The sequence below is a fragment of the Salmo salar genome, chromosome 26, assembly GCF_965601325.2.
Source record: "Salmo salar chromosome 26, fSalSal1, whole genome shotgun sequence".
NCBI classification, from domain to species: Eukaryota; Metazoa; Chordata; class Actinopteri; order Salmoniformes; family Salmonidae; genus Salmo; species Salmo salar.
This window is the reverse complement of record NC_138316.1, coordinates 4,599,696-4,671,784: the sequence shown is the minus strand read 5'-3', so window position 1 is coordinate 4,671,784 and position 72,089 is coordinate 4,599,696. Positions and strand designations below refer to the sequence as shown.

The 72,089-nt window shown below is 41.5% G+C and overlaps 1 long non-coding RNA gene across 1 annotated transcript; it reads right to left on the bottom strand.

The window, feature by feature from the left end:
* Positions 1–42,806: 42,806 nt before the first annotated feature.
* Positions 42,807–46,759, bottom strand: LOC106587050 (uncharacterized). Its single transcript, XR_014382883.1, has 3 exons — positions 46,659–46,759; positions 43,769–43,884; positions 42,807–43,645 (listed from the first exon to the last, which is right to left on the bottom strand). It is a non-coding gene; the product is annotated as an uncharacterized LOC106587050 (long non-coding RNA).
* Positions 46,760–72,089: the final 25,330 nt, after the last annotated feature.

Below are 72,089 nucleotides of genomic sequence, written 5' to 3'. Positions count from 1 at the left end.
AAATTTAAACCTTCTCGTTCTCAACTCCTGTGGCTAGATGCCGCTCGGGCTTGATGGATGTGTCCCCGCCTTGTCATCTGTCCCTATCCGAATGGCCTGTGCTGCCTTGGAACTTGCCTGCCAAGGATGTCATCTCCATCTGCTCCTCCATTTTTTTGTGAAGTAGACGGAGAACAGCAAGAGGATTGTTCCAATCAGCGCTGGTCCCATGTCACAAGTCGTGGAAACCAAAGGCAGCGGCATGCTGCTAAGCTGACTGCAGTGTCTGCGAGAGGTCAGGAGCAGACTGACAAGAGGAATAGCTTCGGCTCCCTGGTGCATGATCTATCTGCACCTTCATCGCTGAGACTGCCTGTGTCTGCAACTGCTAAGCTGCTCCCAAACATGTTAACCTGCATCAGGAAACTGAGTCTATCATAGTTTATGTGGGATTCAATTAGATTATGTAGGGCAGCTCAAAACAGCTGAAGATGCATTTTAAAGAACTGATTGGGTCTCTGCTTGACACCAACAAATGCCCCACAATATCTTGCCCTGTGCCCTCCCTATATTGTGGCATAGAACATTTCAGCAGACTTTTAGCCCTCCATAACTTGATACGTGACTATTGCAGGTTAGTGGGACTAACATTTATTGACAAGTTTGAAACTTTCTGAAAATAAAGCTCATTTTATAAGGAGGATGGGATCCACCCAAATCATTTGGGTTCCTGGAACCTTTCACAGCATTATAAGGCTGCATTAAGACAGTGACTTATTAATGACCCAAGCCCAGCTCAATTAATCCCTACCATTGTGTCGCTGAGTTGTCATAATGCTTCAGCAAATGTACATCATCCCAAGGGCATTGGAAGACACAATGTAAGTAACCTAATTTATGTCCCTCTAACTGCCCTGAATGCCTCTGCTGATCCTACAGCTATTGTATGCAGTAATCATGTGCCTATGAACCAGAGTTATACTGTTAGCACTGAGGCGGTGTGCCCTCATAGGAAGTCCACTGTGTACAGATCACCCTGCATTAACATACAGTAAATAACATGAGCATGTCTACTTCTGCTAAACTTTCCAATAAAGCAATGAAAACAATCAAGCATCCCAGAAAAGTGTTAAAAATAGCCCAGGTTAACATAAGGAATAAGGTTCATAAAATCAAAAATGTGTTAGTAATGTTCATATTCTGACAATATCTGAAAATAACTTAGATAAATCCTTTGACAAGATAATCAAACTTAACTATGACATGCCAGCAACAAACGCTGACATTACACATCCAAGTACAACTGATCAAATTATGAAAGACAAGCATTGTAATTTTGAATTCCGTAAAGTGAGTGTGGAGGAGGTGAAAAAATTATTGTTGTCTATCAACAATGACAAGCGAGGTCTGACAACATGGATGGAAAAGTACTGAGAATAATAGCGGATGATATTGCCACTCCTGTTTGCCGTATTTTCAGTGTAAGCCTACTAGAAAGTGTGTGCCCTCAGGCCTGGAGGGAAACAAAAGTCATTCCACTACCCAAGAATAGTAAAGCCCCCTTTATTGGCTCAAATAGCTGACCAATCAGCATGTTACCAACCCTTAGTAGACTTTGAGAAATAATCTTTGACCAGATACAATGCTATTTTATTGTAAACAAATTAACAACAGACTTTAAGCACGCTTATAGGACATTCAATAAGCACGGCACTTACACAATAACTGATGATTGGCTGAGAGAAATTGATGATAAAAACATTGAGAACTTGTTTGTTAGACTTCAGGCAGCTTTTGACATTATCGATCATAGTCTGTTGATGGAAAAATGTATGTATTATGGCTTTACACCTCCTGCTATATTGTGGATAAAGAGTTACCCGTTCATAAGGAAGCCTCTCCAAAATAATCGAGGTAGAATCAGGAATTTCCCAGAGCAGCTGTCTAGGTCCTTTACTTATTTCAATCTTGACTAATGACATGCCACTGGCTTTGAGTAAAGTGTGTCTCTGTATACTGATGACTCACCACTGTACACGTCCACTACTACAGTGAGTGAAATCACTTAATCTTCAGTTCCCCATTACAGAAAAAAAAATATTTCCATTCATCATTAATTCCCTCTTGACCTTTAGTCTCCTGCGTTGTGTATTTATCTTTGAATATTCTTACACTGGCTAGCTAAACAATGTACCATAATAACAATGTATAACGTTACTACCCTACATGAATCTGCTGCTAGCGAAAGCTAACCAACTACCTAGGTTCAATGTTAGCTGGCTAGCTAACGTCAGGCAATAACTAGGAATGCAAATGGCTCTGAGATCCAAATAATATTACTACACAGATCGTACACGTAACGTTAGCTAGCGAGCCAGCCAGCTAACATTAGCTAGCTAGCTAACAGTATGCTTTAACTTGCAATGAAAACGACTTTCTGACAAAATTAGACACGTATAATATCTGAAAATGTTGCTAGATAGAATCTCTTACCCGTATACATGGATGAACGTTTCTCATTCTCCATCATGGAGTCCATGGTTGCCCTTAGTTTGAAGATATAATCCGGAGACAGGTGTTTTATACAACAGCCTTCTTCTGTGTATTCTTTTTTTGACTACCTCTGCATTATTTGCAATCAAACACCAGAAGTTTCTCCATCTCCTTAGCTTCCATCGGGCATTCCACTGATTTGAAAACTCGGTCCCCCAGAAAGAGGAGAGCATTAGTAACACTTATGTAGGTCTTTGTGATATCTTTTAAAATAGCCATGTTATAAAGGGTTACCTATTTTTATTTTAGCCCTTTATTCCCCAATTTTGTGGTATCCAATTGGTAGTTAGCTTCCGGGTATATTACTCTCTCATGTCCAGTCTCTAGATAACAAGGTAGACGAAATTAGGGCAAGGATTCATTTCCAGAGAGACATCAGGGATTGTAACATACTGTTTCACGGAAACATGGTTCTTTCGCGATATGCTGTCGGAGTCGGTACAGCCACCTGGATTCTTTGTGTGTCGCGCCGACAGGAATAAACATCTCTCCGGGAAGAAGAAGGGCAGGGGTGTATGTTTCATGATTAACGTCTCATGGTGTAACAACATACAGTAACTCAAGTCCTTTTGTTCACCTGACCTAGCATTCATTCAACCTCTGAAAGGCACACATACACAATCCATGTCTCAATTGTCTCAAGGCTTAAAAATCATTCTTTAACCTGTCTCCTCCCCTTAAGCCACACTGTTTGCAGTGGATTTAGAATTGACATCGATAAGGGATCATAGCTTTCACCTGAATTCCCCTGGTCAGTGTATGTCATGGAAAGAGCTGGTGTTCTTCATGTTTTGTATACTCAGTGTGTCTTTCTCTGTGTCTCTCTCTGTCCCTCTTTCCCTGGGCACCCCACCTCCCCCCATCTCTCCCTTCTTCTTTGTATCTTGCTCAGGGAGGTATAAAGAAGATAGAAAGTAAAAAGCGCTGACCCTTCAGATTTTAATGTACCTTCTGTATCCCTTTGACCTTGTGCAAAGATATACAGCTAATCATTTAGGGGGTTTGGTGTGTGAGGCATGGTGTGTGGGTTTGTTCACAAGTAGAGATAAGTGTGTTTTAAAGCTGATAACTTTATCACAGGGTCCCTCCCTGAGAAGATAGGAGGGAGAGAGGAGAGGTTTACCATGTGAGTGCATGGGTGTGTGCATGTGTCTGTCTGTCTATCTGCAGACAAAAAATGACAGGATAGATGGCTTTAAAATATTGGCAAGTCGAGTGAATGAGAATGTTGGGTAATGCAGGGCCTCTGCTAACTGCTTTGTATTTCAAATCTCCCATTAGGCTTCAGATTAATGGACAGTTTTTTCCCAGCTTCAACCGTAAAGATGCTGCAATATTTAGATTGTTATTATGCCTTTATTATCACTTAAATTGATGATATCTGTCATTTCAGCACTCTGTGAGTAATCTATGTTCCCTGCTACAGTGGCCTATTGTTTTCAATGTTAATTTATTTTGCTCATTTGCATTGGAAGATAGTTAAAGATTGAGTCAAGGATGGAGTGATTAGGGAGGAAATAACATTTATTTCAAAGGGAATGCAAGCTATTTTTGAAAATCAATACACTTCATTGGTTTCACCAGAAGGTGTGTTTGCCAATGACTAAGATACATGAATTAACATCACATTTTTACATGTGAAATTGCATTTTCACCTGTGACAGCTGTTTTTATGTTGAGCTGACATTTTGACATGTGAAAACAAGGTCAGTTGTGAGGTCAGTTGTTCACATGTGAGTTTAGAGTCCGCACGTTAACACCACCTTTTCACGTGAGGAGAATAACGTTTTCATGTTTTCACAAAATCGAAAATGCAGTTTCACATTTGGAAGTCAAATATGCAGTTTCACATGTGATAACCAATCATGTGAAAATATAATTTGCAGTTTCACATGCAAGAAAACTCCCTGTTAACCTGTTAGGGCTAGGGGGCAGTATTGACACGGCTGGATAAAAAACGTACCCGATTTAATCTGGTTACTACTCCTGCCCAGTAACTAGAATATGCATATAATTATTGGCTTTGGATAGAAAACACTCCAAAGTTTCTAAAACTGTTTGAATGGTGTCTGTGAGTATAACAGAACTCAAATGGCAGGTCAAAACCTGAGAGATTCCTTTACAGGAAGTGGCCTGTCTGACCATTTATTGTCTTTCTTTGACATCTCATTCAATTACAAAGGATCTCTGCGGTAACGTGACACTTCCCACGGCTCCAATAGGCTCTCAGAGCCAGGGAAAAACCTGAATGTCGTCATTTCAGCCCCAGGCTGAAACACATTATCGCCTTTCTCAAGTGGCCGATCAAGGGACTGTGGGCTTAGGCGCGTGCACTGGTCGCCCCCGTCTTTGTGATTTTTCCTCTGTTTGCCGAAAAGGAGATTCCCGGTCGGAATATTATCGCTTTTTTACGAGATAAATTGCATAAAAATTGATTTTAAACAGCGGTTGACATGCTTCGAGGTACGGTATTGGAATATTTAGAATTTTTTTGTCACGAATTGCGCCATGCGCAAGACCCTGATTTACCATTTCGGATAGTGTCTGGGACGCACGAACAAAACGCCGCTATTCGGATATAACGATGGATTATTTTGGACCAAACCAACATTTGTTATTGAAGTAGCAGTCCTGGGAGTGCATTCTGACGAAGACAACAAAAGGTAATCAAACTTTTATAATAGTAAATCTGATTTTGGTGAAGGCTAAACTTGCCGGGTGTCTTAATAGCTAGCCCGTGATGGCTGGGCTATGTACTTAGAATATTGCAAAATGTGCTTTCACCAAAAAGCTATTTTAAAATCGGACATATCGAGTGCATAGAGGAGTTCTGTATCTATAATTCTTAAAATAATTGTTATGCTTTTTGTGAACGTTTATCGTGAGTAATTTAGTAAATTGTTAGTAAATTCCCCGGAAGTTTGCGGGGGATATGCTAGTTCTGAACGTCACATGCTAATGTAAAAAACTGTTTTTTGATATAAATATGAACTTGATTGAACAAAACATGCATGTATTGTATAACATAATGTCCTAGGTGTGTCATCTGATGAAGATCATCAAAGGTTAGTGCTGCATTTAGCTGTCTTCTGGGTTTTTGTGACATTATATGCTAGCTTGAAAAATGGGTGTCTGATTATTTCTGTCTGGGTACTCTGCTGACATAATCTAATGTTTTCCTTTCGTTGTAAAGCCTTTTTGAAATCGGACAGTGTGGTTAGATTAACGAGAGTCTTTTCTTTAAATAGCTGTAAAATAGTCATATGTTTGAGAAATTGAAGTAATAGGATTTTTAAGGTATTTGAAAATCGCGCCACTGGATTACACTGGCTGTTACGTAGGTGGGACGATTACGTCCCGCCTAGCCCATAGAGGTTAAAATCATACTTTCACATGTGTAATTGCAAGTTGCATGTGGCGGTGAAATAGTCAAATGTGAAAAGATGGTGATGAACATGTTACAGTAGCAATGTTTCCACATGTGGAATTTCTAAATATGTTAGTTGAGTATGTTGATTTAAGTGTGTTAAATATGATTATTTCTTATTTATGAGCCATTCACACATTATTATTGTAGTCCTCCATGGTGTTGCATTGATATACATGAACACTTAGCGCTACCACTAGGGGGAGGCACTGCATGTGTTACTGCTGCAGGCGCAAACCTCTCTTCTTCATATGTTGATCCTTGATAGTTGGAAGAAGTCCAATGAAAAGAACAGAGAAGCTAGCTCTTCCATGTCTCCTTTTTTTATCCTGTTGTCCAATTTGTATGCATGGAGATAACATGTTTAACTAAACTGTGAAGACTTTTCTGGTCATTTTGACTTTGTTTTGATGTTTGTTTGTTTGTTTTGACGGAGTGAAAAAGTTACTAGCTACAGTGAGGGAAAAAAGTATTTGATCCCCTGCTGATTTTGTACATTTGCCCACTGACAAAGAAATGATCAGTGTATAATTTTAATGGTAGGTTTATTTGAACAGAATAACAACAAAAATCAAGAAAAACACGTAAAAAATGTTATAAATTGATTTGCATTTTAATGAGGGAAATAAGTATTTGACCCCCTTTCAATCAGAAAGATTTCTGGCTCCCAGGTGTCTTTTATACAGGTAACGAGCTGAGATTAGGAGCACACTCTTAAAGGGAGTGCTCCTAATCTCAGTTTGTTACCTGTATAAAAGACACCTGTCCACAGAAGCAATCAATCAGATTCCAAACTCTCCACCATGGCCAAGACCAAAGAGCTTTCCAAGGACGTCAGGGACAAGATTGTAGACCTAAACAAGGCTGGAATGGGCTACAACACCATCGCCAAGCAGCTTGGTGCCATTATTCGCAAATGGAAGAAACACAAAATAACTGTCAATCTCCCTCGGCCTGGGGCTCCATGCAAGAAAACAATTGGTAACACACTACGCCGTGAAGGACTGAAATCCTGCAGCGCCCGCAAGGTCCCCCTGCTCAAGAAAGCACATATACATGCCCGTCTGAAGTTTGCCAATGAACATCTGAAATGATTCAGAGGACAACTGGGTGAAAGTGTTGTGGTCAGATGAGACCAAAATGGAGCTCTTTGGCATCAACTCAACTCGCTGTGTTTGGAGGAGGAGGAATGCTGCCTATGACCCCAAGAACACCATCTCCACCAAACATGGAGGTGGAAACATTATGCTTTGGGGGTGTTTTTCTGCTAAGGGGACAGGACAACTTCACCACATCAAAGGGACGATGGACGGGGCCATGTACCATCAAATCTTGGGTGAGAACCTCCTTCCCTCAGCCAGGGCATTGAAAATGGGTATTCCAGCATGACAATGACCCAAAACACACAGCCAAGGCAACAAAGGCGTGGCTCAAGAAGAAGCACATTAAGGTCCTGGAGTGGCCTAGCCAGTCTCCAGACCTTAATCCCATAGAAAATCTGTGGAGGGAGCTGAAGGTTCGAGTTGCCAAACTTCAGCCTCGAAACCTTAATGACTTGGAGAAGATCTGCAAAGAGGAGTGGGACAAAATCCCTCCTGAGATGTGTGCAAACCTGGTGGCCAACTACAAGATACATCTGACCTCTGATTGCCAACAAGGGTTTTGCCACAAAGTACTAAGTCATGTTTTGCAGAGGGGGTCAAATACTTATTTCCCTCATTAAAATGCAAATCAATTTATAACATTTTTGACATGCGTTTTTCTGGATTCTTTTGTTATTCTGTCTCTCACTGTTCAAATAAACCTACTATTAAAATTATAGACTGATCATTTCTTTGTCAGTGGGCAAACATACAAAGTCAGCAGGGGATCAAATACTTTTTTCCCTCACTGTAGCTCACTTTTGTAAGCAAGTCATTGAGAATTACATTTTATTTCTGTTATAAATGTGTAGATGTGAACCACACTAATGATAGGTAATTTAGAAGATTACTTTTTATGAAATGTTTATCTAATGTTAATAGATAATGTTTTATCCTATCTTGATATTTTGCTTATGTTATTGTGAGCTGTCCATTGGTTTTTGTTACATGTAATGTCAACATATAATTTTGCAAAAAGAGATGAATTTGATTTGAACAGTCAGTATTCTGAGAAACCCAGTGAAAAGAAGATAACTCTCCGTATCTCCTTATTTATTCTGTTTAAATTGACATTGAAATGGGAAAATGCACAGGTGAAACTGTAGCGGACATGAGTCGGTTATGGTTCAAAACCATTTGTTTATTCTCACGTCATTTTTTACACGTCTTTTTTTGTAAGGGTTATCCCAAACCTTAACCCTAACCACTCAGTTAATGCCTAAGCTTAAATTCGGTTTAACATTTACACAGTTTGACTGACAGCTAACAGGCGGCAAAACACTCCATAATTAAAACGGCAACACACTTCTTAATCTCTGTTGCCTGCATTTATGGCAAATTTCTCCATTTGCCTTCGAGGTTGCATTGCCACTTTGAACCTCAGTGTATTATTTGTATTTCAAAAAAACATTTGTTTTTCTTTATTTTGACAGTCAATGCTGAGAACAAGGTCTCTTTTCCAGATGAGCCCTGTATAGCGTCACAATACACATCAAAATGCAATGAACACATTAAACTACACATTCATATACACATTATTATTGTGCACAACAACACACAAAAAGCTAAACACAATAATAAATAACAGACACATTCTTCAGTAAAAATGTCCCCTAACAACCGTCTGAAATGTCCTAGAGGCACCAAATCCTTCAATTTTAAAGTGCGTTGTAGATTCATTCTACATGCAAGGAGCACGGAAACCAAAGGAGGATCTACCTAACTCACTAGACACCAAGGGAGTCTCCGGAGTTAACAAACCCTGTAAACGGGTTAGATAACTTGTATTTTTAAATCTTAACAGTGATATTAAGTCAGAAGTTTGTGGAGCAGGGCTTTGTAAACAAAAATAGCGTAATGATGTGAACTACGTGACTTCAAAGAGGTCCAGCCAACCTTTTAGTAAAGAATACAGTGACGAGTAATACAACTGTCTCCTTTCATAAAAAGAAGGGCACTATGAAAAATGGCATCCAGGGGTTTAAAACCTCTTGGGGCTAGGGGGCAGTATTGAGAATTTTGAAAAAAATATGTGCCCATTTTTAACTGCCTCCTACACCAACTCAGAAGCTAGAATATGCATATTATTGTTCAGGTTTGGATAGAAAACACTCTGCATTTTCTAAAACTGTTTGAATGGTGTCTGTAAGTATAACAGAACTCATATGGCAGTCAAAACCCTGAGACAAATTCTGACAGGAAGTGGATACCTGATGTGTTGAATTACCTTTAAGCCTATGCCATTGAAACACACAGGGGCTTATTAATTGTTGAGCACTTCCTATGGCTTCCACTAGATGTCACCAGTCTTTAGAAAGTGTTTTGAGTCTTATACTGTGAGAACTGAACGAACAAGAGCCTTGGAACGGTGCTGGCCGATTAGACTCTGGCGCGCGAGTTCATTTTGGGTACTCTCGTTCCAAAACGTTTTAAAAGAGAATGCAAACGTCCGCCTTGAATATTATTCATGTTCTGGTTAAAAAAGGCACTAATGATTTATGCTATACAACGTTTGACATGTTTGAACGAACGTAAATATTTTTTTTCCCCTCGATCATGACGAGAAGTCCGGCTGGCATAGATCATGTGCTAACAACACGGAGCTTTTTGGACATAAATTATGAGCTTTTTCGAACAAAACTACATTTGTTATGGACCTGGGATTCCTGGAAGTGACATCTGATGAAGAGAATCAAAGGTAATGGATTATTTACATAGTATTTTCGATTTTAGATCTCTCCAACATGGCGGTTAGTCTGTATCGCAAAGCGTATTTTTCTGGGCGCAGTGCTCAGATTATTGCAAAGTGTGATTTCCCAGTAAGGTTATTTTTAAATCGGCTTTGGGGGTGACCATGAAATATACCTGCTGGAGCGCATGCTACGGGTGGGTGCTGCTATGGTGACCAGTGAGCTGAGATAAGGTGGGGCTTTACCTAGCAAAGACTTATAGATGACCTGGAGCCAGTGGGTTTGGCGATGAATATGAAGCGAGGTCCAGCCAACGAGAGCATACAGGTCGTAGTGGTGGGTAGTATATGGGGCTTTGGTGACAAAACTGCATCCATCCTTTGGTGACTGATAGACTGCATCCAATTTGCTGAGTAGAATGTTGGAGGCTATTTTGTAAATGACATCGCCTCTGGACCTCAATTTCATCCCTGCGCCTTCGCCCATTGCCTCAATGCCACGGAGAGGAAATACGATGTGGGCAATCGTGAGCTTCTCACGGTGAAGATGGCGTTGGCTGGAGTGGGCACTGGCTGGAGTGGGCGGAACATCCGTTCATTGTGTGGACAGACCAGAAGGACCTGGAATATCTTCGCACCACCAAGCGTCTCAATTCCAGGCAAGCTAGGTGGGCCCTGCTTTTCACCTGGTTCAACTTCTCCCCATCATACCGACCGGTATCCAAGAATGTCAAGTCGGAAGCACTGTCACGCCGCTATAGGACCACGGCTACACCCCCGGAACCAAACACCATACTTCCCACCTTGTGCCTGGCAACGGCACTCTGGGGAATAGGGAAGCACATTCGTGAGGCGCAGTGTTCCCAGATAACGGATGTTTGTTCCTGACGCTGTCTGATCCTATTTTCTGGAGTGGGCCCACTCCTCCAAGCTTGTCTGCCACCCAGGCTCCCGTTCGGACCATGGCCTTTGTGTGACAACGCTTTTGGTGGCCTACCACGGTTCCTGACGTCTCTGCGGTCGTTGCTACATGGACGATTTGTGTGCAGAACAAGAATCCCTGGCAATCTCCGGCTGGTCTCCTTCAACCTTTGCCTTTTCTTCACTGTCCCTGGTCTCACATATCCCTGGACTTTGTCATGGGTCTCCCCCCGTCTGATGGCAACACCACCATCCTGACAGTAGTGGACTGGTTTTCCAAAGCTGCCCACTTCATTCCTCTCCCCAAGCTACCCTCTGCCAATGACACGGCCCAGCTCATGGTGCAGCACGTCTTCCAGATCCATGGACTCCCAGTGGACATGTTCTCCGACCGGGGTCCTCAGTTCACGTCCTGGTTCTGGAAGGTGTTCTGCACACTCATTGGGTTGTCGGCCAACCTGTCCTCTGGGTTCCACCCCAAGCCCAACGGCCAGTCGGAGCGACCCAACCAAGACCTGGAGATGACTCTTCGTTGCCTGGTCTCCGCCAACCCCACAACCTGGAGCCAGCAACTAGTGTGGGTTGAATATACCCACAACACCCTTCCTTGTTCTGCCACGGGTCTCTCGCCCTTTGAGTGTTCCCTGGGTTATCAGCCCCCACTCTTCCCGGAGCAAGAGGAAGAAGTCGGCATACCCTCGGCCCAGATGTTTGTCTGCCGCTGTCATCATACCTGGAAGAGAGTGCGGTCTGCTCTTCTCAAGACCACCTCCAGGTATTGACGAGAAGTGGACCGCCACCGGACCTTGGCTTCCTGGTATTGTCTCGGACAGAGGGTATGGCTGTCCACCCAGGAACTTTCCCCCGGTTTATCGGCCCTTTCCCAATCTCCAAGATCATTAGCCCCTCTACTGTTTGTCTTCTGTTGCCCCGTACCCTCAGTATACATCCCACTTTTCATGTGTCTAGAATCAAACCCATGTCTCACAGCCCTTTGTCTCCTGTTCCGATCAATCGTTGTCAATCCAAATACCAAGGTATTTGTATGCAGGGACTCATTCGATTATAGAACCATCCAATGAGTGAAGATTTACCCCATCTGAGACAATCTTACGAGAACTTGAAAACAACATGCATTTAGTTTTGTCCATAATATGTACAAGTTTTAAATCAATAAGGGCTTCCAGCACAACTGCAAAATCTTGTCACAGCCATGTCAGCAGTTGGGGAAACTGAGTACATAATAGTATCATCCGAATATGCACTATATATACAAAAGTATGTGGACACACTTGCAAATTAGTGGATTCGGCTATTTCAACCACACCGTTGCTGACAGGTGTATAAAATCGAGCACAACTCCATGCAATCTCCATAGACAAACATTGTCAGTAGAATGGCCTTCCTGAAGTGCTCAGTGATTTTCAACCTGGCACCGCCATAGAATGCCACATTTCCAAAAGTCAATTCATGAAATTTCTGCCCTTGGTGCAGCGGTCTAAGGAACTGCATCGCAGTGCTTGTGGCATCACTACAGACCCGAGTTCAATCCCAGGCTGTGTCACAGCTGGCCGTGACTGGGAGACCCATGACGTGGTGCACAATTGGCCCAGCGTTGTCCGGGCTAGGAGAGTGTTTGGCAGGCCGAGATTTCCTTGTCCCATCGCGCTCTAGCGACTCCTGTAGCGGGCCATGCGCATGCATGCTGACACGGTCGCCAGGTGTACAGTGTTTCCTCCAACACATTGGTGCAGCTGGCTTTTGGGTTTAGCGGGCATTGTGTCAAGAAGCAGTGCGGCTTGGCTGGGTCGTGTTTCAGAGGAAACACGGCTCTCACCCCTTCGCCTCTCCCAAGTCCGTACGGGAGTAGCAGCGATGGGACAAGACTAACTACCAATTGGATACCATGAAATTGGGGAGAAATTATATAATAAAATTATTATAATAAAAAAAAGACTAAAATGTATTGTCTCGGGGGCCGGATTGAAGTGCAAGATGGGCGAGGTTCGGCACGCGGGCCGTACTTTGCCCCCCCCCCTTGGTCTAGGAGCAACAACGGCTCAGCCGTGAAGTGGTAGGCAACACAAGCTCACAGAACGTGACCACCAAGTGCTGAAGCGTTTAGCGCGTAAAAATCATCTGTCCTCGGTTGCAACACTCACTACCGACTTCCGAACTCCCTCTGGAAGCAAGGTCAGGACAAGAACTGTTCGTTGAGAGCTTCATGAAATGGGTTTCCATGGCTGAGCAGCCGCACACAGGCCTAAGATGAGGATGCGCAATGCCAAGCGTTGGTTGGAGTGGTGTAAAGCTCGTCATCATTGGACTATGGAACAGTGGAAATGCGTTCTCTGGAGTGATGAATCATGCTTCATCATCTGGCAGTCCGACAGAGCTGGGTTTGGCGGATGCCAGGAGAATTCTACTGTCCAACTGTAAAGTTCATGGTTCAGGCTAGGCCCCTTAGTTTCCGTGAAGGTAAATCTTAACGCTACAGCATACAATGACATTCTAGACGATTATGCTTCCAAATTTGTGGCAACAGTTTGGGGAAGGCCCTTTCCAGTTCCAGCATGACAATGGCCCTGTGCACAAAGCGAGCTCCATACAAAAATGGTTTGTCGAGATTGTTGTAGAAGAACTTGACTGGTTTACACAGAGCCCTGACCTCAACCCCATCGAACACCTTTGGGATGAATTGGAACGCTGACTGCAAGCCAGGCCTAATCGCCCAACATCAGTGCCCGACCTCACTAATGCTGTTGTGTCTGAACGGAAGAAAGTTACCGCAGCAATTTTCCAACATCTAGTGGAAAACCTTCCGAGAAGAGTGAAGGCTGTGGTAGCATCATTGGGGGAACAACTCCATATTAATGATTTTGGTCATGTAGTGTAGATGAAATACATAATTTTTAAACAGATTGACTAATAGCATTTATATAAATATATTTTTTATATTTTTAGTAGTCAAGGCACACTTAACCAGCATGGCTACCACAGCACTATGCCATCCCATCTGGTTTGCGCATAGTGGGACTATCATTTCTTTTTCAACAGGACAATGATCCAACACACCTCCAGGCTGCGTAAGGGCTATTTGACCAAGAAGGAGAGTGATGAAGTGTTGCATCAGATGACCTGGCCTCCACAATCATTTGAACTCAAGCCAATTGAGATGGTTTGGGATGAGTTGTACTGCAGAGTGAAGGAAAAGCAGCCAACAAGTGCTCAGCATATGTGGGAACTCCTTCAAGACTGTTGGAAAAGCATTCCAGGTGAAGCTGGGTGAGAGAATGCCAAGAGTGTGCAAAGCTGTCATCAAGGCAAAGGATGGCTACTTTGAAGAATCTCAAAAATTAAATATATTTTCATTTGTTTAACTATTTTTTTCATCATTACTACATGATTCCAAATGTGTTATTACATATTTTTGACGTCTTCACTATTCTTCTACAATGTAGAAAATAATAAAAAAAATAATAAAGAAAAACCCTTGAATGAGTAGGTGTGTCCAAACGTTTGACTGGTACTGTGTGTGTGTGTGTGTGTGTGTGTGTGTGTGTGTGTGTGTGTGTAGCCTATACCCATCATGAGGTTGCTACAACCTAGCCTGTGAATAAAAGTTTACAACGCACTGTAGGTGCACACAGGTGAAGAGAAAAATGTGTGTAATCATTAAAAGTTCCAAACGAGAGTCTGTATTGGCCTAATCCAGGTATGTTTATCCCAGTTTCGTTCCGTTTGCTTCAGTTTAAGAAACGTTTTTCAACAGAATCGGCGGAATGAATACACTCCTGATCACACGTAAACACAGTTCACTTTCATAGCAGCCATGTTGTATTCCTTCTCGCATCTACACGCTCTCCTCCTCTCACCTTTTCCCTTCGCTTGTGGAACTCAATTCACAACACATCAGCTGTCTGTGACCAGGCGAACAAACCTTTGCAAGCCAAACTATATAATAATTGCTGACCGCAACAAACAGCCTTCATCATAGTCATCATACCTAAAGTAACGTCATAGTCAACGTAGCTTAAAAATCGAACGTGATAGTAAACCCACTACAATCACGCAGTACAGTGTACAGTCAGTAAGCAGTTTAGCAGTTACACCGGCGGGCCCATATGGCAATAAATAATTAAAACCAAAAGCTTACCTTGACTTAGAAGAGTTCCAGTGTAGGATAATCATTGCCAGCTAGCTAACATAGCATCCCTCCGTTTGAGCCAGGTGTCTGAGTAGGCCAAACTAGGTAACTGCATTTGCTAGCCATGTAAGTGAAAGTTAAAAACATGACAAAATATTGCTCTCTTCTCCTTCATTTTTGAAGAAATTAATTCATCCAAAACTCTTCAACTATTGTCTTTCTCTCTCTTTGAGCCAACTACTCACCACATTATATGCATTGCAGTGCTAGCTAGCTGTGACTTATGCTTTCAGTACTAAATTCATTCTCTGATCCTTTGATTGGGTGGACAACATATCAGTTCATGCTGCAATAGCTCTGATAGGTTGAAGGATGTCCTCCGTAAGTTGTCATAATTACTGTGTAAGTCTATGAAAGGGGGTGATAACCATGAGCCTCCGAGGTTTTGAATTGAATTCAATGTACCCATGGGAGGACGGAAGCTAGCTGTCCTCAGGCCACACCATGGTTCTACCCTTCAGAGTGCTGCTGAGGCTACTGTAGACCTTCATTGCAAAACTGTGTGTTTTAATAATTTATCTGGTGACGTGAATATATTCCGTATAGTTTGATCAACAAATTAAAAAAAACTCTTGAAATGTTTCACAATTTTAATTTTTATGAAATTCACTGAGAAGGATGGTCCTCCCCTTCCTCCTCTGAGGAGCCTCCACATGTGTGTGATGGCCTGGTGGCTTTCACCTCACGCTCGCTGCTTTAAAAGTCCATTTGGAGCCCTGCCTACAATCACCGTCTCTGTGTAACCGTGGAAACAGAGCCAGAGCTAATTAGTATGCATTATCAATTAACAAACTTAATAGCCGGCAGATTGATTAGATCCTTAGTTGTAGGGGCAGAACTGAGGCAAAACGCAAAATGAAAATCGTCATACACACATGCTCACTCACAAACACGCACGCACACACACAGGTACTTTTGGCAGACACACACACGAACGCACACACAGAGCAGCTCACCACCTCCTCCTCACTTCACTAATTACTGTATACATATGGCAGAGAGTAGATTTGGAATGAGGTGCTGTGTTGTTTTAAATAAACCATAATGAGCCAGGCCTCCATGCTTAGTTTACCGCTGATTGTGCTTTACTCTAATGAACGATGGCCCTACTCACTCTCCCTCACACACGCACACATTCACTATGCATATCCTCTCCTCAGTCAGATAGGGGTTAATGAATGATTAGGTCTAATAACGTTACAGTAGAACTTTGTGATGACAACAGCATGCATCACACAAAATGGCTGAAGATTAGCATGTTTTAATAGGGATCTAACAGTCAACACACAACAGTTGACACATTGTTGTCTTCTCACTGTTATGTTTACCCGGCTTCTTGACACTGTATTTGATTATTTGTACTGATGTGGTCATGTATTTTACTATGCACAAGATTGTGGAAAGAATTTCCTCCTTGGCTGACAATCTATTTGTACACTGCGTGCACAATTATTAGGCAAGTGAGTATTCTGATATTATCATTATTTCTATTCACGTTTTCGAATTCTAAACCATATAAACTTGAATGCTTATTGGATTTAATCATTTTCAGGTGATATGTATTTGTGTAATGAGGGAGGGTGTGGCGAAAGTGAATAACACCTTATATCAAGGCGTGCATAATTATTAGGCAGCCTCATTACCTCAGGTAAAAGGGGCCAAAAAAGAGATTTAACTGACACTGAAAAGCCAAAAATGTAAAATGCCTTTCAGACGGATGCGACACTCTTTAAATAGCTAAACTATTGAGGCGTGACCACCGGACAATCAAACGTTTTGTTGTGAATAGTCAACTGGGGCGCAAATTAACTGCAAAAGACTTGAGAAGAATTAAACATCAAAACTACCAGGAACCCATTATCCTCCAGTGCCACCGTATTCCAGAACTGCAACCTACCTGGAATGTTCAAAAGTACAAGGTGTCAAGTGCTCAGAGACATGGCCAAGGTCAAGAAGACTGAAACAAGACCACCACTGAATAAGATTCACAAGTTGAAGCGTCAAGATTGGGCAAAGAAATACCTGAAGACAGATTTTTCAAAGGTTTTATGGACAGATGAAATTAAAGTGACTCTTGATGGACCAAATGGATGGGCCCATGGCTGGATCAATAATGGACACAGGGCACCACTTTGAGTCAGATGCCAGCAAGGTGAAGGAGGGGTACTGGTATGGGCTGCTATCATTGAGGATGAGGTAGTTGGACCTTTTCGGGTTGAAGATGGACTGAAACTCAACTCCCAAACCTACTGCCAGTTTCTGGAAGATTATTTCGTCAAACAGTGGTACAGGAAGAAGTCCTCAGCATTCTAGAAGGCCATGATCTTTATGCAGGACACTGCTCCATCACATGCATCCAAGGACTCCACTGCTTGGCTAGCCAGCAAGGGCCTCAAAGATGCCTGAATAACGACCTGGCCCCCTTCCTCACCTGACTTAAATCCTATTGAGAACTTGTGGGCCCTTCTCCAAAAGTGAGATTTACAGTGAGAGAAGACAATACACCTATTTGAACAGCATTTGGAAGGCTGTGGTTGCTGCTTCAGTGAAAATTGATCGTGAACAGATCAAGAAACTGACAGAGCTGGAAAGGCTGTTTTGATGTTATCCAGAGCGTTGGTGACTGTAAATGTGCTGCAGGTAACAATTTAACTAAGCTTTTTTTTACCGACGTTTACTGACAATCGGCCATATTCAACCTGTGTTGAGCGCTCGTAAATTAATTATTCTGCGGTCCGGTACACTCAGACGAGAGTGCTCTGAAATCAGAGTAAATAGCCAGAGCAAATTTACGAAAGCACCTGGAAGTCCATTGAGAACGCACAACAACTATACATTTAGCTTAGCTAAGAATGACGGGAATAATAAGTAAATAAATGTTGGGTAGGTAGTTAGATATCCTGTAGTTAATATACTGGCAAGTTTGATGTATAAGTGGCCAACTAACATTAGGTAGCTAGCTAACAACATACCGGTACATACACTTGAAGTCGGAAGTTTACATACACCGTTGCCAAATACATTGAACTCAGTTTTTCACAATTCTTGACATTTTAATCCAAGTATAAAATCTCTGTTTTAGGTAAGTTAGGATCCCCACTTTATTTTAAGAATGTGAAATGTCAGAATAAGAGAGAGAATGATATATTTCAGCTTTTATTTCTTTGATCACATTCCCAGCGGGTCAGAAGTTTACACACACTCAATTAGTATTTGGTAGCATTGCCTTTAAATTGTTTAACTTGGGTCAGATGTTTCGGGTAGCCTTCCACAAGCTTCCTACAATAAATTGGGTGAATTTTGGCCCATTCCTCCTGATAAAGTCCCCCCTTATCTCAGCTCACTGGTCACCATAGCAGCACCCACCTGTAGCACGCGCTCCAGCAGGTATATCTCTCTGGTCACCCCTAAAGCCAATTCCTCCTTTCTCCGTCTCTCCTTCCAGTTCTCTGCTGCCAATGACTGGAACGAACTACAAAAATCTCTGAAACTCGAAACACTTATCTGCCTCACTAGCTTTAAGCACCAGCTGTCAGAGCAGCTCACAGATCACTGCACCTGTACATAGCCCATCTATAATTTAGCCAAAACAACTACCTCTTCCCCTACTGTATTTATTTATTTTGCTCCTTTGCACCCCATTATTTCTATTTCTACTTTTCACTTTCTTCCACTACAAATCTACCATTCCAGTGTTTTACTTGCTATATTGTATTTACTTTGCCACCATGGCCTTTTTTGCCTTTACCTCCCTTATCTCACCTCATTTGCTCACATTTGTTTTACTCCATGTGTAACTGTGTTGTTGTATGTGTCGAACTGCTTTGCTTTATCTTGGCCAGGTCGTAAATGTAAATGAGAACTTGTTCTCAACTTGCCTACCTGGTTAAATAAAGGTGAAATAAAATAAATAAATAAATAAACAGAGCTGGTGTAACTGAGTCAGTTTGTAGGCCTCCTTGATCGCACATGCTTTTTCAGTTCTGCCCACAAATTTTCTATAGGATTGAGGTCAGGGCTTTGTGATGGCCACTAACACCTTGACTTTGTTGTCCTTAAGCCATTTTGCCACAACTTTGGAAGTATGCTTGGGGTCATTGTCCATTTGGAAGACCAACTTCCTGACTGATGTCTTGAGATGTTGCTTCAATATATATCCACATCATTTTCCTCCCTCATGATGCCATCTATTTTGTGAAGTGCACCAGTCCCTCCTGCAGCAAAGCACTCCCACGATGCTGCCAACCCCATTCTTCACTGTTGGGATGGTGTTCTTCGGCTTGCAAGCCTCCCCCTTTTTCCTCCAAACATAACGATGGTCATTATGGCCAAACAGTTCTATTTTTGTTTCATCAGACCAGAGGACATTTCTCCAACAAGTACAATCTTTGTCCCCATGTGCAGTTGCAAACCATAGTCTGGCTTTTTTTAACCAGTTAGGGCTAGGGGGCAGTATTGACACGGCCGGATAAAAAACGTACCCGATTTAATCTGGTTACTACTCCTGCCCAGTAACTAGAATATGCATATAATTATTGGCTTTGGATAGAAAACACCCTAAAGTTTCTAAAACTGTTTGAATGGTGTCTGTGAGTATAACAGAACTCATATAGCAGGCAAAAACCTGAGAAGATTCCTTACAGGAAGTGGCCTGTCTGACAAGGTGTCGTTCTTCTTGTCTCTGTTTATTGAAGAGTGAGGATCTTAGCTGTCCCGTGACACTTCCTACGGCTGCCATAGGGTCTCAGAAGGCGGCAAAAAGCTGAATCGTGGCTTTGCAGGCTCTGGCTGAAAAAAAGTAGCGCGTTTGGGTAGTGGCTGGTTACAGTACTGTGAGACTCAGGCTCGTGCCCGCGTCGACCGAAAGCTTTGTTTACTTTCCTCTGTTTAGCTAAATGGACATTCCCGGTCGGAATATTATCGCTTTTTTACGAGAAAAATGGCATAAAAATGGATTTTAAACAGCGGTTGACATGCTTCGAAGTACAGTAATGGAATATTTTGATTTTTTTTGTCACGAATTGCGCCATGCGCGCGACCCTTAACCTGTTAGGGCTAGGGGGCAGCATTTGCACGTCTGGATAAAAAAAATGTACCCGATTTAATCTGGTTACTAATCCTACCCAGTAACTAGAATATGCATATACTTATTATATATGGATAGAAAACACTCTAAAGTTTCCAAAACTGTTTGAATGGTGTCTGTGAGTATAACAGAACTCATTTGGCAGGCAAAACCCTGAGACATTTTCTGACAGGAAGTGGATACCTGATGTGTTGTATTGACTTTAAACCTATCCCATTGAAAAACACAGGGGTTTAGGAATATTTTGGCACTTCCTATTGCTTCCACTAGATGTCACCAGCCTTTACAAAGTGTTTTGAGTCTTCTGGAGGGAGATCTGACCGAACAAGAGCCATGGAACGGTGATGTCCCATTAGACACCTGGCGCGCTAGTTCATGTTGGGTACCCTCGTTCCAATACGTTATAAAAGAGTATGCATTCGTCCACCTTGAATATTATTCATGTTCTGGTTAAAAAAGGCCCTAATGATTTATGCTATACAACGTTTGACATGTTTGAACGAACGGAAATATATTTTTTCCCCTCGTTCATGACGAGAAGTCCGGCTGGCTTACATCATGTGCTAACGAGACGGAGATTTTTGGACATAAATGATGAGCTTTTTTGAACAAAACTACATTCGTTATGGACCTGTGATACCTGGAAGTGACATCTGATGAAGAGAATCAAAGGTAATGGATTATTTACATAGTATTTTCGATTTTAGATCTCCCCAACATGACGTCTAGTCTGTATCGCAACGCGTATTTTTCTGGGCGCAGTGCTCAGATTATTGCAAAGTGTGATTTCCCAGTAAGGTTATTTTTAAATCTGGCAAGTTGATTGCGTTCAAGAGATGTAAATCTATAATTCTTTAAATGACAATATAATATTTTACCAATGTTTTCTAATTTTAATTATTTAATTTGTGACGCTGACTTGACTGCCGGTTATTGGAGGGAAACGATTTCCTCAACATCAATGCCATAGTAAAACGCTGTTTTTGGATATAAATATGAACTTGATAGAACTAAAAATGCATGCATTGTCTAACATAATGTCCTAGGAGTGTCATCTGATGGAGATTGTAAAAGGTTAGTGCATCATTTTAGCTGGTTTTATGGTTTTGGTGACCCTGTCTTTGACTTGACAAAACATTACACACAACTCTTGTAAATGTACTGTCCTAACATACTCTAAATTTATGCTTTCGCCGTAAAACCTTTTTGAAATCGTAAAACGTGGTTAGATTAAGGAGATGATTATCTTTCAAAGGGTGTAAAATAGTTGTATGTTTGAAAAATTTGAATTTTGACATTTATTTGAATTCAAATTTGCCGCTCTTGAAATGCACCTGCTGTTGATGGAGTGCACCACGGGTGGCACGCTAGCGTCCCACCTAGCCCATAGAGGTTAAACAACACAATGTAACTCCAAGTCAATCACACTTCTGTGAAATCAAACTGTCCACTTAGGAAGCAACACTGATTGACAATAAATTTCACATGCTGTTGTGCAAATGGAATAGACAACAGGTGGATATTATATGCAATAAGCAAGACACCCCCAATAAAGGAGTGGTTCTGCAGGTGGAGACCACAGACCACTTCTCAGTTCCTATGCTTCCTGGCTGAAGTTTTGGTCACTTTTGAATGCTGGCGGTGCTTTCACTCTAGTGGTAGCATGAGACGGAGTCTACAACCCACACAAGTGGCTCAGGTAGTGCAGCTCATCCAGGATGGCACATCAATGCGAGCTGTGGCAAGAAGGTTTGCTGTGTCTGTCAGCGTAGTGTCCAGAGCATGGAGGCGCTACCAGGAGACAGGCCAGTACATCAGGAGACGTGGAGGAGGCCGTAGGAGGGCAACAACCCAGCAGCAGGACCGCTACCTCCGCCTTTGTGCAAGGACGAGTAGGAGGAGCACTGCCAGAGCCCTGCAAAATGACCTCCAGCAGGCCACAAATGTGCATGTGTCTGCTCAAACGGTCAGAAACAGACTCCATGAGGGTGGTATGAGGGCCCGACGTCCACAGGTGGGGGTTGTGCTTACAGCCCAACACCGTGCAGGACGTTTGGCATTTGCCAGAGAACACCAAGATTGGCAAATTCGCCACTGGCGCCCTGTGCTCTTCACAGATGAAAGCAGGTTCACACTGAGCACGTGACAGACGTGACAGAGTCTGGAGACGCCGTGGAGAACGTTCTGCTGCCTGCAACATCCTCCAGCATGACCGGTTTGGCGGTGGGTCAGTCATGTTGTGGGGTGGCATTTCTTTGGGGGGCCGCAAAGCCCTCCATGTGCTTGCCAGAGGTAGCCTGACTGCCATTAGGTACCGAGATGAGATCCTCAGACCCCTTGTGAGACCATATGCTGGTGCGGTTGGCCCTAGGTTCCTCCTAATGCAAGACAATGCTAGACCTCATGTGGCTGGAGTGTGTCAGCAGTTCCTGCAAGAGGAAGGCATTGATGCTATGGACTGGCCCGCCCGTTCCCCAGACCTGAATCCAATTGAGCACATCTGGGACATCATGTCTCGCTCCATCCACCAACGCCACGTTGCACCACAGACTGTCCAGGAGTTGGTGGATGCTTTAGTCCAGGTCTGGGAGGAGATCCCTCAGGCAACCATCCGCCACCTCATCAGGAGCATGCCCAGGCGTTGTAGGGAGGTCATACAGGCACGTGGAGGCCACACACACACACACACACTACTGAGCCTCATTTTGACTTGTTTTAAGGACATTACATCAAAGTTGGATCAGCCTGTAGTGTGGTTTTCCACTTTAATTTTGTGTGTGACTCCAAATCCAGACCTCCATGGGTTGATAAATTGGATTTCCATTGATTATTTTTGTGTGATTTTGTTGTCAGCACATTCAACTATGTAAAGAAAAAAGTATTTAATAAGATTATTTCTTTCCTTCAGATCTAGGATGTGTTGTTTAAGTGTTCCCTTTATTTTTTTGAGCAGTGTATTTTAAATGGGAAAACTCTAAGTGTTGAATCAAGTGTAGTTTTTTGTACCAGTTCATAAACAATATGCCATGGAATTGGTACATCGAAAATCTCTTCCCACTGTGACTTTTAAAACCTACCAAAATCAGAAATCATTGATAGAGCTGAAAGTGTGAACCACCCGTCGTTAATCATATCAAGGTGACTGGGAATATGGTGGAATACAAACAATGTAGTTATTCCCTCAAGGCAATCAAACAGGCAAAACGTTAGTACAGAGACAAAGTGGAGTTGCAATTCAGCTGCTAAAACAAGAGACGTGTGGCAGGGCCTACAGACAATCACGGATTACAAAGGGAAAACCAGCCACATTGCGGATACCAACGTCTTGCTCCCGGACAAGCTAAACAACTTCACTGGCTTTGAGGATAACAGTGCCACTGACGCGGCCTGCTACCGAGGGCTGTGGGCTCTCCTTCTCCGTGGCCGACTTGAGTAAGCCATTTAAGCACGTTAACCCTCGCAAGGCTGCCGGCCCAGACGACATCCTTAGGCACGCCCTCAGAGCATGCGCAGACCAGCTGGCTGGTGTGTTTACGGACATATTCAATCTCTCCCTACCCCAGTCTGCTGTCCCCACATGCTTCAAGATGGCCGCCATTGTTCCTGTACCCAAGAACGCAGAGGTAATTGAACTAAATGACTATTGCCCTGTAGCAGTCACTTCTGTCATCATGAAGTGCTTTGAGAGACTAGTCAAGGATCATATCACCTCTACTTTACCTGTCACCCTAGACCCACTTCAATTTTCTTACCGCCCAAATATATTATAGCTCAGCATTCAACACCACAGTACCCTCCAAGCTCATCATTAAGCTTGAGGCCCTGGGTCTGAACCCTGCCCTGTGTAACTGGGTCCTGAACTTCAACACCTCCACTTCGCTGATCTTCAACACTGGGGCCCCACAAGGGCGCGTGCTCAGCCCCCTCCTGTACTCCCTGTTCACCCATGACTGCGTGGCCAAGTGCGCCTCCAACTCAATCATCAAGTTCGCAGGCGACAACAGTAGTAGGCTTGATTACCAACAATGACGAGACAGCCTACAGAGAGGAGAGGGCTCTGGGAGTGGGGTGCAAGGAAAATAATAACCTCTCACTCAACGTCAACAAAACAAAAAGGAGATGATCGTGGGCTTCAGGAAATAGCAGAGGGAGCACCCACCTATCCACACCGACAGGACCGCAGTGGAGATGGTGGAAAGCTTCAAGTTCCTCGGTGTAAACATCATGGACAAACTGAAAAATGGTCCACCCACACAGACAGTGTGGTGAAGAAGTCACAACAGTGCCTCTTCAACCTCAGAAGGCTGAAGAAATTTGGCTTGGCACCTAACACCCTCAAACTATTACAGATGCACAATTGAGATCATCCTGTCGGGCTGTATCACCGCTTGGTATGGCAACTGCACCGCCCGCAACCGCAGGGCTCTCCAGAGGGTGGTGTGGTCTGCCCAACGCATCACCGGGGGCAAACTACCTGCACTCCAGGACACTTACAGCACCCGATGTCACTGGAAGGCCCAAAATATCAATCACAACAACCACCCGAGCCACTGCCTGTTCACCCGCTATCATCCTGAAGGCAAGGTCAGTACAGGTGCATCAGAGCTGGGACCGAGAGACTGAAAAACAGCTTAGATCTCAAGGCCATCAGACTGTTTCATTGCCATCACTAGCACATATACATAGACTTGAAATCGCTGGCCACTTTAATAATGTTTACATATTTTGCATTACTCATCTCATATGTGAATACACTGTATTCCATACTATTCTACTGCATCTTAGTTTATGCCGCTCTGACATTGCTCATCCATATATATTCTTAATTCCATTCCTTAGATTGTATTGGTATATGTGAAATTGTTAGATATTACTGCACTGTCGGAGCTAGAAACACAAGCATTTCGCTACACCGGCAATAACATCGGCTAAACACGTGTATGTGACCAATATAATGTGATTTGATTTGCAAGCATGCCAAAAGGTGGCCATAGGCCTACAGCCATTGAGATACGGCCAAAAGGCCTCTCTCCATGTGACGGTTATTATTTGTGACTTTTCAATCTTTCTGTTTCCCCGTTTTTACCCATGGAATCCTGCTGATGTATTAGTTGCCATGAACAACCTAGAGAAAAGGTTGTCACGGGCAACCTCACATTGTTATAGCAACTACCAAGAGAATTTCCTCTCTCGTGCTGCAACCCTCAGCTCAATGTCTCTATCTACCTTACCATCACTTCCAATGATCAATTACTGAAAACCATGAACAGATGGAGAAGAAAAAGTATATGTTTTTACATTAAAATGCAATAGGATGTATTTTCTGGTAGGCAATGTTTTTCCTGCTGGTGGGCAGACAGCCATCAGGAGAACATTTCAGAACTTTCTCGTGTCTGTAATGAATGCTAGATTATTTAAATTACAATGCAAAATAATTCATATATATGCAAAATAATTCATATATATGCGCCATTTAGCAGACAATTGTAACCAAAGTGACTTTGCATATATTTTTTTTAAAGTATGGTTGGTCTCGAGAATTGAACCCACTATTTTGACATCGCAAGCACCAAAGCTGGGGAACAATAGTAGGGGGAAGGAAGAAGGAGAAACATGGGGAAGGAAAAGGAGGGAAACAAATTCTGAATAACACCTATGGTCAATTTCTTTTATTGAAATGGGTGAATTAAAAATCACCTGAGTTAATATAATCATAACATGGTAGCGTAATCATAACATAGAAGTTTTGTTAATGCACTATAGTTCTGTTATCCTGTTTATATCTTAAATATTTGCCATCTGTGGCTGTTTCTTGTGGATTGAAGTCAAAGTTAACTTCATATGGATGGTGGCAGTATTGAGTAGCTTGGATGACTGACGTGCCCAGAGTAAACTGCCTGCTCCTCACTCCCAGAAACGAAGATATGCATATTATTAGTAGATTTGGATAGAAAACACTGAAGTTTCTAAAACTGTTTGAATGATGTCTGTGTATAACAGAACTCATATGGCAGGCAAAAACCTGAGAAAAAAATCCAAACAGGAAGTGATTTGTAGTTTTTCCAAGTGATTGCCTATCCAAACTACAGTGTCTGTGGGGTCATTTGCACTTCCTAAGGCTTCCACTAGATGTCAACAGTCTTTAGAACCTTGTTTGAGGCTTCTACTGTGAAGTGGGAATAAGAGCTCATTGAGTGAGAGGCCTGCCAGCAGGGCATGAGCCTCAGCCATGCGCGCTCACGTGAGGTAGCTCAGTTCCATCACATTTCTGAAGACAAAGGATTTCTCCGGTTGAAACTTTATTGCAGATTTATGATAACATCCTAAAGATTGATTCCATACATCATTTGACATCTTTCTACGAACTGTAATGGAATTTGAGTTAGTCTGACCTGTGTGTCGTGAATTTGGATTTGTGAACTGAAGGCACAAACAAAAAGGAGGTATTTGGACATAAAGGATGGACTTTATCGAACAAAACAAACATTTATTGTGGAACTGGGATTCCTGGGAGTGCATTCTGATGAAGATCAAAGGTAAGTGAATATTTATAATGCTATTTCTGACTATTGTTGACTCCAACATGGCAGATATTGTATGGCATGTTGTGTCTGAGCTTTGTACACAGATTATTGCATGGTGTGCTTTTTTGGTAAAGCTTTTTTGAAATCTGACACAGTGGTTGCATTAAGGAGGAGTTTATCTAAAGTTCCATGCATAACACTTGTATTTTCATCAACATTTATGAGTATTTCTGTAAATTGATGTGGCTCTCTGCAAAAATCACCGGATGTTTTGGAGGCAAAACATTACTGAACATAACGCGCCAATGTAAAGATATTTGGATATAAATATGAACTTTATCGAACAAAACATACATGTATTATGTAACATGAAGTCCTATGAGTGTCATCTGATGAAGATCAAAGGTTAGTGATTAATTATGTCTATTTCTGCTTTTTGTGACTCCTCACTTTGGCTGGAAAATGGCTGTATTTTTTGTGTATAGGCGCGAACCTAACTTAATCATATGGTTTGCTTTCGCCGTAAAGCCTTTTTGAAATCAGACACTGTGGCTGGATTAACAAGAAGTAAAGCTTTAAAATGGTGTATAATACTTGTATGTTTGAGAAATGTTAATTATGAGATTTTTGTTGTTTTGAATTTGGCGCCCTGCACTTTCACTGCCTGTTGTCATATCGATCCCGCTAACGGGATTCCAGCCATTAGAACGATTCAGCTACAAATGAAGAATGACTCACCAACAAATAAAAGCAAAGAATTGTATGAAATGTAGAAACATGTTTATTATTGACAATTTGTGAAACATTTGGTTTATACACACACACACACACAGCTGGTTTGTCTCTTCAGGCACCCCTGCAGCTTCAGCCTCTGAACAAGCCCCATTTGCACCATACACGCTTCACAAACTAAGCCCCGGCCAATCTTCGTGGACTGCAGGAAGGACCCTGCCCCTCCATGACGGCCCACTGGGGTCACTCAGCTCCCCTCCCAGCCACGCCACCATGGCCTGCTCATCCTCTTTCTCCTCAGAATATACTGTACTACAGTATTTTGCCCCAGTCTAGACTACAGTCACTTTCCCTTCCTCTGTTGTGTATGTACTTGTGTTTTTCCATACACTCTTATTAAAAACACATGTAAGAAACAAACCTCTAAAACAAATCAACCCCTACCACTGCTCTCTAACAAAGACCTGACAAATTCACACAACCTCAGACAAGGTGCATTTTTAACAAGTGTCCATTCAATATTGATACATCTTGTCTGTGGCACTATTTAACTTGTCACAGACACCGCTCAGGCTGTTCCGAAGTGGGTAGGAAACTTACCCATAGTAAAACAATTATTTGTAGAGTAAAATGGCAATGTTGTCCTGTGTGTTGTGATGGCTAAATGTTGCTCCACACACACACACACACACACACACACACACACACACACACACACACACACACACACACTAGGAGCCCCAAGGTAAAATAGACCCAATAACCATTGCATGCTGCACTCTGAAGACACACACACTTACAGTAAGAAACAAACCTCAAACAATAAATAGGTATATGTTGGAACTCCTTCAAGACTGTTGGAAAAGCATTCCAAGTGAAGCTGGTTGAGAGAATGCCAGAGTGTGCAAAGCTGTCATCAAGGCAAAGAGTGGCAACTGAAGAATTTCAAATATAAAACACATTTTGATTTGTTTAACACTTTTTCGGTCACTACATGATCCCATGTGTTATTTCATAGTTTTGATGCCTTCACTATTATTCTACGATGTACAAAATAGTACAAATAAAGAAAAATCCTGGAATGAGTAGGTGTCCAAACTTTTGACTGGTACTAATATAAATAAATAAATGTGCATGCATTAAACATTACTTTCGAGTATCACGACAAAATATTCTTTAAACGTTAACAACTAATGCTTTTTAAAATGTTTACATCGTCTAACCACATTGGAGAAAAAAAAAGAAAAAAACTGGAAGAGGTTAGATTGCTTGTAAAATAACAAAATAGTCCAAATTGGCCTTGTCTAAAATTGGTGTGAAATTGAAAGTGCTGTCACTAACCTTGTTTAGATCGAGAGCCAAAGTGGAAAACTCCCTGCAAAATGCCTGCGAGGCCTGTCTAAAAAGACGTCATTCAGAACATACCAGCTCGTAACTGGAACAACCTCTACCTCCAGGCATAGTAAAACTCCCAATAAACACTGAGAAAGGTTATTGCAAACACCCTTGTCTAAAATTGGTGTGACATTGAAAGTGCTGTCACTAACACATGAACACTCAAACAGATGATTGCAAACATGATGATGGCACCGACAGACACTCTGCTTCTAGCTCCTAAGCAACTTTGCAGTATTTGTTTGTGTGTGTTATTTTTTACATTATTCGCTCAGAACGTTATTAGCTCAGAAATGTCACTGACATTGCTCATACTAATGTTTATATATTTCTGAATTTCATTAAGATTTGTGTGCATTGTTAGATACTACTGTACTGTTGGAGCTAGGAACACAAGCATTTTGCTACACACACAATAAATATGTGTATGTGACCAATACAATTTGAATTGATTTGATCTTATGTCAATATGGATCCGGGTTTCACCTGAAACGCAGCAAAACCCATATGAAATTACATTAATTATTAGGGTTGTCACAATGCCAAAATATAATCCACAAAATAATGCCAAGACAAAGTATTATGATACCAAGAAGAGGCTAAACCTTTGTCACTGTTATTCTCATCTCGTATCAATAGAACAATGCATTTTACCTTGCACTATTCACAAACTGTATACACCTGTGGTTGCTGCTGTGGGTGGTGTGAGTGGTGGTTATGGTGTCTGCCATGGTCTCTGAGCTTATGCTGTCCAGTCTGTAGACTCTCGATCTGAGTGGTGGGAATACTTGGAGGAGGAGTTGGCCTTTTAGAGATGAGCCCCTGTCCCAATCTATGCCCCTCTCTATGTCCCTGTCTTCCTGGAGTGCAGGGGAGGAATCGCAGGGTGGTGTATCATGTCCAACCCCTCCAGCATTAGGATGTCTAGGGTAGATTGGGGGTTTGTAAGTATGTAAGGGGGCATATGGGGCGACCCCTGTGATAGGGGTCTTTTGAGGAGGTGCATGGAACATCAGTTTGGCATAGAGAAACTACGTCACTACCTTATCCGCTTGAATAAAATACAAAATAGTAGCTAGCAAGATGGAGATCAGAGTTTTTTTTTAAAGGTCAACTGCCCCCTAGAACCAACCTCCCTGGTTTTAAACGGCCTATGTGGCATCGATATGAGTCAGAAACATTCAAGTGTCAAAATTGACTACAAAGTGTCCATAGGATAATTTTGGTCATGGTCACTCTCGTCCAAAACAGAGTTTTGTAAGTGACTTCTTCACGACTTACTGGGTGTGGGATTACTTACATGCCCCATTTTGCCAATGATGCCCAATTCCCCAGAAACAACACGTTGTGGTCCGCACCGAACTGCCATGTGTACATTTGTTGTCAAGTCTGCATATGGGTGCAACACGCACATTTTGCAAATAGGACTGAAAATGGGATTCCATATTGCATTTCAACTGTATTGCCAGATGGCCAGGAATGGATTACTTCTGACCAGGTCACTTCCGCTGCCTCTTTACCATTAAACCACAGGTGTTTGGGAGTACGTTAGCTAAGTAGATAGCTAGTACAAGCCAGCTAGTAGCTACTTTTGGTTATACAACATTATTTGATAATGCTAGCGAGCCAGGCTAGCTATGACACCACAGATGAAAGGGGAATGATACTGTAGCTAGCTAAATACATCAAGCTAACGTGTCATGTGATGTACCATGTCAGAGGAAGATATGCCCCAGCACCACCAGACAAAATGTTGATAGGTACAGGGTCTGAATGACAATAAAAGATTAAAGACAAGTGTAATATTTGCCAATTGTTATATTAGCAGAACACTGCTTCCACAGTATTATGTGAGGGATGGTTTATTCTACATGGAGCTGTTACACTTTAAAGTTATCAAAACACTTTGTTTAAAATATCTACATAAGTTCTGCAATTGCATTCTTCTCATATTACTCTGTAGGCGACTCAGTATGAGAAGACTGCCGTCCTCCTGCCTCTCACATCTGCCTGTAGTTATTGAACTCTGCCTGCTGGACACGAGGCAAACTACTGTATGCCATATACAGGATGGAGTGTCAAACTCCACCCCTCCTGCACATGTCCATAACCTGTAATACACTACATAGATGGAAGGGACTTCTTCACCTACTGGAGACTTGACAGAACCTCACCCAGCGAGCTGTGCATGTCAGTGTGTTAGACACCCAAATCCTTAGATTTCGTCAAAAAGACCATTGACATAGAAATACCATTCTAGTTAGATAGCTGAATTTATACTATACACACACAAATGATTTTGATTTGTTAGGTAAAGTGTAGGCATACTGTCTTTATAATCACATCAATATGATATTTAGAGCAGAAAATGTTTTGTCTTTGTTGATGCATTATTTACACTTAAGCTGGCTGATGTTTGTGCAATGTCCATATGTAGCCTACATCTGTAGGGATATTAGTTCTGGGATTTGTTTCCCGGGAAAGATCTAACAGCGTACATAAGGAGAGACCAGCTGTCTACTGTATGACTGTGCAGTGGACAGCTGCCATCTTAATATTGACATAATATTTCTGCCATCATTTCCTAAACAGCTTCTGGACATCAGAACAGCGGATCACACACACCTCAATTTGGATCAAGAGTTATACTTCAATGAGTCAACAGCTGTGGATGTACTGCTCATTCCGGACCAGGCCCTAATTTCCTGGACTCGAAAGAGGAAGAGATGGCTCAAGAGAATAAGGTAGAATTGCGCCGGAGGAGATGTCTGACGTTTTACATGCTCTTAACCAACTGCTATTTTGTTTGTAACTTTTTTTAAACTTATTTTGTACATTACGTTGCTGCTACCATCTCTTATGACCAAAAATAATTTCTGGCCATCAGAACAGCGATTACTCAACTCGAACTGGAAGAATAATCTTTCTTTAATGCGTTCAACGTGAAGGATATACTGTTTTATTGGGAATGGGCCCAAATCCCTATCATTTGCGTGAAGAAAAGATGGAGAAAAATGGGGTGGAGATCAGGCTGCCTTCTGAGAATTCGTAGACGAGTGAGTAAACTGCCACCCGATCTATTGGCCAACGTGGAATCATTGGAAAATAAAATGGATGCCCTACGATCAAGATTATACTATCAACGGGACATTAAAAACTGTCATATCTTATGTTGCATCGAGTCGTGGCTGAATGATGACACGGATAACATAGACCTGACGGGATTTCCATGCACCGGCAGGACAGAAAAGCTACGTCTGGTAAGACGAGGGGCGGGGTGTCTATTTGTCAAACAGCTGGTGCGCAATATTTTATATTAAAAAGTCTCAAGGCATTGCTCGCCTGAGGTAGAGTATATTATGATAAAATGTAGAACACTATCTATATTATTCGTAGCCATCTATTTACCACCACAAACCACTGTGGGCACTAAGACCACACTAAACCAGCTGGATAAGGCCATAAGCAAACAAGAAAATGCTCATCCAGAAGCAGCGCTCCTAGTGGCCAGGGACTTTAATGCAGGCAAACAATCCATTTCACCTAATTTCTACCAGCATGTCACATGTGTAACTAGGGGGAAAAAAAGAAAAATAAATACCACCTCTACTCCACACACAGATGCATACAAAGCTCTCCCCTGCCCTCCATTTGGCAAATCTGACCATAATTCTATCCTCCTGATTCCTGTTCAAAAAGATAAACTAAAACAGGAAGTACCAGTGACTTGCTCAATACGGATGTGGTCAGATGACGTGGATGCTACGCCACTGGACTGTTTTGCTAGCACAGATTGGAATATGTTCTGGGATTCATCAAATGGAATTGAGAAGTATACCACCTCAGTCATCGGCTTCATCAATAAGTGCATCGACGACGTCATCCCCACAGTGACCGTACGTACATATCCCAACCAGAAGCCATGGATTACAGGCAACATCCGCATTGAGCTAAAGCTGCCGCTTTCAAGGAGTGGGATACTAATCCGGACGCTTATAAGACATCCCGCTACACCCTCAGACGAACCATCAAACAAGCAAAGCATCAATACAGCATTAAGATTGAATCCTACTACACCTGCTCTGACGCTCGCCAGATGTGGCAGGGCTTGAAAACTATTATGGACTACAATGGGAAACCCAGCCGCGAACTGCCCAGTGACGCGAGCCTACCAGACGAACTAAATGTCTTTTATGCTCGCTTCAAGGCAAGCAACACTGAAGCATGCATGAGAGCACCAGCTGTTCTGGACGACTGTTCTGGCTACCGACGCTCTCGGTAGCCGATGTGAACAAGACCTTTAACCTCTTGGGGCTAGGTGGGACGCTAGCGTGCCACCCGTGGTGCACTCCATCAACAGCAGGTGCATTTCAAGAGCGGCAAATTTGAATCCAAATAAATGTCAAAATTCAAATTTTTCAAAAATACAACTATGTTACACCATTTGAAAGATAAACATCTCCTTAATCTAACCACGTTTTACGATTTCAAAAAGGTTTTACGGCGAAAGCATAAATTTAGAGTATGTTAGGACAGTACATTTACAAGAGTTGTGTGTAATGTTTTGTCAAGTCAAAGACAGGGTCACCAAAACCATAAAACCAGCTAAAATGATACACTAACCTTTTACAATCTCCATCAGATGACACTCCTAGGACATTATGTTAGACAATGCATGCATTTTTAGTTCTATCAAGTTCATATTTATATACAAAAACAGCGTTTTACTATGGCATTGATGTTGAGGAAATCATTTCCCTCCAATAACCGGCAGTCAAGTCAGCGTCACAAATTAAATAATTAAAATTAGAAAACATTGGTAAAATATTATATTGTCATTTAAAGAATTATAGATTTACATCTTTTGAACGCAATCAACTTGCCAGATTTAAAAATAACCTTACTGGGAAATCACACTTTGCAATAATCTGAGCACTGTGCCCAGAAAAATACGCGTTGCGATACAGACTAGACGTCATGTTGGGGAGATCTAAAATCGAAAATACTATGTAAATAATCCATTACCTTTGATTCTCTTCATCAGATGTCACTTCCAGGTATCACAGGTCCATAACGAATGTAGTTTTGTTCAAAAAAGCTCATCATTTATGTCCAAAAATCTCCGTCTCGTTAGCACATGATGTAAGCCAGCCGGACTTCTCGTCATGAACGAGGGGAAAAAATATATTTCCGTTCGTTCAAACATGTCAAACGTTGTATAGCATAAATCATTAGGGCCTTTTTTAACCAGAACATGAATAATATTCAAGGTGGACGAATGCATAGCCTTTTATAACGTATTGGAACGAGGGTACCCAACATGAAGTAGCGCGCCAGGTGTCTAATGGGACATCACCGTTCCATGGCTCTTGTTCGGTCAGATCTCCCTCCAGAAGACTCAAAACACTTTGTAAAGGCTGGTGACATCTAGTGGAAGCAATAGGAAGTGCCAAAATATTCCTAAACCCCTGTGTTTTTCAATGGGATAGGTTTAAAGTCAATACAACACATCAGGTATCCACTTCCTGTCAGAAAATGTCTCAGGGTTTTGCCTGCCAAATGAGTTCTGTTATACTCACAGACACCATTCAAACAGTTTTGGAAACTTTAGAGTGTTTTCTATCCATATATAATAAGTATATGCATATTCTAGTTACTGGGTAGGATTAGTAACCAGATTAAATCGGGTACATTTTTTTTATCCAGACGTGCAAATGCTGCCCCCTAGACCCAACAGGTTAAACAGGTCAACATTCAAAGCCGCAGGGCAAGATGGATAACCAGGACGTGTACTCAAAGCATGCGTGGACCAACTGGCAAGTGTGTTCACTGACATTTTCAACCTCTCCCTGACTGAGTCTAATACCTACATATTTCAAGCAGACCACCATTGTCCCTTTGCCCAAGGAAGCGAAGGTAACCTGCCTAAATGTTTACCGCCCCGTAGCCCTCACGTCTGTAGCCATGAAGTGCGTTGAAAGGCTGGTCATGACCCACATCAATAGCATCCTCCCGGAAACCCTAGACCCACTCCAATTCGCCCCAACAGATGCAATCTCAATCGCACTCCTCACGACCCTTTCCCACCTGGACAAAAGGAACACCTATGGGAGAATGCTGTTCATTGACTACAGCTCAGCGTTCAACACCATAGTGCCCACAAAGCTCATCACTACTAAGCTAAGGACCTGGGACTAAAAACCTCCTTCTGCAACTGAATCCTGGACTTCCTGACGGGCCGCCCCCAGGTGGTAAGGGTAGATAACAACACATCTGCTACACTGATCCTAAACACTGGGTCCCCTCAGGGGTGTGTGCTTTGTCCCCTCCTGTACTCCCTGTTCACCCACAACAGCATGGTCAAATGCGACTCCAACACCATCATTAAGTTTGCTGACGACACAACAGTGGTAGGCCTCATCACCGACAATGATGAGACAGCCTATAGGGAGAAGGTCAGAGACCTGGTAGTGTGGTGCCAGGACAACAACCTCTCCCTCAATGTGACCAAGACAAAGGAGATGATTGTGAACTACAGGAAAAGGAGGACCGAGAATGCCCCCCTTCTCATTGACGGGGGCTGTAGTGGAGGACCAAAAGGCTCCTGAACAACTTCTATCCCCAAGCCATAAGACTGCTGAACAATTAACCAAATGGCCACCGGATTATTTACATTACTTTATTTGTTTTTACACTGCTGCTACTCACTGTTTATTTTCTATGCATAGTCACAACACCCATATCTACATGAACAAATTACCTCGACTAACCAGTACCCCCGCACATTGACTCAGTACCGGTACCCCCTGTATATAGCCTCGTTATTGTTATTTTGTGTTACTTTTTATAATTTATTCGGTAAATATTTTTTTAACTAAGGGCTTGTAAGTAAGTATTTCATGGTAAGGTCTACACGGTGTATTCGGCGCATGTGACAAATAAAGTTAGATTTTATTTTAAGGGGAGAGATGTGTGTGCCTTTCTCTACAACACCTGGTACGCAATCTCTAATGGTAATGGGATCCTTAATAAATACAAAGTCTTGAGGTTTTGCTAGCCTGGGTTAGAATGCCTAATGATAAGCTGCAGACTATACCACCAAGAAAAAAAGAAAGAAAAACAATTGTTTTAAAAAGATCCACCACAAACCGATGGTGGCACTAAGACCGTATTCAACAAGCAAAAAAAAGAAAATGCACATCCATAGCCGGCTCGTGGCTGGCGATTTGAATGCAAGGAAATTGAAATCCTTGTTAACCTGTTAGGGCTAGGGGGCAGTATTGACACGGCCGGATAAAAAAACGTACCCGATTTAATCTGGTTACTACTCCTGCCCAGTAACTAGAATATGCATATAATTATTGGCTTTGAATAGAAAACACCCTAAAGTTTCTAAAACTGTTTGAATGGTGTCTGTGAGTGTAACAGAACTCAAATGGCAGGCCAAAACCTGAGAAGATTCCATGCAGGAAGTGGCCTGTCTGACAAGTTGTGTTTCATCTTGGCTCTTTTTATTGAAGAATGAGGATCTTTGCTCTAACGTGACACTTCCTACGGCTCCCATAGGCTCTCAGACCCCGGGAAAAAGCTGAACGATATCGAGGCAGCCTCTGGCTGAAACACATTATCGCTTTTGGCAAGTGGCCGATCAGAGTACTATGGGCTTAGGCGCGTGCCCGAGTCGACCGAATGCTTTATTTTCTTTCGTCTGTTTACCTAAACGCAGATTCCCGGTCGGAATATTATCGCTTTTTTATGAGAAAAATGGCATAAAAATTGATTTTAAACAGCGGTTGACATGCTTCGAAGTACGGTAATGGAATATTTAGAAATTTTTGGTCACGAATTGCGCCATGCTCGTCACCCTTATTTACCCTTTCGGATAGTGTCTTGAACGCACGAACAAAACGCCGCTGTTTGGATATAACTATGGATTATTTTGAACCAAACCAACATTTGTTATTGAAGTAGAAGTCCTGGGAGTGCATTCTGACGAAGACAGCAAAGGTAATAAAAATGTTCTTAGAGTAAATCTGACTTGCTGGGTGTCTAAATAGCTAGCCCTGTGATGCCGGGCTATCTACTGAGAATATTGCAAAATGTGCTTTCACCGAAAAGCTATTTTAAAATCGGACATATCGAGTGCATAGAGGAGTTCTGTATCTATAATTCTTAAAATAATTGTTATGCTTTTTGTGAACTTTTATCGTGACTAATTTAGTAAATTCACCGGCAGTGTTCGGTGGGAATGCTAGTCACATGCTAGTCACATGCTAATGTAAAAAGCTGGTTTTTGATATAAATGTGAACTTGATTGAACAAAACATGCATGTATTGTATAACATAATGTCCTAGGGTTGTCATCTGATGAAGATCATCAAAGGTTAGTGCTGCATTTAGCTGTGGTTTGCGTTTATGTGACATTATATGCTAGCTTGAAAAATGGGTGTCTGATTATTTCTGGCTGGGTACTCTGCTGACATAATCTAATGTTTTGCTTTCGTTGTAAAGCCTTTTTGAAATCGGACAGTGTGGTTAGATTAACGAGAGTCTTGTCTTTAAAATGGTGTAAAATAGTCATACGTTTGAAAAATTGAAGTTTTTGAATTTGAGGTTTTTGAATAACGCGCCACGGGATTACACTGGCTGTTACATAGGTGGGACGATTTGGTGCCACCTACCCTAGAGAGGTTAACACATTTTTCTCAGCTTGTTACCTGTGAAACTAGAGGCAAAAAAAAATCAATATAACCTTTATTCCACACAGAAACGCACACAAAGCTTTTCCTCACCCCCTCCATTTGGCAAATCTGACCATAACTATATTCTCCTGATTCTTGCTTAAAAGCAAAAATTCTAACAGGAATTGTCAGTGTACATGTTTCATGCAGACCACCATAGTTCCTGTGCCCAAGAATGCTTAGGTAACCTGTCTAAATTACTATCGCTCCATAGCACTCACATCTGTAGCCATGAAGTTATTTCAAAGGCTGGTCATGGCTCATTTTAACACCATTATCCCAGACACCCTGGGCCCACTCCAATTTGCATACCGCCACAACAGAGACACAACAGCCACAACAGAGCCACAGATGACACATTCTCTATTGCACTCCACACTGCCCTCTCCCACCTGGACAAGAGGAACACCTACGTGAGAATGCTGTTCATTGACTATAGCTCAGTGTTTAACGCCATAGTGCCATCCAAGCTCATCACTAAGCTTAGCACCCTGGGACTGAAAACCTCCCTCTGCAACTGGATACTGGACTTCCTGCCGTGTTGCCCCCAAGTGATGAGTAGGCTTCAACACATCCGCTACGCAGACCCTCAACACGGAAGCCCCTCAGGGGTGTGTACTTAATCCCCTCCTGTACCCCTGTTCACCCACAACTGCGCGGCCGCACACCCTCATTAAGTTCAGGTGACACGGCGGTGGTTGGCTTGATCACCGACGATGAGACAACCTATAAGGATGAGGTCAGTGACTTGGCAGTGTGATGCCAGGACAACAATCTCTCCCTAAACATCAGCAAGACAAAAGGTGCTGATCGTAGACTACAGGAAATGGAGGGCTGAGCACACCCCCATCCACATCGACAGGGGCTGAAGTGGAGCGGGTCGAGAGTTTGAAGTTCCTCGGTGTCTACATCACTAAGGAATTATCATGGTCCACACAAACCAACACAGCCATGAAGAAGGCATGACAACGCCTCACCCCCCTCAGGAGGCTGAAAAGATTAGTCATGGGCCCTCAGTTATACAGCTGCAACCACTGAGAGCATCTTGACTAGCTGCATAACCGCTTGGTATGGCAACTGCTTGGCATCCAACCGCAAGGCACTACAGAGGGTAGTGTGAATGGCCCAGTACATCACTGGGTCTGGGATCCCTGCCATCCACTATGCCAGGCGGAATGCTGTAAAAACTAGCCACCCAGGTCATAGACTGTTCTCTCTGCTACCGCACGGCAAGTGGAAACCGATGCACCAAGTCTGGAAACAACAGGACCCAGAACAGCTTCTACCCCCAAGCCATAAGACTTAACCAATAGCTACCTGGACTAACTATTTAACTATCTGCGTTGACCCTTTTTGCACTAACTCTTTTGACTCATCACATACACTGCTGCTACTGTTTATCATCTATCCTGTTGCCTTGTCACTTTAGTCCTACCTATGTTTTTTTTATTTAACTAGACTTTTTAGGATATAAAGAAGGATTTTATCTAACAAAATGATCATACATGTTGTAGCTGGGACCCTTGGGATTGCAAACAGAGAAAGATCTTCAAAAGTAAGTGATTTATTACATCGCTATTTGTGATTTAATGTAGCCTGTGCTGGTTGAAAAATATGTTGATGTGGGGCGCCGTCCTCAGACAATCGCTTGGTATGCTTTCGCTGTAAAGCCTATTGTAAATCTGACAACGCAGTTAGGTTAACAATAATTTAAGCCTTTAAATTATATAAGATACTTGTATGTTCATGAATGTTTAATATTATGATTATTTATTTGAATTGCGCACCCTCCAATTTCACCGGATGTTGTCAACTGGTCCCGCTAGTAGAACGCCTATCCCTAATTAAGAACAAATCCTTATTTACAATGACTGCCTTCCCCGGCCAAACCCTTAAACCTGACAACGCTTTTTGTGACCCCGCCCTTGTGATACAGCCTGGAATCAAACCAGGGTCTGTAGTGATGCCTCTAGCACTGAGATGCAGTGCCGCTGCGCCACTCGGGAGCCCATAAAGTATCTACCTCAATTAGCTCGTACCTCTGCACATCGACTCGGTACCCCGTGTATATAGCCAAGTTATCGTTACTCATTGTGCATTTATTCCTCATGTTATTCTCTGCATTTTTGGGAAGGGCCCGTAAGTAAGCATCCCACTGTTAGCCTACACCTGTTGTTTACGAAGCATGTGACAAATACATTTGATTTGAGATTAAACTAGCCAATTATAGAATATTGTGTTGTAGGACAGCTGAGCTAACAGAAGGGCATGTGGGCATTCAACTCGCAGTTTATATCGGTAACGTGTTTACATGACATGATGAAACTTTGAAACTAAGTTGAAAGCTACTTTCGTAGCAAGGCGTTGTAGAACAAGTGTCTTATGAAACACATTCCAGACACGGTCTCTTGTTATAACTGATTTGGCAGAGAAATATTAGCTAGATTCGATAGCCAGCTGTAGTTATCAGCAAGCTATGCTAGCAAGCTGCTTTAACCTACACATAGAACTGAATTAGCTGACCATCTTGAGATAGCGAGTCAGTAAGGATGGGAGAAGTCCTGAACTTCAAAACTTTGTTCTCTCCAAAGCAAAGCTTAATTTACATGAATACACTTGTTTGTGTTGATTGAATGCCAAAGACACACCCACATCAAACCACAATCCCAAGACAACTCTCATTTGCCTTTAGAAATGGCCGCTAGCATTTCTTAACCTGTTGGGGCTAGGGGGCAGTATTTGCACGGCCGGATAGAAAAACGTACCCGATTTAAACGGGTTACTTCTCTTGCCCAGAAACGAGAATATGCATATAATTAGTAGATTTGGATAGCAAACACCCTAAAGATTCTAAAACCGTTTGAATGGTGTCTGTGAGTATAACAGAACTCATATGGCAGGCCAAAACCTGAGAAGATTCCATACAGGAAGTGCCCTGTCTGACAATTTGTTGTCCTTCTGTTGCATCTCTATCGAAAATACAGCATCTGTGCTGTAACGTGACACTTTCTAAGGCTCCCATTGGCTGTCTAAAACCGCCAGAAAGTGGAATGGGTTGTCTGCTGTCTCTGGGCAAAGTACAACAGCTCTGTTTGTGAGTGGTCAGCCTGGGGACAGCGAGACTGAGATGCGCATTCACGAGAATTCTAAAAAAAATTCTTTCAGCCTTTGAATGAATACAACGTTGCCTGGTTGGAATATTATCGCTATTTTACGATAAACATAGCATAAAAACTGATTTTAAACAGCGTTTGACATGCTTCTAAGTACGGTAATGGAATATTTTGAATTTTTTTGTCACGAAATGCGCTTGCGCGTCATCCTTCAGATAGTGACCTGAACGCACAAACAAAACGGAGCCATTTCAATATAACTATGGATTATTTGGAACCAAATCAACATTGGTTGTTGAAGTAGAAGTCCTGGGAGTGCATTCTGACGAAGAACAGCAAAGGTAATCCAATTTTTCTAATAGTAATTCTGAGTCCCAAACTTGGTGGGTGTCAAAATAGCTAGCCGTGATGGCCGAGCTATGTACTCAAAATATTGCAAAATGTGTTTTTGCCGAAAAGCTTTTTTAAAATCGGACATAGTGATTGCATAAAGGAGTTCTGTATCTATAATTCTTAAAATAATTGTTGTGTATTTTGTCAACGTTTATCATGAGTAATTTAGTAAATTCACCGGAGGTTTTTGGTGGGTATGCTAGTTCTGAACATCACATGCTAATGTGAAAAGCTGTTTTTTTATATAAATCTGAACTTGATTGAACAAAACATTATGTCCTAGGAGTGTCATCTGATGAAGATCAAAGGTTAGTGCTGCATTTAGCTGTGGTTTTGGTTTTTGTGACATATATGCTTGCTTTGAAAATGGCTGTATGATTATTTTTGGCAGGGTACTCTCCTGACATAATCTAATGTTTTGCTTTCGCTGTAAAGCCTTTTTGAAATCGGACAATGTGGTTAGATTAACCTCTCTAGGGTCGGCGGGACAAAATCGTCCCACCTACGTAACAGCCAGTGGAATCCCGTGGCGCGATATTCAAATACCTTAGAAATGCTATTACTTCAATTTCTCAAACATATGACTATTTTACACCATTTTAAAGACAAGACTCTCGTTAATCTAACCACACTGTCCGATTTCAAAAAGGCTTTACAACGAAAGCAAAACATTAGATTATGTCAGCAGAGTACCCAGCCAGAAATAATCAGACACCCATTTTTCAAGCTAGCATATAATGTCACATAAATCCAAACCACAGCTAAATGCAGCACTAACCTTTGATGATCTTCATCAGATGACACACCTAGGACATTATGTTATACAATACATGCATGTTTTGTTCAATCAAGTTCATATTTATATCAAAAAACAGCTTTTTACATTAGCATGTGACGTTCAGAACTAGCATACCCCCCGCAAACTTCCGGTGAATTTACAAAAAATGTACTAAATTAGTCACGATAAACGTTCACAAAAAGCATAACAATTATTTTAAGAATTATAGATACAGAACTCCTCTATGCACTCGATATGTCCGATTTTAAAATAGCTTTTCGGTGAAAGCACATTTTGCAATATTCTCAGTAGATAGCCCGGCATCACAGAGCTAGCTATTTAGACACCCAGCAAGTTTAGCACTCACCAAAGTCAGATTTACTATAAGAAAAATGTTATTATCTTTGGTGTTCTTCGTCAGAATGCACTCCCAGGACTTCTACTTCATTAACAAATGTTGGTTTGGTTCAAAATAATCCATAGTTATATCCAAATAGCGGCGTTTTGTTCATGCGTTCAAGACACAATCCGAATGGTAAAGAAGGGTGACGAGCACGACGCATTTTGTGACAAAAAAATTCTAAATATTCCATTACCGTACTTCGAAGCATGTCAACCGCTGTTTAAAATCCATTTTTATGCCATTTTTCTCGTAAAAAAGCGATAATATTCTGACCGGGAATCTGCGTTTAGGTAAAAAGACGAAAGAAAATAAATCATGGGGTCGACTCTTGCACACGCCTAAGCCCATTGTCCTCTGATCGGCCACTTGCCAAAAGCGCAAATGTGTTTCAGCCTGGGGCTGGAATTACATCATTCAGATTTTTCCCGCCTTCTGAGAGCCTATGGGAGCCGTAGGAAGTGTCACGTTACAGCAAAGATCCTCAGTCTTCAATAAACAGAGTCAAGAAGCTCAAGGAATGGTCAGACAGGCCACTTCCTGTAAGGAATCTTCTCAGGTTTTTGCCTGCCATATGAGTTCTGTTATACTCACAGATACCATTCAAACAGTTTTAGAAACTTTAGGGTGTTTTCTATCCAAAGCCAATAATTATATGCATATTCTAGTTTCTGGGCAGTAGTAATAACCAGATTAAATCGGGTACGTTTTTTATCCGGCCGTGTAAATACTGCCCCCTACCCCCAACAGGTTAATGAGAGTCTTGTCTTTAAAATGGTGTAAAATAGTCATGTTTGAGAAATTGAAGTTATAGCATTTGTATTTCGCGCCACGCGATTCCACTGGCTGTTGACTAGGGTGGGACACTCGCCCAGGGAGGTTAATGAGCATTGATAAAAATGAGACCAAATCAGGAAGTGCAGTCGCCCTTTAATGAGTACATTTAGCAAGTGGCTAGTTTGTATCAACTACCTTCACTAAAACCACTGCAAAGGTTATGCCTTCAAACATTGGTTTCGAATTGTAACGTTCTGGCATTGCCTGCCTCGTGATTTGTTGGGTAGAGTTGTCTGTCTGAAAAGGACCCAACCCGGAACAATTTATTTTCCCTTATCGAAATTGCCAAAAGAGTCCGTCATTGAAACCAGACCCTAGTCACTTGCCTAGTGTTGGGTTTTCAAGACTACTGTTATGCCATATTCTCATGTTATATTTTTTTTAAATATCTTTCAAAAGACCCCAAAAAATGTCACACCAATAGGGTGTTTCAATTGAAATGTATTTCCTGAGAGAACTTCATGTGCGGTGACATGACAGACTCACCTTGCAACAGCGTAGCCCCGAGTGTTGTGAGAATAGAGTCCCGGAGCGATGGGTGTAGGCGGTTCCTCCTACTAGGGAGGAAGCTGAGGTGTAAGGAGGGGGCATGTCTAGAGGCTGCTCAATGAAGCTCATGTCCACAGAGCAGGGGGTGATGCTCCCGGGGATGTGCCAGTATCCTGGCAGCCAAGCCAGCTATATCTCAGAGGAAAGCCTTTGCCAGATATCTGAAGACTGCACAGAAACTGTGAGAAGAGATTTAATAGAGATACATTACACAAAAGAGTCTCAAGCAGGAGAGACCATAAAGGTAAATTACAAATACTACATGCAGTTGGATGGTTGTGATGAGCCCTTGGTGATCGTACCTTGTCAGGTTGTGAGAGCTGGGGGTTGAAACCACTCGGTCAGGGCATTCCTGCGGGCACAGTCTGGGCCGTGTAGAAGCCACTCATCAGGTCATAATACTTCCGCCTCTGCTGGCCTACACACACACACACACACACACACACACACACACACACCTAAGAGTATACCTAAGAAAAGGTTGTCATAGTTTTCTAAAATACTTATCAGTACAAAAATATTGAGTACAAAAATATTGAGTATAATCATTTTTATTGTCCTCATAAAACACCTCTATGCTTCAAAATTATTCATAAGAGTAAAAAAAAAGCTTTCCTGCTCCTCCTCTCTACCTAACTTTACCTCGCAGTCCCATTAGTTTGGCTGCTCATGTATTGTACATGTCTATCATAAGAACTAGCCTATACACATACAGTGCATCTGGGAAAGTATTCAGACCCCTTGACCTTTTCCACATTTTGTAACGTTACAGCCTTATTTTAAAATGGATTACATAAAAAAAATGTATTCAATCTACACACAATAGCCCATAATGACAAAGCAAAAACAAGTTTTTTGAAATGTTTGCACATGTATTAAAAATATAAAACTGAAATACCTTATTTACATAAGTGTTCAGACCATTTGTGCCACGCTTAGTCCTGCTCCATCCCTCCGGCACTCAACGTTGCCAGTCTACTAACCACCAGTCCTGTTACATATCATTAAGCACACCTGGACTTCATCACCACCCTGATTACTCTCCTTTCATATAGCCCTTGCCAACCTCAGTCAGTATTGGTTCTGTGTTCATGTCCGGACACGTCTCTTGTTTTGTAACTCTCTATGTTCCTTATTATTAAACTCTGCACCTGCTTCCTGACTCTCTGCGTCGTCCTTAGACTTTGCTATGAGACTCGAAATTGAGCTCAGGTGCATCCTGTTTCCATTGATCATTCTTGAGATGTTTCTACAACTTGATTGGAGTCCACCTGTGGTAAATTCAATTGATTTGGAAAGGCACAAACATCTTTATATAAGGTCCCACAGTTGACAGTGCATGTCAGAGCAAAACTTATGCCATGAGAAAGAAGGAAATGTCTGTAGAACTTTAAGATAGGATTGTGTCGAGGCACAGATCTGGGGAAGGGTACCAAAAAATATCTGCAGCATTGAAGGTCCCCAAAAACACAGTGGCCTCCATCATTCTTAAATGGAAGACTTCCTAAAGCTGGCCGCCCGGCCAAACTGAGCAATCGGAACCCAATGGGAGAACCTTCCAGAAGGACAACCATCTCTGCAACACTCCACCAATCAGGTCTTTATGGTAAATTTGCCAGACAGAAGCCACTCCTCAGTAAAAGGCACATGACAGCCGCTTGGAGTTAGCCAAAAGGTACCTAAAGGACTCAGACCAATGGCAACAAGATTCTCTGGTCTGATGAAAACAGGATTTGGCCGGGCAGCCAAGCGTCATGTCGGGAGGAAACCTGGCACCATCCCTATGGTGGTGGCAGCATCATGCTGTGGGATGTTTTTCAGCAGAAGGGACTGGGAGACTAGTCAGGATTGAGGGAAAGATGAACAGAGCAAAGTACAGAGATACTAGTGAACCTGCTCAGGACCTTGGACTGGGGCGAAGGTTCGCCTTCCAACAGGACTACGACCCTAAGCACACAGCCAAGACAACACAGGAGTGGCTTTGGGACAAGTCTCTAAATGTCCTTGAGTGGCCCAGCCAGAGCCTAGACTTGAACCCGATGGAACATCTCTGGAGAGACCTGAAAATGGCTGTGCAGCAACGCTCCCCATCCAACCTGACAGCGCTTGAGAGGATCTGCAGGGGAGAAACTCACCAAATACAGGTGCGCCAAACATGTATCATCATACCTAAGACTCGAGGCTGCCAAAGGTGTTTCAACAAAGTACTGAGTAAAGGTTCTGAATACTTATGTAAATGTGATATTTCAACAAAAAATAAATACATTTGCAAAAATGTCAACGTGTTTTTGCTTTGTCATTATGGGGTATTGTGTGTAGACTAATTGGGGAAAAAATTACGATTTAATACATTTTAGAATAAGGCTGCAATGTAACAATGTGGAAAAAGTCAAACTGTCTAAACAGTTTCTATATGCACTGGAAGTTAAACTTAACACTAAATGGACACTTGTTAATTATACATTTCACAATTCGCGGTAACAAGACAATGTATCCGGTTATTTTACCAGCATTGCTCCGCATAGACGCAAGAGAACTAGACATGCACTTTGTTTTAACTTTATCAATTAAATCGGCTGTAAACTACAACAGCCTTCTGTCAAGAAATGACATCGACAACGTGACATGGCTATTACTCCGAAACACAATCCCGTTGATGCATTTATAGGTAGAATGTTGCATTCATGCATTGTTAATCCTAGCTACCTCTGGCATACTGTAGCAAAACTTGCTCCAGCCTGCACTGACGTCAAAACCATGGCAACGTCACATGCTAGGTAACGTTAGCTGTGTTTGTCTCACAAGCTAATGTTATACCAATATTTTCAACCCGCTAGTTATGTATTAGAAAACTAGCTACCTTAACAAAATGGAATGTTAGGTAGATTCTTCACCTCATCTTAGTTTAGATATAACTATGTTAGCATGTCTAGCTAACTACTCAGTTTGATTTAGCAAGTTAGCTAGCTAGTTAGCAAAAAACCTAACTATTCTAAACAACTCAGTCGGCTAGCTAACGTTAGCCTGATAAAATGTTTAATCTCTGGTAGCAGCTAGGTAAATTAGATTTAGTATGGCAACCAACATTTCACGAGACAGTAACTAGCTAATAAATAATATTTTAAAGCAAACAATTTGCACAGGTCTAACAGTGTCTAAACATCAAATGTTTGCTGTAAAATTGTGAGGTACCTCGGTTCTTTTCAAGTCATTAGTATTCTACGTTGACGTCTTCTCGTTGAAATCACTGCTATTGCGGAGAGGCTTGACTTTTTTTTTAAAAGACTGCAGTGACTGGCTCTCGAACTGTCACTGAAATTCAAATACTCACGCCCGTACGTTGTGGTACTGGTTGGTTGGCGCTGGTTGGGCCTAAAAATTATTGGTAACAAAATTCAGCGGTGAGACTATTGTGCAAACTGACATGTTTGAGAAGGAGCATCAAAATCCTTGGAGTCAACACTCATGTTGAGTTTTATTTGCTCTAATCTCATTGTTTAATTCATGTAGACATATACAGGAGAGATTAAATTAGATTTAGAAATCTCTGATCTGAGTAAGACATGAGCTTATGTGGTTTCTCGTGAGGAGAATTTGAGAAATATGATACAATGCACTGTCTTATTTTTGTGTTAAAGCAACTTTGGTTTAACTAATGGCAAAATAATTTGTCTAACTCTTCCCTCCTGCACACGCAACACACCCACATCCCGAAACCAACTCACGTTTGAATTCAGCCATGGCTGCTGGCATTTCTTAATTAACCAAATCTAAAACGAGGTCAAATCAGGAAGTGCCCTTTTAAGCACTGTTTCAGACTTATGATCACTGGGGCTAGTGCATCGATCCGTCTCTCTGTTGTAGGGATACAGCTTGCAGGTATCGGAGAAAGGCCAATTCATGAGTATTAAAATGCAAACGCGCATATATTCCACTGCATTAAACTTTATGAAGCATTGAAAGCACCGTCCCTCAGTAGTAAATCCTCACGCGCTTATTCGATATTCATAATATTCATACCCATCACCTCTACGCTAAGACATTATCTCCCACGTTAGTCACAAACCAACTTAGTTTTATTAGTCGCATGTACAGGATTCACATTTTGTATGTATTATGGATCCCCATTAGCTGCCACAAAGGCAGCAGCTACTCTTCCTGGGGTCCAGCAACATGAGACAGTTACATACAGTTAAAAATACTACATAACATTACATTTCATAACACCTTACCCAACACATTCAGTGTGTTCTCTCAGGTCACCACACCACCACCACATATTTACAATACAACATCCATGTGCATGTGTGTGTAGAGTGCGTGTCATATGTGTCTGTGCCTGTCTCTCTTCGCAGTCCCCGCTGTTCCATAAGGTGTATTTTTGTCTGTTTTTTTGCATCAGTTACCTGATGTAGAATAGAGTTCCATGTAGCCATGGCATTAGGTACAGTAGTACTGTGTGCCTCCCATAGTCTGTTCTAGACTTGGGGACTGTGAACAGACATTTGGTGGCATGTCTTGTGGGGTATGCATGGGTGTCCGAGCTGTGTTCTAGTACACTTCGGTGCATTAAGCATGTCAATACTTCTTACAAAAACAAGTAATGATGAAGTCAATCTCTCCTCCACTATGAGCCATGAGAGATTTACATGCATATTATTGTTAGCTCTCCATGTACATTTAAGGACCAGCCGTGCTGCCCTGTTCTGAGCCAATTGTAATTTTCAGAGGTCCCTCTGAACACATGACTGAACAGTAGTCCAGGTGTGACAAAACTAAAGCCTGTAGGACCCACCTTGTTGATAGTGTTGTTAAAAAGGCAGAGAAGTGCTTTATTATGGACATGTTATGCACCCTCCAAGGAAATGCTAATTTGCAGGTTCCATCTCGACAATGCAACAACAGTAAGAAAATACAAGAATACAAACATAAAGTAAATGGCTCAATAGAATAAACATTTTTGGATAAGTGGTATGATATTTGCGCATGTATCAGGGAAGGGGGATTGGGGTGGCAAGTGTTTACTGTTTGTGCAGTATTAGCAATAGTAAATAAGTCTGTGTGTGTGTGTAGGGCTGTGGCGGTCACGAAATTTCATCAGCTGGTTATTGTCAAGCAAATAACTGCTGGTCTCACGGTAAATGACCGTTTATTAACATAAACACATTTAGCATCTTCTGGCTTTCACACACAGCCTACAAGCTACTGATGCAGACCGTTGAAATGTCTACATTTTAAAAAGTCTAATGAATCCATGTAATATAGCCTAGACCTAGAACTTCGAAATAAATCCATTATTTATTTTAGACAGGTCTAAACAAACATAATATGAAGAAAATGTAGTCTATTTCAGAAGAACAGAATAGCATACTCTTGAGTTGACCTTATGTTAGGTACTGCTCTGGCTATGCCATATGGCATTATATTATAGTAGGAAGAATACAATTGAATAAAATATAAAGGATATTTCTCCATGCAATTTGTGGGAGTGCGCACAAGTGGCTATTCTGTGTTGAGCGGTTAACAAAGAAACAGGTACTCCAATAAGATTAATTTAGAGTTATTTATCTAACTTAAGTTGTGATACAAACATTGGGCAATATGTTTGCATTTTTAATACATTCTAAGTCTGCACCCCTCACTCATGGATCTTTGTCTCTGTCACATGGATCTCTGTCACGTGATCGGTTCTTTCTCACAGGCTACAAGTGAAAACAGACACATTGGGGACGCAACTGTGCTTGTCTTTATCCAATTCCGAGGCGCATATTGAAGATATTGGAAGAAGTGTCCAGATTTAGTTTTTGACAGCCAACAAGATGATTAGGGGTAACGAATAGCAAAATCACTAGTCTATGTCAATCTACTATCTGGCATAGTACAAAAGTTGACCTATTCTGTGTGAGAAATAAATATTCCAAACATAGTCTGGGACAGTTGTGGAATGCGCTAGATCCCAAATTAATACAACCACTAACATAAAAAAAATACGTTTTTACGCAATGAGGCTGACACAACAGATCAGAATGTTTAGCTTGAAATGTTGATAAACTATTAGGATATTTCTTCACATTATAAGTGCAGAAATGCAAACGCGGCAGTAGGCTATAAGCGTGAATGTTCCATTAGTGGGAAAACACCATTGTCAAATGTGACCGCAAATGCGATTATGCATGTAATGCTTTTATTTATAAAGGTGCATTTTTATGGTGAAAATTATCTTCCCCAAACTTCAAACTTACGCTCTGCATATGTATGCCAGTTAGGCTCTACACCCGGTGGAAAGCGGATTTACTGTGCTTAATTTTAAGTAGTTATTTGGCCACTTTAGTTATCAAGTTTGGTAGGCTACTAATGACCATCAGCAGCATCAGAGCTTGGAGAAGCCTAATTACCATGACAAAATGGTCACGGGGAATTTGACTGTCTTCATGACTCGTGACTGCCAGTGTGGCCATCATATGGTCACCGTAGTAACAGCCCTGTGTGCGTGTGTGAATACATGTGTATTAAGTTGCGGAGAGTCCGTGCAGGTGGTCAGTCCAGTTCAAGTGTTTACCAGTTAGTTTGAAATTATACAATGCCTATGATGTTAAAGTGCAGACGGTCAGCTTTAATTTAAGTATTTTTATTCATATCGGGTGAACCGTTTAGAACTACAGCACTTTTTGTATTTTAGCGGACTAAAAGTATTTGGACATATATGTGTATTAAAGTAGTCAAAATTAAAAAATGACACTTTTATGCCACAACAAATGAATTCACACTGGCCTCATTCCGGAAAAAAATTGGCTCTTGTGCTGCACTCTATAAGGTGTAGATAGTAGTCATCTTAATAATTATTGCCCTATTTCAAGGCTTCCTTGTCTAGCTAAGACTCTTGTATCCTTGGTAAATGTACCACTTTTCTCTTTTTCATCTGAGAAATGTATTTTAAATGTAAGCCAATCAGCGTTTTGCCCTGGGCACAATACTATTACAGCAACCACTTTAGTTGTTGATGATCTTGTCAATGCTTTTGACACTTAAATGAAATGCTGCTTTGTTTGTGGACCTGTCAAAAGCGTTTGGTCAGGTTATTTTATTGAGTAAGTTATCCTCGATGGGCCTGAGCTCTGACGCCTGTTCATGGTTTTATGATTATCTTAGTGACAGAACTCAGGCCATTGTGATTGTTGGGGTTAAGTCAGAGTACATAAAGGTGTACCACAGGGGTCGATTTTTGGACCTGTTCTCTATAAAGTATTTATATAAACGCCACTGGTCAATTAGCTAAAATTGTAAACTGCAGATGATACTGTTATGCATGCTATTGCCCCAACTGTTGATCTGGCTGTGTCAAAAGTTTGGACACACTTACTCATTCAAGGGTTTTTCTTTATTTTTACTATTTTCTACATTGTAAAATAATAGTGAAGACATCAAAACTATGGAAACATTTCAATTAAGGATTGCCACTTTAAACACCTTTAATAGAGTAATAATGTTATTATATGGTACAATGATCTAGTAAGTGTTACTTTTGTGCCATTCATTTCAAGCAAAACTTCTGAAGTCTTGAACAAATTCTTAGTGCTGCAAACAAAAACAATGATATTGAAAGCTAAAAAACATAAACCCCAAAGTATTGATATCAAAACAAAATATTGCAACTAAGTAATTGTCAAATGCAAGAACAAATACATTTTTATATGGATGACCATTTTTTTTCATTGAATATATTTTTATGATAATAAGATTTAAATAAAACACCTCCCTCTTTCCTGCAATTTAAACTATCTTTGGTTATGTTGCCTTTGTTTTCGCTGTCTTTTTTCCAGATGCAAGTTTTGGCACATTCATTCCATCAACATAGCACCATGTGTCCCACTGTTGCTTTGCCTCTGAAGCTAAGCAGAGTCTGTCCCTGAATGGGAGACCAGTTGTAGCTGGAAGTGGTAAAAAATGTATGTGTTAAAAATAAACCTGTGGGAAAAAATAATAATACAATGTGATTTATACACACGTGTCTGAAAAACACAATTTTTTTCCCACATTTTTTTTTCATGTTTTTGTTGTTGTTGTAAGGGAGGACATGGCCAGTGGAAGAAAGATGGAGTTTACCTTAAAAGTGTAAAGTGCCTTCCTGTCCTCATCTAATTTCCTTCATCAGCTGACATATTGGCTTGTGGTTGAACATTCATTGTACTATCAATAATTAATAAACATACTGAATTTAATTGGACAAGAAGGCAGTCAAGTGTGCCGGATGTTGGATTATGTACAATTACCACAGTTTTAATCATCTTATATGTTGAACCAATTAGAATTCCTGACACAACAAGAACAGGTCAGTTTATATTTAAACTGCATTCACCCATTAGCTGCCTCAGAATGCCTTTTCACATCTAAAACACAAATTAGCCTAGCCCATCACAACTGCATTAGTAGTGTTAAACCTAACATATTCAATCAGGATGTGCGGTTTGATGCCTGCATGGTGAAAGTTCACTGGGAGAACAAAGTTCACAAATGCGTAAAAGAAACCAATTAGGCTAACAAGCTGGAAAAACAAAGTAGTAGGCCTAAGTTGCATCAGGAGAAAATGCCCACAACCCAAAGTCACACATCCCAGCAGTTAGACAAATATTGGCTGAGTGAGCGAGACAGTGTGAGAGTGGACACAGGCCCATAATAGTGCAGGGCCCCAGGCGTGTGGTATTGGATTTTGCGCCTGTCCCTGTTCATACATTTGTCCCACACAACAATGTGGTGTCAGTGTGTGCTGCTCTGTTTAATGATAGCCTCAGGCTCCGGGAGTAAACTGCAGCGGTAATCAGGAGGGTAAACTCAGCTATATTTCAATTTGTAGAGAAACTGTTCTGCTCAGAGAAGCCGCTCAATGACGATAAATAAGTCTATTTACTCTCCATCAGCGCCCTTTTAGACACGTCACTACCCTCCCCCCTCCATAAATCAGCCATTAGCAATGCTATTTAGCCCTAAAAACCAAAGAATGACGACTGTTTACCTTTCCTGTTAGCGGGAAGATGGAGAGATGTGCAGATGGTAAATAAGGTGGAAGGAAATGAGGTGTAGCAGATAAACCACGATTCAATATGGAGTATTGACTTAATCATCATTTCACTGAACGCATGCTGTGGAGTGGGTTTGTGGTCTCTGAGATTATTTTTCGCCACAAGGATATCTAGCCCATATAAAAATGACAGACTCATGCTGTCAGCAGGGTTGGGTAGGTTACTTTCTAAATGTAATCCGTTACATTTACTAGTTACCTGTCCAAAATTGTAAACAGTAACATGAGCAAACTCAGTATGGTAATCTGATTACATTCTGTTACTTTTAGATTACTTTCCCCATAAGAGGCATTAGAAGAAGATAATGTATGTTACCAATTGAACAATATCTATTGCAGGATAAATCAATGTTAAAGTTTACATAGCTGGCCATATGGATGTTAAATTTTACTTTATGGGTTGGTTATGTAGGCTTCCTCTAACCCATCACTTTCTACTACATATAATAATACGATTAAATTATGCCTTTACGTTAAACACCAAAGTCAATCAGAATTAAAGTCATTCCAATAAATGTTATACCTCTTGATCTTAAAGAATAGGACTTGGAAATATGAAAGTATAGATTAGCTAAATTGTTTAACCTGAGCATAACCCCAAAAACAAGGATTTATTAGCCAGCCCTACTCTGTTGTTTATGATTTTGTTGCAATGGAGGACTGATTGGGCTCATTGATTTGAGTTGAAAAATAAACGCTGCGCTCATGGAATGGCATGCTTTGAGTACTACTGAAAAGTGCTATTTACATGTGAAAAATGAATGCCATATGCTGCAATTGCTATAGGCCTATTGTTAAGCTTTTTGTTGACGACACTTTGATATCTTGATAATATGCAGCTGTTTAAAGGGCAAATACACAGATGAAACAATAACAAAACAGCCGCCCCGCCTCAGTTTTGGTAAAAATATGAGGAATGGGCCTGGAGAAATGGACTGACCACCCATGATATCCAAATTATTGTTTTAATGATGTTGTGATGTTAAACAGTGTTTGTTTACAAACATTGGAGAAAAACAAGCTTATATTTTAGGTTCTCAAGGAGTGTGACAGTGGAACTAAGCTCATGAGGCATTTCATAAATTATATTCTTCAATCATTTTTATTTATTTAAATGTAACCTTTATTTAACTAGGCAAGTCAGTTAAGAAGAAATTCTTCATTACAATGACGGCCTACCCAGGCCAAACCCAGATGACACTGGGCCAACTGTGGGCGCCACCCTATGGGTCTCCCAATCACAGCCGGATGTGATGCAGCCTGGATTTGAACAAGGTACTGCAGCAACACCTCTTGTACTGAGATGCAGTGTCTTAGACCACTGCGCCACTATATAATTTATAAGTCCCAAAATTGATGTAGCAACTACAGATTGCCCCTTGAAGTCTATCAGTGTGTGAGTTAGAGCATGTGTCCATTAAGTCTATGGATAAAAATAAAAAATCAATTATCAGCATGAATTAGATTGTGCAATAAAAGCCTCACTTGTATTCCTTAGGCTGGGATCTGCACTATGCAGCTGTTGCAAGAGCACATTTTTCACTGGCTGTCCACTGGTTTTGAAAATTCTTGAATTCAACCATTATTGGGTTCAAATACACATTTAGATGTGTGAACAGCCATCCACAACAACCACAATCCATAAGGTGCAAATAGCTAAATGAGAGAGCAGCAGTGTGATTCACAACAATGCGCTATGTAGATATCAATAATAAGTGATGTCTGTATCGCCGTAGACTACACCACTGATGTCATCCTTACCTCCAAGCGTTTATTCAAGTTGGATAATCTTTGGATGCCGACAGCAGTCGCACCATTGGAACACATAGCTTGGACTGTAGCCTAAAAAAAACACATTTCTGCTCTTTTCCCAAGATCCTTCAAACACATTTGGTGTGTCATCATAGTGGTCTCTGATTTATGGTCAGACTCGCTCACGTTGAACAAATTTAAACTTGTGCCTTTTTTCAATGCTGATTTGAATATCATTGAGAAAACAGAAAAGTGTAAAAAAAAATTGGAAAACATCCTTTCTGAATTTAAAAGTAATCCTCGGTGTAATCATCTAGTTTTTAAAAAGTATCTGTAATCCCTTACATGTAACGAATTACATGTAATCCATTACTCCCCAACCCTGGCTGTCGGCATGCCTTGTCTGCTGTTTTCAAGTTATACAGCATATAATGTCGAAGCACTTCACATGAAATAAAAATATTTCACATCAACATGCAAACCATTTTTCCTCCTACAATGTCTCATCACTCAGTGATAACCTAAGGTCTGGTACTTCTACCACACTGGTCTCAATGGAGCAGACGTCATTGGTGCACCGCACATAATCTTTACTTAAAGAACTACTTAAAGAACCTGCAATTAATAACCTGCCACTCTTCATTAGGGTCGCAGGGGAGCCCCATGTAAACAAAGGGACATTTTAAAACGCCAATTCTAAAAGCCTCCATCAACCCTCCACCATCCCCTCTGCTCTCATGAGGGGCTTGGGGAATTAGCCATTTGGATGACAGGCAAAGGCCAAAAGGATAGTGGGTGTGAATGTCCCCATTTACGAACAAAAGCGCTGGGGGGCAACTTGGGGATTTTAAATAACATGTCACCCATCACCGCCTGAGGCCATCCCTCATCCACACCCTCCCCCCATCCTGGCTGATCTCCACTACTTTGCCTATGAAAGTCCAAGGATAGACTTTAAAATACTCATTTTGTTCAAAGCCATAAATGGCACTGGACCTTTGTACCAGAGCGATCTACTCTCCGCCTATGCGACCCTCCACGCACCCTGCATATAACCTGCTCCATGCCCCCAAGACCCAGCTCTGCACTATGGGGGACCGTGCTTTTTCCTACCTCACTCCACGCTTATAGTACTCCCTTCTTAACCATCTAAGGGAGTGCAACTGTTGGGGCATTTAAAGCAGGTCTTAAGTCTCACCTCTACCGGCTGGCATATATCATTCCAATTAGATTTGATTGTTGTGTTTTTTATACAGATACAATAACATGTCTTTACTGTTTTTATAGATACCATTTTTATTTTTTTAACAAAAAGCGCTTTACAAATGTAGTATCTTATTATTATTTTTTATCCCTATCACACCAGTGTACCTGCTTAGGTAATTAAAAGTTAGTCGATTAGTGTCCATCTTTTGTTCCATGAAAAGTCTTTGACTACTGTACATTTTTTAACATGATGTAAATATCTTCATTATTATAATTTCCTCTGATAACCTACTTTATCTTAAATGTATTTTTATGTATTTTGATACTGTTTAGTCTGCTTGTCTATACTGATTTGTATATTTGAAAGTGGAGATGTAAAAAACATTACTGGATATGTTTGCTAGCAAAGACATTTGCAGTGGCTAATAGACAGTAAATAAGTGAATTGCTTCGCCCCAAAGTTAGCCAAGATGATTAGCTAGCCAGTTTACAGTTAGTTAGCAATGGTTTCTACACTATTTTGATAGCTACAGAAGCACTGACGTGTCAATAACCTAAACGAGGTGTCTCCAGATTTGCTTATATTTCACCTTTTGTGACGCGCATTCATGTATCTTCACTTTCTATGGGTATTGTTACAATAGAAAATGTACCTTTTGTTGAAGATTCTAAATCACAAAGGACTGCTGATTATAATCCTTCCAGAACAGGACAAATCCACAATAGAACACTGAGTAGCTGACAAAACATCACTCCTCAAGGGGTTAATTGATTGAGGCCCTGTGTGCTACCGGGGAGAATGCGTATGTTTGATCACTAGATACTCTTCAGCATCTGTGGTTTGGGACCCTCTCATTGTCCAATTCCCAGGGGACACACTACATACATAATGAGCTAGAAAAAAAGTGTGGTCACCTGGCCTGATACAGGCAGGATATAGGCTTACTAACTAGGGCACTGTTACTAAACACAATGCCTCGGAAGCAGCTCTAATACTATACAAGTTTAACCATAAAATACTGTAGGTTGTGGCATCAACTAAGCCTATTACTGCTTACAGTGAGAACACAAAAATATTTCTTAAATCCAATTTATTTATTTTACCAGATAAGTTGACTGAAAACACATTCTCATTTACAGCAATGACCTTGGGAACAGTTACAGGGGAGAGGATGAATGTAAACTGGGAATGATTAGGTGACCATGATAGTATGAGGGTCAGATTGGGAATTTAACCAGAACACCAGGGTTAACACCCCTACTCTTACAATAAGTGCTATGGGATCTTCAGTGACCACAGAGAGTCAAGACACCCATTTAACATCCCATCTGAAATATAGCGCCCTACACAGGGCAATGTCCCCAATCACTGCCCTGGGGCGTTGAGCTATTTTATTAGAGTAGAGAAGGGTTCCTCCTACTGGCCCTCTAACACCACTTCCAGCAGCATCTGGTCTCCCATCCAGGGACCAACCAGGACCAAACCTACCTAGCTTCAGAAGCAGCCAGCAGTGGATGTAGTGTGGTATGCTGCTGGCAAGGCTGATAATGAACATGTAAAGTAGGCCTAATTTTATATATATAGGTAATTGCCAAAATAAAGGAAACACCACCATAAAGTGTCTTAATAAGGCATTGGGCCACCACGAGCCAGAACAGATTCTACAAGTGTCTAGAACTCTACTGGAGGGATGCGACACCATTCTTCCACAATAAATTCCATAATTTGGTATTTTGTTGAGATCTGGTGACAGTTGGCCATGGCAATATCACATTGTTTTCATGCTCATCAAACCATTCAGTGACCACTCGTGCCCTGTGGATGGGGCATTGTCATCCTATGGGGGCATAACCTTGGCAGGCCAAATAATGGACCAAATAATAGCCTATCCAGCATTTTTATACATGATGGGATGTTAATTGCTTAATTAACTCAGGAACCACAACTGTGTGGAAGCACCCGCTTTCAATGCACTAGCTTTGTTTAAAGTGACTCAAATCCAATTGTTTTGCGTATCCGATTCAAATCTGTTATTTTTCCTTCAGTCTTAACAGCCAAAAGCACATGGAATGCAATATTTCAAGACACATTTCAAACTACTTTTATAGGTGGTTTGAAATCAGATCCCAAAATCTGAATCCTGTTAATGCGACTTGTGTCTGAACGGTCACATCTGATTTATTTGCCCTCAAGTGGTTTTTGACTGTTAATTGACATATATTGTTGCTTCCTATCTACTCTGTTGACAGATTGACGAGAACATGTGGTAGCTAATTAGCTTGATAATTGTTTACAAACAAATTAGTGAATGTGCTAGAAAGCTAAACAGCTACCTAGCTAGCTGACTGCTGTGGCAAGCCAAAAATGACTTGTTTTGAAAGTTGGATTATTTTATCAGTTTGAGGCTTTAGAAGTCTTCTGACACTATGACTTTGAACATTCAAAGCAACTGGGAAACGTCCATGGCAGGCATTGTTGTCACCTTAGCTTGCAAACGCTGAGTGATAGGAAGCACGAATACCAACACCAATCAGCCTACACAACTGTGCACATGCCCACCGTTACTATGACAACTAAAGTAGCCATGTCAGCAAATGACTGCTGTCTGAACACCTACAAATCCGGTTTGGTCACTTGTACCTTACTGTTTGGACAGTCAGTATTCAAAAACAGATTTGAAAAACAAAATTGATTTGAGCATTAAGGCATGCAGTGTGAACAAGGCTTTAGTAACCCTCTTTTTACTCAAATGTTTACATTATTTTGGCAGTTACCTGTACCATTTAGCAGACACTTTTATCCAAATGTGTACATACATTTTAGATATAGGCGGCCCCTGCGGGAATCAAAGCCACAACCTTTTGTGTTGTTTGCACCATGCTCTACCAACTGAGCCACACAGGAAAATCAGTTTTACATAAAGTCCAATACAAAATCTGTGAACATTGTAAAACAAAGTAGCCTTGGGTTGCTTCTGTTGATTCCTCATTATTGGCAGAGATGTAGACAGTATACAACTCCCTCAGAGGGAACATGCATAAAAACATCCCCTTGACTCTGGCTTTTGTCCATTACACTTGGTCCCCTCATTGACAGACAATAAACCAGTAATTTAAAAGCATAGCAGGGAGAGAATCAAACATGCTTTTCATGCAGCCCGTCTGTCATGGTGAGAGTGGGTGGTGCTGAACACAGATCTAATGTAGAGGGGCTGAGGGCGGGCACACAGGCTCTTCAGAGGGAACAGCACGTATTGTTTGGAAGGACGAGAAACGCTGGATTCTAATTAGAGGTGGGAGCTGAAAAGCAGCCTAAAAGACCTGCTTCAATTTACTCTCTCACTCTCTCTCTCTCTGTCTCTCTCTCACACACACAGACACACACACAAATCTGCTTGATATGGCCGTTTTCATAAACACACTCCTTCAGAATGAGAGTTGTTTTAATGCAGCTCTTAGTAAAGGTAAAAGCTTTTACCTCTCCCCCTTCTCATGTGCATTTTATTATGATGCTTTCACATTCTAATCAAAAACACAATTAGACCAGTCAGTGGCTTGTGTTTCCCCTTCTTTTGGTTGGTTTAAGTATACATCTTTTGACAGAGCAACTTGCAGTGATGATGAACCATTTACACACACAGATATACAGTAATGCTTAGAGTGTTATGAGTGAGGCTCTGTTATGGTACATACGAGTGCACTACAGGCCTGCCTCAAAGGGCCACTAAAGGAGTCTGACGTTCACCCTGGGCTGCACCATCACTGTATTGTTAATTTATTCTTAATTGCCTCAAAGCCAACTACAACACGGACGCATGCACGCAAACACACACACATATACAGTGCCTTCGGAAAGTATACAAATCCCTTGACTTTTTCCACATTTTGTTAGGTTACAGCCTTATTCTAAAATGTATTGTTTTTTCCCCTCCTGAATCTACACCCAATACCCGATAACGACAAAGCAAAAACAGTTTATTTTAAAATGTTTGATAATTTATTAAAAATAGTAAACTGAAATATTACATTTACATAAGTATTTAGAACCTTTACTCAGTACTTTGTTAAAGCACCTTTGGCAGTGATTACAGCCTCAAGTCTTCTTGGGTAGATGCTACAAGCTTGGCACACCTGTATTTGGGGAGTTTCTCCCATTCTTCTCTGATGATCCTCTCAAGCACTGTCAGGTTAGATGGGGAGTGTTTCTGCACAGCTATTTTCAGGTCTCTCCAGAGATGTTCAATCAGGTTTAAGTCTGGGCTCTGGCTGGGCCACTCAAGGACATTCAGAGACTTGTCCCGAAGTCACTCATTTTTTACAGTTAGCAGACGCTCTTATCCAGAGCGACTTACAGTAGTGAATACATTTCATACATTATAATTTTTTTTACATTTTTCCATACTGGTCCCCTGTGGGAATCGAACCCACAACCCTGGCATTGCAAATACCATGCTCTACCAACTGAGCCACACGGGACCACTCCTGCGTTGTCTTGGCTGTGTGCTTAGGGTCATTGTCCTGTTGGAAGGCGAACCTTTGCCCCAGTCTGAGGTCCTGAGAGCTAGTCTCCCAGTCCCTGTCGCTGAAAACATCCCCACGGCACGATTCTGCCACCACTTTGCTTCACCGAAGGGATGGGGCCAGGTTTCCTCCTGACGTGGCGCTTGGCATTCAGGCCAAATAGTTCAATCTTGGTTTCATCAGACCAGAGAATCTTGTTTCTCATGGTCTGAGAGTCTTTAGGTGCCTTTTGGCGAACAAGTCCAAAAATTATATACTATTGGATTTAGCTGGAGTTGAGAGAATGTGATCCAGAGATGTGATCCAGTCTCACTGTCCCCAGGCTGACCACTCACAAACAGAGCTGCTGTACTTTGCCCAGAGACAGCAAACACCTCATTCCACTTTCTGGCGGCTTTAGAGAGCCAATGGAAGCCTTAGAAAGTGTCACGTTACAGCACAGATGCTGTAATGTCGATAGAGATGCAACAGAAGGACAACAAATTGTCAGACAGGGCACTTCCTGTATGAAATCTTCTCAGGTTTTGGCCTGCCATATGAGTTATGTTATACTCACAGACACCATTCAAACAGTTTTAGAAACTTTAGAGTGTTTTCTATCCGAATCTACTATATATATGCATATTCTAGTTTCTTGGCAGGAGTAGTAACCAGATTAAATCGGGTATGTTTTTTATCCGGCCGTGAAAATACTGCCCCCTATTCCAAAGAAGTTAAGGGATAGACGGACAGACAGTAAGCCCCAAGAGATCGAAAGTATTTCAAGCATGAGCAAGAAGTCACCATTTTTCCAGCATTTTTCCAGTAGTAAAACACATATCTGTCCACTTTTATCCAAAGGGCAGCAGAAATAGAGGGCATCAACTGATTATTCACAAGATTCACAAGTTGTTACTTATTCTTTTCTTTCTTATTCCCTCTATCCCTCCTTGCACCCTCCAGTGATGGACATTTAAATGGTCTGTAGTATGAATAGTGGGGTGTGGACGACAGAGGGAGGAAGAGAAAGGGGAGATAAATAGATGGGCAGAGAAGCAGAGATTTAGAATTGGGAAAGGTGGACATGGCTGGGAGGCAGGAGCGAGACAGGGTGAGAGAATAGAAGGAGAGAGCGGGGGAGAGGGGCGATGACAGGCTATGTGAATACTCATGTGGCCCTCCATTTCTCCCCGCTCTGTTAATAACACACTCATCAAGGACAGAGAAAGCAGCATGCTCAACCTGCTGGCAGTGTGTGTGTGTGTGTGTGTGTGTGTGTGTGTGTGTGTGTGTGGTAAGGCTCTTCTCTCTCAGGGCAGACCAGGTGCTTCCTAGCTGAGCCATGCTCTATTTTCCATCTCCAAACCTTTTTCCCTTTCTCTCTGTCTCTCAATTCAATTCAAATGGGCTTTATTGGCATAGGAAACATACAGTATGTTACATTGCCAAAGTAAGTTAAATAAACAATCACAAATTGACAGCTTGCCAAGAGCAGCTACTCTTCCTGGGTTAAAAAACATTATGGCATTTATATAACACATAAAACTACAGATAAAACAGTACGTCATATAACATTATTACACCACTACATATCTACAATACAAAATGTATAATACCACCAAACAACAAAATTACAATGTACGTGTGTGTACATCTCTTCAGAGCCCCAGCTGTTCAATAAGGTGTATTTGTATCAGTTTTTGTTATTTATCTTATGCTACTGCTTGCATCAGATACCTGATGTGGAATAGAGTTCCATGTAGTCATGGCTCTATGTAGTACTGTGCGAATCCCATAGTCTGTTCTGGACTTGGGGATCATGAAGAGATCTCTGGTGGCATGTCTTGTGGAGAATGCATGGGTGTCCAAGCTATGTGCTAGTTGTTTAAACAGACAGCTCTGTGCATTCAGCATGTCAACACTTACATATAGTGATGAAGTCAATCTCTCTTCCACTTTGAGCCATGAGAGATTGACATGCATATTGTTAATGTTAGCTCTCCGAGTACATTTAAGGGCCAGCCGTGCTCCCTCTTTGTGGCACCTGACCACATGACTGAACAGTGGCCCAGGTGCGACAAAACTAGGGATTGAAGGACCTGCCTTGTTGATAGTGTTGTTAAGAAGATAGAGTAGTGCTTTATTATGGACAGACTTCCCATCTTAGCTACTGTTGTATGAACATGTTTTGACATGACAGTTTACAATTCAGGTTCACTCCAATCAGTTTAGTCATCTGAACTTGCTCAATTTCCACATTGTTCTTTACAAGATTTAGTTGAGGTTCAGTGAATGATTTGTCCCAAATACAATACTAATAGTTTCTGAAAAATCTAGGGTTAACTCATTCTTTGCCAGTCTTTGCTTTGTTAAGTGTGGCATGTTGTTAGTAAAGATTGAAAAAAGTTAGGGGCCTAGACAGCTGCCCTGGGGAATTTCTGATTATAACTGTATTATGTTGGAGAGGCTTCCATTAAAGAACACCCTCTGTGTTCTGTTAGACAGGTAACTCTTTATCCACAATATAGCAGGGGGTGTGAAGCCATAACACATAGGTTTTTCCAGCAGCAGACTATGATCGATAATGTCAAAAGCCACATTGAAGTCTAACAAAACTGCTCCCACAATCTTTTTATCATCAATTTCAGCCAATCACCAGTCATTTGTGTAAGTGCCATGCTTGTTGAATGTCCTTCCCTATAAGCATGCTGAAAATCTGTTGTCAATTTGTTTACAGTGAAATAGCATTGTATCTGGTCAAACACAATTTTTTTCAAAAGTTTACTAAGGGTTGGTAACTGGGTGATAGGTCGGCTATTTGAGCCAGTAAAGGGGGCTTTACTATTCTTGGGTAGCTGAATGACTTTTGCTTCCTTCCAGGCCTGAGGGCACAAACTTTCTAGTAGGCTTAGACTGAAGACATGGCAAATAGGAGTGGCAATATCGTCCATCATTATTTCCATCCAAGTTGTCAGACTTGTTGATCGACAACAATAAATGTTTCACCTCTTCCACACTCACTTTACGGAATTGTAAATTACAATGCTTGTCTTTCATAATTTGGTCAGTTATATATATTTTTTAAATATTTTTTACATTTATTTGTATTTTTATTCAACCTTTATTTAACTAAACATACTTGGCTGTGTAGTGTCGGCATTTGTTGCTGGCATATCATGGGTAAGTTTGCTAATATTGCCAATGAAAAAATAATTAAAGAAGTTGGCAATATCAGTGGGTTTTGTGACGAATGAGCCATCTGATTCAATGAATGATGGAGCTGAGTTTGCCTTTTTGCCCAAAATGTCATTGAAGGTGATCCAAAGCTTTTTTACTATCATTCTTTATATCATTTATCTTTGTTTCATAGTATAGTTTATTACTCCTTTTATTCAGTTTAGTCACATGATTTCAACCAATCGGTTGTGCAGCCAGACTTATTTGCCATTCCCTTTTCTTCATTCCTCTCAACCATACAGTTTTTAAATTCTTCATCAATCCATGGGAATTTAACCGTTTTTACAGTCATTTTCTTAATGGTTGCATTCTTATTTGTAACTGGATAAGCAATTCCATAAATGTATCAAGTGCAGTGTCTGGTTGCTTCTCATTACACACCACAGACCAGCAAATATGATTTATATAATAAAAATAGGAATCACTGCTAAACTTATTGTATGACCTCTTATACACTTATACACAGCCTTTGGAGCTTTGGTTTTTCTAGATATGGCTACTATGTTGTGATCACTACATCCAATTGATATGGCTACTGCTTTTAAGCACATTTCTGCAGCATTAGTAAAGATGTGATGAATACATATTGATGATTTAATTCCTGTGCTGTTTGTAACTATCCTGGTAGGTTGACTGTTAACCTGAACCAGGTTGCAGGCACTGGTTTCAATTTCAAGCTTTTTCTTGAGTGGGCAGCTTGATGAAAGCCAGACAATATTTAAACCACCCACAAAATATACCTCTCTGTTCACATCACAAACAATATCAAGCATTTCACACATAATCTCCAGATGCTGACTGTTAGCACTTGGTCTATAGCAGCTTCCCACAAGAATGGGCTTCATGTGACGCAGATGAACCTGTAGCCATATTACTTCAAAAGTATTTAAAAAGAGATCCTCTAAGCTTTACAGGAATGTGGTTCTGAACATAGGCCGCAACACCGCCCCCATTGTCTTTTCTGTTGATGTTATAACTGTGTATTGCTACCACTGTATCAAAGTTATTATCTAAGTGAGTTTCAGAGACAGACAGAGTTAGGTTTAGGGTTATGAATGTCATCTGTTACTAGCAAGTTATTGATTTCATGATCCTGCTGATAGCGCAGGGTATGCTGCACACAGTGGACTTCCAACTGGGGCACACCGCCTCAGTGCTAACAGTATAACTCTGGTTCATAGGCACATTATTACTGCATACAGTAGCTGTAGGATAAACAGAGGCATTCAAGGCAGTTAGAGGGACATAAATTAGGTTACTTACATTGTGTCTGCCAATGCCCATGTGAGAATGTACATTTTCTGCAGCATCATGACAACTCAGTGACACAATGGTAGGGATTATCTGAGCTGGGCTTGGGTCGTTGATAAGTCATTGTCTCAATGCATTCTTGAAATGCATGGACAGAGTCCAGGAGCCAAGACGATCTAGATGGACTCAGTCATTCATGTAGAGCATCTTCTGTTTCCAGAATGTCTTTAAAAGTGATTCCAACAGAGCTACAGTAATATTTGTGTGTAATGCCAGTAGTCTGCTAAATCTTTCACACCCGCGGCCCAATGATGGAAACTATTGTCTGCCTTTTGGAATCTTTCAGTGCTAGAATCAGATCTTTAAAATACATTTTTAGAAGTTCAGAGCTAGCCCTCCTAATGTTGTTTGACCCTACATTGACTACAACAGTGTCAGCTCCCGGCACCTGCCGTAGAAAGTTTGGAAGCAGCCTTGTAATGTCCTGTACTGATGCTCCAGGATAGCACAGGGTTTTTGCCCATGGAACAAAGATGTTTCTTACCATCAAACTGACGATGACAACAGCTGGTGCAATGGCTGTGGACGTCTGGCCGTTCTTTCGCCTTGAGTGGTATGGCAAACCCATCGAGAACAGAATGGCCTGGAGCCAGCTGTAGTATCCATCGTGGATGATGAATGGGCTGGAGTCTCAGATCGTCTGATGAGGGTGGGAGCTCTGAGGATCTGAAACCGAGGTAGAAGCCACTGGAGAGGGAGACAGAACAGAGGGCGAAGAAACAGGTACCTCGCGATCCGATCTCGAATCGGAAGCCCCCAGGGAAGAAGGTGCCGGAACCACTGGATCCAGGGCAGCGAAGCTGTTTGTTGTCTGTGTCCGGTCCAGGCTTAACATCTCCAAGGAGGCCCCCATTGCCAGAGGGCCCGAGTGACATATCTCCATGGCTGGTTGGTAGGATCGAGAACAGGAACATCCACCATGTCATCCAGGAGTATCATACTAACTCCATTCTCTAGGGAAGGGGGAGACCCCCTTGGGGAGGGATAGCTGCAGAGTACCGGCCAGTCAGATATGGAGAGCCGACACGGCTTCGACACTTCCACCAGGCCAGAGTGGAGTCCGGCTACTGGGGTAGAAGAGAAATAAAAAGTAGGTGGGTGTAGATTCCCCGGTAGGTTGAGTAGGTCGCTAATTGTTTGCTAAGAGTAACCACTTCACCCCTGTACTCCCCTTCAAGCAAACAGTTGCTACAGTACATTGAAAGTACGGGCGGTCCACATTGTCCCGGAATAAAACTAAATAAACAGCTCCTGCAGCATTGAAAAGGTTTGTTAGCGTCCTCCATTTGAGGCTCCAGGCTAGCTAGGCCTCCGTGTCTCTCCTCTTGATGGGGAATTCCAACTTGTCCGAGAGAGAACCACACAGCTATGAAGCGTCAGGACAAGGTAAGTCTACACCAAACACACAATTAATTTACATTTTTGTCAAATTAACGATGTGAAAAATTAATGTCGGTGTAGAGTATTATAACTCTACACCTTGTCCAGTATTTTAACTCTACACCGAAACATGTTTCGTCAACAACACACTCAGTTAGCATTAAAGACACAAATGTTTCAAATGAGAAACTACCTTTACCTCTCCTCTCTCTACCTCTCTCTCTCTCTCTACCTTCTTTACTTCTCTTCTCTGTGACTTTAGCTCTAAACCAAAGGATAGTCTCGGTGTGCCAAAGGAGTGGTCACTGTGATTCACTGCTATCAAACTATACTTTATGTTGGCATTAAATTGATTGTTCCAGCCAAGCCCAGAGAAAATGCACATAAAATTGAGACTAACTGTGTGATAATGGTCCTCGTAAACTGGTCTAAGAGCTCTATAACTTATAACGTCCTCAACTTCAATGGTCACACTCTCTCAGAGCCAACATGCATACGGATCATCTAGGAAATTAACCATACCCATTTGGATTTTAGAGCCTGTCTCTATTTTCAAATGACTACCTGTTTCTGGTACTTAAGTCTTATTGTCGAGAGTATTGCTACAGTACTTTTTTCCCTTGCTGTAATATCATGAATGTGTGTATACAGGGGTGTATGCTGTATGCGTTTGTGCATGTGTGTGTACAGAAGCTGCCAGTGCGTCAGCTGGTTGAGAGGTGAGTTATGTATGGGCAGCTTCACTGTGTCTTAACACCAAGACATTCTCCCGCTAACGCTCAACACCTTCACCCTCCCGTTTAGTATCCATAAATCATCTCTTCTCCTGAGCCTCTGCTCCCTTTTCTCCTCTTCCTCCCTGCTCTTCTGCAGATGGCTTTACAGGTTTTATTATCTACCATTACAGCACTACCATTACAGTGCTAGAAACCTATATCCATAAACCTGTACTGGCCTATTCTGGACTTCAGTGCACCGGGTTGTATCAGCAAGATCAGAGACACAACAGAGAGTTGAGAGAGCATGCAGAGAGACCAGAGAAAAATACAAAAAGGACAGAGATTACACCAGCTGCATGCCTTGCAGGAGCCAGATGTACCAGTCACCTCCACACACTCCAGAATCATAATCAGCCAATGATTGGGCAGGAGAGACGCACATGCACACAAACACACACATACACACAGGATGATATCCACACAGCTCTAGCATATACTGTAAACCGTAGGGTGAGAGAGGAGGGTAATGGATGGTTGGTGGGCGCATGCTGACGTGTTATTGTTTTATAAAACATTGCCTGTGCAAGCAAGAGCGCAGGGGAGAGAGTGTCACCGCCTTGATGAATGACCAGGGGATAACATCTTCACTCCTAAGCCCCCACACACACATACATACATACATACTGTGCATACACACACACTCAGAAGCAAAGCCATACAGGGGATTCGGAAAGTATTCAGACCCCTTGACTTTTTCCAAATGTTGTAACGTTACGGCCTTATTCTAAAATGGATTTAAAAAAATGTTTCCCCTCATCAATCTACACACAATACCAATAATGACAAATAAAAAAATGAAATCCCGAAATATTACATTTACATAAGTATTCAGACCCTTTACTCAACACTTTGTTGATGCAACTTTGGCAGCGATTACGGTCTCGAGTCTTCTTGGGTATTTTTTTATTATTTAACCTCTTTTTAACTAGGCAAGTAAAACTGACTTGCCTAGTTAAATAAAGGCTAAATATATACAAATATTTTTTTAAGTAAGTTGAGAATAAATTCTTATTTACAATGACCGCCTACCCCGGCCAAACCCGGATGACGCTGGGCCAATTGTGCGCCGCCCTATTGGACTCCCAATCACAGCCTTTTGTGATACAGCCTGGAAATGACCCAGGGACTGTAGTGATGCCTCTAGCACTGAGATGCAGTGCCTTAGACAGCTGCGACACTAGAGAGCTGCCAAGCTTGGCACACCTGTATTTGTGGAGTTTCTCCTATTCTACTCTGCAGATCCTATCAAGCTCTGTCAGGTTGGTTGGGGAGCGTTGCTGCACAGGTATTTTCAGGTCTCTCTAGAGATGTTCGTTCGCTTTCAAGTCCGAGCTCTGGCTGAGCCACTCAAGGACATTCAGAGACTTGTCCAGAAGCCACTCCTGCGTTATCTTGGCTGTGTGTTTCGGGTCATTGTCCTGTTGGAAGGTGAATCGTCGCCCCAGTCTGAGGTCCTGAGCGCTCTGGAGCATTTAAGAAAGGAGGCCACTGTATTCTTGGGGACCATCAATACTGCAGACATTTTGTGCCTCGATACAATCCTGTCACAGAGCTCTACGGCCAATTCCTTTGACCTCATGGCTTGGTTTTTGCTCTGACATGTACCGTCAACTGTAGGACTTTATATAGACAGGTGTGTGCCTTTCCAAATCATGTCCAATCAATTTAATTTACCAAAGGTGGACTCCAATCAAGTTGTAGAAACATCTCAAGGATGATCAATGTAAACAGGATGCACCTGAGCTCAATTTTGAGTCTCATAGCAAAGGGTCTTAATACTTATGTAAATTAGGTATTTCTGTTTTTTATTTTTAATAATGGCTTTGTCATTATGGAGTATTGTGTGTCAATTGATGACTGCATTTATTTTTTTAATACATTTTAGAATTGTCACTCACTCACTCACTCACTCACTCACTCACTCACTCACTCACTCACTCACTCACTCACTCACTCACTCACTCACTCACTCACTCACTCACTCACCATCTGCTCATCATTGTAATTACTTGCTACAACGGCCTATTTATTGCCATACCTCCTCATGCCATTTGCTCCTCATGGTTTTAAATATACTTAAGTATCGAAAGTAAATGTAATTGCTAAAATATACTTTAATTATCAAAAGTAAAAGTATAAATCATTTCAAATTCCTTATATTAAGCAAACTAAATGGCATCATTTTCTTGTTTTTTTAATTTATGGATAGCCAAGGGCACACTCCAACACATAATTTAGTGCGTGAATTAGACCACTTTCCTGTGCTGCTAAGCATTAAAATGTAACGAGTACTTTTGGGTGCCAGGGAAAATGTATGGAGTAGAAAGTACATTATTTTCTTTGGGAATGTAGTGGAGTAAAAGTAAAAGTTGGCAAAACATAAATAGTAAAGGAAAGTACAGATACCCCAAAAACTACTTAAGTAGTACTTTAAAGTATTTTTAATTAAGTATTTTACACCCCTGAGTGGCAGCAACAGCAGATGGTAGTCGTAATGTACTAAATTAGTCTAAATGTCCAGATGTGTGTCCACTTCTCCTGAGAAATGCTTTTGGTGTTTTCATCTTTCGTCATTTAAAAAAAAACTAATTCTAGGAATCTGTAGATCTTATAGTCTCCTATTCATTAGTGTAATTGGTCCTAAACCCAGGACAAACAGAGTCCTTCAGTCCCAGCCATGACAATGACCCTCCCTAGCCATGACCACTAACTAAACATGAAAGTGCACATCAATCAGGAGTATATCTCTCATTACAAGCTACATGGGTTGCAACCTTCAGACAATGAGAACGAACTGAAGAGGTCAGTAATAAGCAGTGGTCTGGCTTCAAACCCCCGGCACACAGGCCTTAGGACATACACTCAAACACAACATCAAGGCCTTGGCAACACAAAATAACATCATAACACAGTCCTGGCAACACAAAATAACAATGATCAAACAATGTGACAAAACAGAAGCACACAAGAGAGATACACTGTAAGACTTTTCTGTAATTTCAACAGTAAAACACTGTAGGATGCACAGTATAATACCATATCTGTGTTTAACAGCATTGCACTGCATTATGGATAAAATGCTGAAAAACACTGTTATTAACTGTAATTTGGAAGCCTCCTGTAAAACTTAGTTTAACATACCGTATTTATTTACAGTAACAGCTTATGCCTACTGCAGTGGCGGTCGGTGCCATTTAAAGTGAGGGAGAATGATTTTTTTTTAAATGAGCATGGCCTTATTTCTATTACAGCATATTGGATGACTGTCATTCATATTCCATTCACCTAGTTCAATGTAACATCGATATGTTTATGCTACTACATGATACTCAAACTTTCCCTGTACCCATCATATAACGTAGGTGCACAGGTTGAGAAAATTGAGTAATCAAAGTGATAGACATTTACACATTCAATTCCACCTTGCACACTCTTGCTTGCATCTAGCTGATCTAGGTTGTTATTATTAGTCCAACAGTTGCAAATGAGAGTTTCCATTTCACAAATTCAGGTATGTTTATCCCCGTTTCGTTCCATTTGTTTCCGTATAAGAAACGTTTTTCAACAGAATTGGCAGAATGAATACACCCCTGATCACACGCACAGTTCACATTTGTAGCAGCCATATAAAAACAGCATGCTGACTTTGCTATAATTTGCTATCCACTATCCACATGCTCGCCTCCTCTCACCTTTTCCCTTCACTTGTGGAACACAACTGCTGTCTGTGACCGGGCAAAAAAAAACGATTTCAATTTTTATGAAATTCAGTTAGGAGGATGGTCCTCCCCTTCCTCCTCTGAGGAACCTCCACTAGCCTACTGTAGATTCAAATTATCCGTTTCAGGCGCCAACCTCATGCTGTCGGGTGTGACACATGAAGCTCAGACTATTTTAGGTAATATCTTCCTGAAGCAGCTGTGAAGTGGAAGAATATTTTCAGCAGCTGCTGGGTAGGTACCTTGGCTTGTTTATAAGCATATTTATGGCTAGCCAACGTTGAATTACTGCATGTTTCCTAGATAGCTAGCTAATGTTTGCTAGCTAGCTAGCTAGCTAGCTCAAATTGACAAAAGCCATTTGGTCTGCTCCAAATTGCTCGTAAATATCTAACTGTGAGACCTAGAAAAACATCACACAGAGAATATTGTGATTATAGGCTGTATCGCAAGCCTCTGATTGCCATAGAGAATACACTGAGTGCAGATTTGTGAACGTTATGTTTCCACTCTTACTACAGAGAAAATGGCTTGTTTCGAGCAGTTCAAAAGATGACCAATATTTTTTTTCAATGACGGGTTGCATGTTACACAGAAACCGCATTGTGGGTCGTACTCGCGAGCCGCTAAAGCTGATGCGAGTGACCAGTGCATCATATTGTATCGAGGTGCCTGCCGACCTAAGTTGCAGTGCCACTGATCAGCTGTAGCCTAACACAGTGTCGGCGGTGGAAACTAGTAACGTGGCAAATTTTCTCCTCCCAGGATTATACAGTATTTCAAGTAAGATAGCAGTATACACAGGTAATAACTAATATTGTTAGCCATCTAGATGTCACCGTGATATATTCTACTCAATGGGGAGAGCATAAATGGCAAAAACACTGGCAAAGGATCCTCCTTAGCTGTCACAACCCTGTGTGATTCGGTTCACTTGGCTTTCATCTGTGCGACATAAATAATAGTTTTGTTGGCCAGGATTGTCCATATTGCCTCTCCCGCTAAGCATTTGTTTAATAAAAAAAAACATTGTTCCATAATGTTACAGTTTTAGCTAAACCTGTTCACTTTACCAGTAGTTCGCAAACATTTGATGGACCAGCAAGAAAGGAAAATGTTGTGAGTCTGGTAAAATAATCTGTGTAGGCTATAGCAATGACGTATTAGTTTGCTAGGGTTTGAAGTGGGTGTATCTATCTGTCTTATTTGTATTTGTTCAATGCCTCAACTGATTTCATAAACTATATTGGATATACAGTGCCATCAGAAAGTATTCAGACCCCTTGACTTTTTCCACATTTTGTTAGGTTACAGCCTTATTCAAAAATGTATTAAATGTTTTTTTCTTCATCAATCCATACTGTCATCCATAATGGCAAAGCAAAAACTGGTTTATAGACACTTTTGCAAATGTATAAAAAAAAGAAATCTGTACGTAAGAATTTAGACCCTTTACTCAGTACTTTGTTGAAGCACCTTTGGCAGCAATTACAGCCTCGAGTCTTCTTGGGTATGATGCTACAAGCTTGGCAGAGCTGTATTTGGGGAGTTTCCCCCATTCTTCTCTGAAGATCCTGTCAGGTTGGATGGGGAGCGTTGTTGCACAGCTATTTTCAGGTCTCTCCAGAGATGTTAGATCAGGTTCAAGTCCGGGTTCTGGCTG